Below are 72089 nucleotides of genomic sequence, written 5' to 3' on the forward strand. Positions count from 1 at the left end.
TATCCCTCCCCTCTCAAGTTGTAAATTGAAATGGACAGAAACATCCCAGATAACCACACATTCAGGTTTCAGTTGACAGTAATAAAGCTATGGGTAAGTAAAAATGTTTTGCAGAGTCACGTTTGCTATTTTTGAACATTTGCGTTTGCTCTGAATTCAACAAAAAAATTAGAACCGCAGAAATACTGACAGGTTTCATTGCTCCAACCATCGCTTCACCTAAAAGGAATAATTCTCTGCAGTCCTTGAACCATCTACATTTTCGTTCTTTTTCTGTTCACCAAAGAGAAGAATGAAATTATGCTAGATTTGGCCAAGGTGCTAAAGTCAAGATGCTAGATGCTAAATGCATGTGGATTATGCTAGATCTAGCACCAAGATGCTAGATGTGGCTTCACTGCCACAATCATAGATAATGTTATTCTGCAACAGAAACTATAAACCTGAAGAATGTTCAGTGTTGCCATCCATAGAAATTACAGTGTTGCCAGAAAAAAACAATTTCCCTAAAATCTAAGTTAAGGCAACGAGTAGAGGAACAAACTCAACTGCATTTGGTTACGTATCAAATTGTTTTGGTTTCCTGTGAACTACTTTTTAAATAATAGTTGTATTTAGTTTGTAATAAACAAAATAGTTTTAACATGTAGTTATTAAAACTAAGTAATAATGTTAATTCATTATTATTAACGTTCGTTTCAAGTATTATTATTATTATTATTATTATTATTATTATTATTATTATTATTATTATTATTATTATTATTATTATTATTATTAATCTTCCTTCTTTCCAATTCCTTTTTTCAATTTTTAAAGCAATATAAAGTATTGCACTATTGCACAATTCGTGCTCCTTTCAAACGATATTATTCTGTTCAGTGGTGTACGCAAGGGGAAGGATTTCGTAATTTTGAGACCCCCCCCTTTGAGCAAGGTATTATGCAAAAATAAACATTTATCATATTAAGATATGGTACACAGACACTTGAAATTATACGAACTTGGGAGCCTGACTCCCCCCTCCCCTCCCCGCTGACGAACTGCGTACGCTAGTGATTGGTGTTTCTCTTTTCATTTTTAAACGTTTTCTGCTTTGAACGAAATTTTGAAGTGCAAGGCAAGCAGAATAGTTTATAACCACGCTCGACTCTAGCCATAGCAGCTAAATACGCGGTTCTGATTGGTTGAAGTTATCTGTTTCTCGCCACATAGCGTACATAAAGCAAAAATCAAACACTTGCTTTCGGTCCTAGTAGCCAAGTATCAGCGGGTAGGTGTAGTCGAGCGGTCTGAGGCGTTAGCTGATGATCGTGAAGTGGAACCCATTGGGCGTTCGAGTCCCTAGCAGCAAGGGTGCAATTTTAACTGTCCTCGATATTTCTGTGTTCGTGTCCCTGTCAAGTCTAGTAGTCCTGACAAGTGGTAGAAGTAGACAAGAAGTCTGGAAGTTCTTTTTTATTTTTTAAAAGAAAAAAGAAGAGAAGTGTGATAGCGGAACAGGCTAGTAATGGTAATCGCTCTTAGCGTGGGTTCAAACCCGTTCAAAAGTTTTTAACTTTTTTTATTTCCATAACACTTTTATCATTAAAATAATTTTTTTAAAAAAAATACTCATTTCACCTTGTACGTAATATATAACGCATAAAAAGTAATTTATTTACGACATGAAACATAGCTGAGCGACTGGCAGCGAGCGGAGGGAATTGGAAATCCCGCAAGGCTCATTTTGTTCCATTTTTACCATCATGATATTACGCCACACTCGGGTGGTCCAACTTCGAACCTCACCCGCTTCCTTGTAACCAAAATGCATATTTTTTTTAAGGGTAGCACTTGAAAAAAAAATATGCCTCATGTTCTTACGAAATATAACCCAAACAAAATTATATTTTTATTTTTTATGAACACAAAGTGACAATTTTCTTCTATTACTATAATACATAACACATGCACCAGAAGTTTTGGACAATCGGAATCTGCAACCAATCAGAAACGTGTATTTAGTTCCTATGGCTAGGTTTGAGCGTGAAAAAATATGCGGGCAAGCACGATGATGACCACCACGGTGAAGTTAGCTACACCACAACTTTAGTTTGTAAATATCTCCTTACGTGTTTCTTTCTTCTTCTTCAAAGCAATCAATAACAAACGAAAAATAAACGATTAGTTTCGGTTTCGAATCGAAATTTGAAAGTGGGGGACGCAGTATGAAGTTTCCTCTCCTACCCTAACTTAATTTTGTAAATATATCTTGAAGTTTTTCAAAACAAACGAGTTTTCTTCAAAACAATCAACAACAAACGAAAAAAAAAAAACGATTGAATTTGGTTTCGAGTTGAAATTTGAAAGGGGAGGGGCAACTTCACACGGGCAATATACAGAATAAAATTTTATTAAGATTTAACCGAATTTTCGTTCAACAGAAGCAACCTCTGTACCATCTGAATTCGGTTAAATGGGATTCTAGTGTAATTGTATAAATAATAATAACCAATGTTCGTTCTTAGCAAGGTGCTGTGATGTTTATTTTGGAGTACACTTTCTAGGAAGGAATGCAACATGACTCAATTCGCTTTTTGTTTACTTGAATAAAGGACTTCGAATGAAAGGAGAAAAAATGAGTTTCCATTGTTCAACACCCTTCTCAAATATCAATTGTTAGGATCAGATTTCCGAAAGCGGATGGAAATGGTTTCAAATAAACACCAGCAGTGATATGTTTATGTATTTGCCTTTATCCGGTGCTCTTGAACAATAACAATATGGCATTTCCTTTTTCTTCTTCAAATTTTAGATGTCTTTCTCCCAATTGAAATATTACGGTGAATTTTCAAGGTACATTTCTTTTGAGGTTTATGGAAAAAGTCGTGTTGTTGATGTCAACAGTAGCGTACGGAGGAATTTATTTCGGGAGGGGTCCAAACTCAATATGAGGGTATTTTATGTTAAAATTCCTAAAATTGCTCCTAAAATTGGGTTAAATTTACACAAAAGTCGAAATTTCGGTGGGGGGGGGTCCGGACCCCCTGGTCCCTGGATGTCAATGCAACTTGTATTTTTCTCTCAAAGGGTGTTTTATTTTTAGTAGACTCGTACGAGGCACAAATAAAAAAGAAATCGATACGTTAAAAAAAATTAAAAAAAAACGAGAATGAGAGGAGAAGAAATTTATTGTGATTGATGTTTTTCAATGTAGATACCTTGAACCTCCAGACACTTTTTGTATCGTGAAATAAGCTTTCGTATCAGTGTTCGTAGGTTTCCGTACGACCCGCTTGGGAGAGTAATGCTCCCGGAAGTACGTTTCTTTTCGTGCGCTACTCTAGCCAGCTATTTTACGCGCTATTCTAGCCAGCTGTTTTAACTTGGTCACAAAATTTATATAGTGGAGGTCAAGGTGAAACAAAACGAGCCCTGGGGGGCTTCTAACTCGTTCCTACTACTACTACTACTACTACTTATCTGCACTAAAGTAAGTAAATCACTTTTTTGAGTATTATTTTCATCTTATTTTAATGAAAAAAGTGTTCTGAAAATTTTGAAAAAAATAAAAAAAAAACTTTTCTTGGGCTGGCTTTGAACCCACGTCAAAAGCGATATTCGTTACTAGCACATAGCACTAGCACGCTTGGCCATGAAGACAGAAAGCAGTAAGGATGTTATAAAATAGGGGACCTGCCCATACGTATGTTCATCATATGAACTTAATGAAGCTAAAAAAAAAAAAAAAAAAAAAAAACGAGCATCGTCTGAGCCGGCACGTCTGATTGGGTACTCTCGTTTCCGCCATGATTGTTGGCTCGAAACATTGCGATCTTAGTAGGTGTGGCGAAGCTGTGACGTATGGCTTCACGATTTTGTTGTATGGGCAGATCCTCTATTTTATAACATCCTTGGACAGCAGCAAGTGTTTGATTTCTGCTATTTGAATGCTACATGGCAAGAAATGGATAACGCCAACCAATCAGAACTGTGTATTTCGTTCGTGCTTCCGGGAGCATTACTCTCCCGAGAAAGTTCTGTTTCCGTAAGAAAATTTCCCTCCACTGGCACAAATTTCCCATTTTCTTATCAAATTTTCCCTAGTTTGTTGAGAGTCCAATTCCTATGATAGAAGTTATGCGATAAAATTAATTCAGCTATATTAAATGAAGTGCCAACCACATTTCTTTTGTTCATTTGCTTTTCGTTTCTATTGCTTTATTGTTTCACTGTTTTTTTTTAAAGAAAAAATACTACAAATATACCCAGCTAACAATGGATGAAAATTATGCTACTTTGAACCAGGGGCGTCATTTAGGGGGGCAGGAGGGGGCAATTGCCCCCAAGACTTCGAGGAATACATATACTTTAAACGGTTGTCTACTAATATACTAGTACAAAACGTGAAAGTCTTATGTCGGTAGTGTTCATGCCCCCCTCAAGCAAAGTCTGAAATGACGCCCCTGCTTTGAACACACAAAAACCATTGTTATTTCTTAGTTTATTTCCGAAGAACAATGAAAAATTTAAGCATTTATATTGGTCCACCAGTCAACGCGAGAATTTCCCTTGCATTTTCACATTTTATCGAAAGATTTCCTTTTTGCTAACGTTACCTACAAAATTTCCCTAGATTAGGAAAATTTGCCTCGAACTACATTGTTTCGTATACCCTCTGTGTAATAATCTGCCGCCAGATAATTCAGCCAGTGATGGTAGCCTGTGGGGAAAAAATCCCATTTCATGGGATTTTCTGTCCTTATTTTCTAGAAAAGGGATTAAAGGGTTTTTTTTGGGGGGGGGGTCGAAATTGGCAATGAATGTGGAATTTCTCATATATATACACTTCTATATACCAACAAAATTGTGTACAAGTAAGTCATAAATAAGCGAGTAATCAGTGTCAATTGACAAAGTTTGGCTCCAATTTCTTACGGTATCTCGGAAAGTATATGCTTGTGCATAAGTAATTTGTGAAGTGACTTAATTCTCGAAAATAAAGAGTCAGAGAGCACAAATTGTACTCTCATTTTTAAGAGAAAATAAATAAATAAATAAATAAATAAATAAATAAATAAATAAATGAAATCAATAAGAAGTTAAATACTAAACAAGAACAAGAGCTCCTGAAATACTCGACAAGAAATGTATAGAGAACAAAGATTTTAAAGTATCGTTTCTCCCAGTAGAAAGTGATAGGGCAAAGACGTGATAGAGAGACTGCAATTCTGTCAACATAATATGCATGTTCTCGATTAAGAAAAATACTTATTCATCAGCACTTATTTTGCAAACATAGAAGATAAAAATTTACGGATAATTTACATAGATATTGTATAGTTTCATTTTTTCTTTATATTTTATAATTTTTGTAATTAGTGCTACGGGGAATCTTAATAGCAAAATGAAAAATATTTGTTTCATGAGATGGGATTTGATAATGTTTTAGGTTTTCATCATTGAGTGCAGCCAGTCCAGCACTAATGTCTTAAATACTTCACTGTCGTTGAGACGCTTCGATGCAAGCCACATATTCAGTTGAAAAAGAAGAAGAAGAAATCGCTTGGGTAAAGGTTGGGGCTGTAAGGAGGATGATTCAATACCTGCCACCGAAATCTTTGAATTGTCTCAATTGTACGAGCAACTATGTAGGTTTCCGTTGTCATAGATCAGAAGAATTCCAGTTTCGGTTTTCATTTTTTTTTTTTCAATTTTAGTTTTTGAAAAGGCAAAAACAAAAAGAAAAGTATGGAAAATACGTGCCCATCGAACCCTGATAGGATGAAAGAACTGAACACAGATATTTGTATTCACAGTTGAAAGACATAGACAAAAGTACTTACTAATAAGAGCAGCAGAAATAGATGTGTTATACAAATACATACAAAACAAAATTTTGAGAGAAACAACAAGGGCCCCTAAAGCAGACAGCACATGTGCGTTGTGAAAATTTTCTTTTCTTCTAAATCTAAGTAGATCCTACATTTTTATTTCTTTTCTTTTTAAGCACAAGATTGGGAATGCTTTCCAGTAAAGAATGAAATATTTCAGTCATTCATCCTACGTCCATGCCCTTTAGAATAAAGGAGACGGACAATTTAAAAAATAATTGGTGGAATGTGAATATGAAAGGAAACGCGAGAACCTCGATAGAAGCTACGAAAACGATGACGCAATGTTCTTAATCACAGAATCTGTGATAGAACCAGGGACCCTTTGCACCAAAGATCAGAGTTCTAGCACTGACCCACCGTACCCGCAATTTGTTCATATTTTGTTATACTTCTGTAGTATTGTGTAAGATACTGTATCACCTTTGAAAAAAGGAAAGTCTGAAATGTCCATATTCCTCGTTAAATCTGTGCAATTGAGATAAAAACGGAACAGGTTGGCTCTGATTCTTCCATTGGAGGCTTGTTGTTTTTCACGGTGTCGTTTGCCACACAACGCGATTTTAGTGTTCTTTGCCACAATTTTGCCAAAGTATTTGCATTCCGGTTTTTTACACTTGATGTAAAAGGTAAGGGTTGCCAGACACTTTTATTTTTGATTCCTTTTGAATAAGTAGAAGTGTTCTCGCCTTTGGACCGAGCGAGTTCTTATTAACCTTGCTGCTGAAAAAGAACATTAACCAGTGGCGGATCTAAGCCAGGGCTGGGGGTGTATAGGCCCCAGCAGTTTTTTCAGTAAACACAATTAAGCTCTTATTTATATATTTTTGAAAGTTTATATATATCTATCATAGTCTGCGTACTGATTGGCCCCCAGTTTTTACCTTCTAGATCCGCCACTGACGTTAACCTCCAAACAAACGAACACAAAACATCATTAATATTACAAGAGTTTCATAAATTGAAGTAATTGCATTTTCTCTTTTAACACAGTTCTTAATATTACCTCCTGCCTGTTACATAATGCTCTATTTTTCTTGTTATGCTATGCGACTAAATAAGACCAAACACTTAAGAAAAATGAAATGAAATATTACAGTTTTACATCTCACGTGTATAGCGTGTAGGCTAAAGGAGACGGTGATGATGAGAATGAATGAAAAATGAAAATGAGAGAACCACAAGAAAACCCACACATACAGTGTTTGAAAGCCACCTTAGCTCGAGCTGGGATCGAACCAGATGAACACTCTATTACTGAGCCACTGTAGACCCTATACAGTTTTAAGAATTGTAATATTTTCCATAAGTAGAAGCTTTGCTTTGTATATACTTAAACACAAACAAACTATTTGCTGAGCAAAACAATATATTCACATAAAAAACTAAATCTGTTGTAAATTACACACACACATAAATTTTATGTGTGTGTGTAATTTATAACAGATAGGAAGTCTTGGTATAGGAAATACAAATCAGAATACTTGAAGGGGATTGGCTGCTGCCAGGAGCCAATCAGAAGCAAGATGTCTCAGCTCTTGTTTGTATATAAGACTGCACATTTCTCATGTATCTCATAGTGTCTGATGAAGCCAAAATGTTAGTTGGCGAAACTGTAACACGTATGTAGTTTTTTATGTGAATATATTGTTTTGCTCAGCAAATAGTTTGTTTGTGTTTAAGTTTTAAGAAATGTATATATAATAGTTCGGGCAGTCGCAAGAATAGGAAAAGTGCTAATTGTAACACAAGTACATACGTTAACTTACGAAGCTCAAATCTAATCTTATATCGTCCTTCCTTCTACTAATTCTAACTTGTTTCTAATATCCACAGCAGCCTTCCTGTAGACATAACACACAAAAAGTAGAATTTATGCGCCCAGAAGCATGAAATAAAACAAGAATTTTAGGAATGATCCAAAGAATGGATCAAAAGATTGCGATCTTGGCCAATAATCAGTTTTTGGACCAGGGGCCACAAAATTTTTGAACGGCCTTTAAAATCAAGTTTTCGTATTTTCTACGGTATAGGCACATCATACTGAGCTAAGTGATAGTTTTGGTTGGCTACACTATATCTAGTTCTCCAGATACAAGGCATAGAAGAAATTTTTTGATTGAATGAAATATGTTAGATCTCCGACCAGGGGCCACAAAATTTTTGAACAGCTCCTAAATCAAGTTTATGTATTTTCTGCGGAATAAACACATCGTACTAAGTTAAGTTATAGTTTGAGTTTGGCTACGCTCTATGTAGTTCTCCAGATATATATAAGGCGTACCAAAAAATTTTGATTGAAATATATTAGATCTTTTGTTCCAATATTGACTATAACATCTCATTTGGTTCATATTTTTAGTTAACTGCTTTCAGAACCTTGTCCTCTGCATTCTGTACAAACCGCAAGTCGTTCATTAAGAAAAATATAAATCCGAAATAAAATGTGATATTAACTACTGAAACTTATGTATCTACAAAACTCAAGTTTCTGAGACATTTTCTCAATTCACCATGTACTCTCAAATGATGAAGTATTGACTGTATCCTATCGTCAAGTCTTATACGCATTGCTTTTCTTCTCTTTTGAGTAATGCTCTGCACTTCCATTCTTCTGAAAACATGAAAATCAAGTGTAGAATATTCATTTAGTTAATATAGTACTGTAAGGAGTGCTACACATTTTGAGATAAATCCTCGGAAATCTCTTACGATTTTTCCTAGAGTCAAAATCTCAACGTGTATGGTATCAGATCACATGTCATTTCCTATGTTCTGAACGTTCCTATGAGCAGTGTTGAATTCAGACATTTTCACCCGGGGGAAATGTGAATTCCTCGGGGAGGGGAGTTTGGGTGAAGTAATTTCTACATTTTGTCATTGAAATTTTGAGTTTCTCCGGGGGCATGAATTTTCTTTGGGGGGATTCCCCCCGGGCTACCCCCTGTATTCATCCCTGCCTATGAGATTTCTTTTGTGTAGAGCACCCTCTATTTCGGAAAGAAAATTCGTAAGATTTTGACCTAAGCGACATTAGGTGAGAAAAAATGAAAAGAGATTTGTTTTCTCCCCGCCAGCAAAGATGCTATGTGCGCACTTATTAGTACATATTCCCTATAATACAAAGTCAATGCTCTGTCACAATAGACATGCAAAGCAGAAGGCACTGGAAAACATTGCTGGCCGAGTATGCGTTGTGAGACCTGGCACCTCTTCGGAGGATGTGAAACAAGAAAAATCTTCATGTGTATAGCATAAAACGCTAGGATTTCCTACGAGATATGCCATAACATATGTTCTCAGGGGCGTCATTCCAGACTTCACTTGAGGAGGTAAAGAGTACCATCGACGTAAGACTTAGACGTCTTGTACTAGTATATTAGTAGATAATGGATTAAAGTATATGTATTTCTCAAACTCTTGGAGGGGAGCCCCCCTAAATGACGCCCCTGTTTGTCCTACGATAAACCCTAAGCTATTTCCTAGGATTTATTCATAGTGTATAGTTAGCCTAAGCAGAATACTTTTGAGCAACAGTAGGTGGAACACTGAATCTTCTTGTTGTTAATGAAGTTATTAATCACCTGAAGGAAACTCATTTTAAAGGAAGTTCATGCTCTATTGATAATGGTGCTAGATGATTTAGTTTCTCTTGACTCAAACTAACGCTAATGTTAGTAGTAAAATGTGCTCACACTTGAATAAATGTCTATTTTTTTAAGTAACTTAAGAACATTGAATCTAATGAAAATATTTCTAAGCATATCTGTCCATAGGGTAACGAGAAAATCTTAAGTAGGGATGCGCACGAGACAAATCGAGACAGAATTTTTCTGACAAAATTCGAGTCGAGACAAAGCTCTTCCAATAGAGAAACATACATTTTTCGAGTCCAGACATCGCTTTTACAGCACATTTTCGAGACGAGACAGCCTCAAATCTTATCTCATGCGCATTTTTAATCTCAAGTTTGGGCTCTGGTGAAAATATTCACGTGAAAGTGGCTTATGCCAATGGTGAAAGTGTCCACGTTTAAATACATTTCTATAAAGGTAACCAAGAAAATTATGTTGCTTTTTGTGAAGGTCTGTGTTCTATTGGCCCTCACACCGTGAGTTGAATGCGAATGGAGATAAGGCGAAGGGCAGTTGTTGGTGTGGATATATCCAACATAATACCTGGTTGTGCCAGTTCAGTTACTCTTTGAACTTGTGTAAGGACAGAGAGAATATGGGACCTACACAGAGTGTTATAAGGGCGTTAATGTTGTACGAGTTCAAACTGGGGTCAAACGCCACTGTAGCAGAGCAGAAGATATGCCAGGCATTTGGTGAGGGTGTCATGACTACGTGGACAGTGCAGCGGTGGTTTAACAAGTTTAAGGACGTTGACGAAACACTCAAAGACGCACCACGTGCCGGAAGACCAACACATGTAGAAAATGATCTTCAGGCAGCAATTAAAGTGAACAGTAGCCAGACATGTGAGGAACTGGGACTACAATTCAGTGTGAGTGGGGAAATCATTCGGCAGCTCCTCCATCAACTTTGGAAGCACTACAAGTTGGGTTGATGGTTTTCACATGATTTGACTCCGGGACAAAAGACAATGCGAGCAGACACCTATGTTTCTTTGTGTCTCGTCTGACGAAGAACCATTTCTGGACAGGGTATTGACATGCATGGGCGGCGATTAGGGGGGGAAAGGGGGGCAGTTGCCCCCCACTTTTGTGAAATTACCCATTAATGTATATAGTTTAATATGGAAATATATACTTTTGTATAGTATATATAGTTTTGTCATAGAATAAAAATGGTGCCATAAAATATTTGTCGTTCAATGAGTACGTACTGGTTGTCTTCCTGTGGAATTAAGAAAGCTACAGGAATTGCGTTTGAATTGCCACTAAAAATGGCTAAAAAATTAACCTATTGGAGCGCCACAGTTCGAGCGTACTTTCATTTCTTCTTGCAATTGATCGATATGTCAGTCAGCCGCTTTGGAACTAATTGAGATAACATTTCGCAAGAAAAGAAGTCCTTCACAAGTTATTCTTTAATTGTACAAAAATCGACAGTTCCTAAAATGTATTTTTTTTCTTTCTAATAATAATATTTTTATTTGATTTTTTCAGTTTAACATCCTGTTCATCAGCGAAGTTATATGAGACGTGGAGTTAATGATCAACGTGGAGTCCAAACCACGTGAGCTTCCCCGAATACCCGGAATCGAGCCCGGATCTCCCACGTCAAAGGCGTGTACACTAACCGCTTAGCCACGAAGGAGCTCAGTGAGGAATATTAATTTTGCAGTGTAATATACGAGTTTAGGGGTGTACATATACAGTTTTGTATATACAATTACATTTAGTGAATTCAGCATAATTCTAGGTTTTAGGATTATTTTGTATAACTGAAATGTGGAGTGACTAAGTGTTGCCGAGTTTTGATATATTCCAAGAAAGTGAAAACTGTACTTAATGGCAGCGAACATGTTTCGGGAAGCTGCAAAAGTATTTCTTTAAATGTCGTAGCATATGCTTGTAGTATTCACTGTCATTCTAAGAGTAATAACACATATAATAGCATGCGTGGAATTAAAAATATAAGTTGTTCATTAATTTCCAGTTTCAATATAACTTCTGCAAAACAAACCTCATTATTCATTACTATGATTATTTGATTAATATTATGCTTTCTGTTTATTTGTTTTGCAAATTTGTTATTAAATAAGACCCTAATCTCATCACACAATTGTCCAGACAGATATTCATGAGCAAGGAATATAATCTCTTCTTACACCTTCGTTGTTTAAGAGTACAAAGCGCTAGTATCTACTTGCGTTGCTCTTGTCAATTTACTTAATAAATATGAAACAAGATATACGGTATTTTAACTGAAAAAGACAGTATCCTAATAGTAATACAATTTTTCGTCAAACAAAGTGTTACAAGCAACCAGGAAAACTAACATTGATATCAAATATTCAGATCATGTCTTGCCCCCCCCCCCCACTTTTAACGTCCAACCGCCGCCACTGTTGACATGTAATGAGAAGTGGGTCGTGTACGAAGCTGCACTGTGCCGTCATCAATGGTTAGCATCCCATGAACTGGTTCCAAACAGCCGTAACCTACATTGCATAAGAAAAAGGTCCTCCTGTGTGTTTGGTGGACTGCTCGCGACATCTGCATCGAGAACTGCTATCAGCTGGTCAGAGCAGGGCATCAATGCAACTGTGTACTGCCGGCAGCTGAGCTGTGTTCAACGAAAACTCAAAACTCTGGAGCCAACACTTCTGAATCGCAAAGGGGTCCTCCTGTTACAGGACAACGCTAAGCCCACGTGACTAGGATGACTCGGAATACCATTTTACGCCTTGGATGGGAAGCACTATTGCATCCTCCATACTCCTCGGACATTGCACCGTCCCATTATCACCTGTTCCATTCCTTGGACAATCACCTTAGAGGACGCCAGTTCAAATCCCTAGTATAAGTGCAAAATCACTTGATACTTTCTTCGTTTCACGACCCACCAAGTTCTACCGCGATGGAAACCACGGCCTTCCAGAACGTTGGCAGAAGATCATTGATGCTGATGGGGACTATTTTTGATCTTCCAGATACGTGTTAGGTGACATATCGATGTTCGAAGGTGGTGGTTGAAAAAGCGACACAACTTTCTTGGTTGTCTTCATAATTCCGTTTTCCATACTAATTTGAGGATTCTAAATCCAATACAACTATTTTAAAGCATATTTCTCCATGTCATTACGAGAAAAATGTCCTTGAAGTTGAGCTCTTTGGTCTCAAATGTGATTTTTTTTCTTTAATGACAATTTAGAAAAACTGTCTCTCACGTGAAACAGTCACTAAGAGGGTAATGAAAATTCTAAGTGCAATGCAAAGTTCAGGAAACACAACACGTATTTAAATTCAATTTTATAAATTTCACTTAGAAGAAGGAATGAAAGCGTAACTTGGTCAGATGTGAGAAAGTGAGCTCCACATATACTGACTTATACACTTGTTTCTCTTCAACAAGATTATCATTCAGATCATCAGAATAGATTGTAATTAATTGATTTCTTGATTGTTCTCTATCATCCAAAGTATTTATTCTAAGAATGGCTTCAAACGTTGCACAAATATTTTTCATTACCGCACACCTAGAATAGTCCTATACCATCTTGTGCACAGATCTTGATTTGTTTCTCTTCAGATTTTTCTGGAAGTGTTTCAGACGCTCCACCGGTTCCAGAATCACCGAAGAAAATCTTCCATTTCTTTCCACTTTTTTCTTTTCTTTTTAAAAAAAAACTGCCTGAATTCAGCGTAATTTTTTTTAAACTCTGCTTAAATATTCAGACCTGGGGCATCATTTGGAGGGTAAATTGCCCCCTGAGTTTGAGAAACTTTTTTAAAAAATAAATAGTATACTAATATGAAAATAAACAAAACGTGAAACTCTTATGTCGGTGATCTATCTTGCTACCCCTCCCCGTTGCCAAATCTGAAATGACTCTAGAGGGCCGCGGTGGCTCAGTGGTAGAGCGTTCACCTTTGGTGCATGAGGTCCATAGTTTGATCGCAGCTCGCGCCAAGTGATCTTTGTGATGGACAAGCACCGTGTGCGTGGGTTTTCTTGCGGTTTTCCCGTTTCCTCCCAATTTATTCATTCCACCTTTTCATTCGTTTCTCATTATCGTCTCCTTTAGCCTAGCCGGCATAACCATGGGAGGTAAAACTGAAATATTTCTTTTTATTTTGAAATGACGCTACAGATTCAGACCATGTTTTCCATTTCAGTATCAAATGAATTATCTTTCGCCTGCAGGATTCAACTTCTTACATTTATATGGTATAAAATTTCCCTTCAAACATTCAGGAGATGTTCAAACTTAGAGAAATATAACCTGCTGCTTTAGACCTATTTCTGCCATCATGTCACAAACTGCAATAACTTTATGTATTTCGTTACTTCTAGTAATTTTTCTGCTATATAATAAGTTTCATTATTTCAATTAGTGCGTACTCCATCTTTTTTCAGAAAGGCCGCGGGAAAAAGAGATTGGCCACCAGTGTATTTCAATAATCTCTGTGGGCTTGAAAATAGCCAAGTAGCAATACGCAAGCCACTAAATTCTTACATTATCAATGGATTAAAACTTCATTTTTGTCACATATGCTTACCCTACACTCAAATCTAATTTTGTTTAATTTAATCTCTTGGAAAGTTATGAAATAAGAAAAAATAATTTTTATCACATCCACTCCCAAAGGTACGGGTCGCCGACATTACCCATCTTATAGTTGGTCTTGATGATATGTCTAGATTAAACGTTGGCCACATATTCAAACACACATAATTTGTACATAGTATCAATTTTGAAACATATTTGGTAGGTTTCTAAGCACGCAAATGATTAACTCGAGTACTCAACTTGAATAATTCTAACTGTGGCGTTAACACCTGATAGACAAGTAATCTAATAAAGTGTTTGGGACCGCTTGTATGTAATCTGTTTCTAAATACGTATAATGGATTTGATTGTTATGATGCAGTCATCTGGCAACACTTAACTTATGAGTCGATTTTGCATAAATCTTCACGGTTATCTTATAAGATAAATCAGCAAGAAAAATACCGTGGCAAACAACAAAATCAAGTCGTGTCAAAGAACACGTTTCACGTTCACAAATTCGGAACAGTGACAAAACTCAGCCAACCAGTGTGTTATCGAGATGAAATCGCGTCCTTTTGGTTCAGTGGTAATAAACGAAGGCTATTTTAATTCACAGATTTTACCATACAGAATTTAAAACCAAAATAAAATTTTACAATGGGGATTTAAAAGGAGTTAACTAGTTATCTATAAAATAGTTAACTAGTTTCCCATTAAGTAATAAATGACAGTAGTTGCCTTATTTATGTTGTTATAAAGAAAAGAGTTTGGAATTTCTCAGAAATCAGTGATAAATTAGATAGGTGGGCTAGAGGTCTGCACGGGCTTGGCAAAGCATATATCACCTCGGGCTCGGGCCGTAAATTTTTAAATATACAGCCGTATTTCTCGGGCCTTTTCGGCCCTAACTTTGTAAATATAATGTACAATGATATTTATTGGATCGTTCTTTCTGGAGAACTTTACAGCACAACTGCAAAATTAGACATCTAACTGCTGTAAATAAAAATACAATTTAGCGTTAATTATTAAGTGTCTGTATTCAGGCTCATTTGATTATCACACGAGCTCGGGCCTAGAGACTAAAACATATTTCGGACTCGAGTCGGGCTTCACATTATAAATTTACGGGCCCAGCCAGGCTCGGGCTAAAAATTCCGGCCCGTGCAGACCTCTAAGCGTGTTTGCACACGATACCAACAAAATCGGCGGAAGGCCCGATAATATCGGTCTCGGTGTCGGCGTACTTTGCACACGTCGCCGACAATATCGGCGAAAGCCCCGACAATATCATTGTGGCTGATGAGCGAAGTAAGCGACACGCGCAATATATTCTGCATTGTGTTTCTAAAAATCTTTTCCATATATGAAAACAAATAAAAGTAATAATAATCGGGAAACTTATGTTTCAAAACAAGGACTACAAAAACTGTTCTGAAAAGGTGTGGAGGACGGTACAAAAATTAGAAAAAATAGGCCTATGCCTAAAAATGTTTAGATTTAACACTGCCGTTTTAAATAATTTCGTAAACATATTATTTGCGTTTCGATGAGAATTGATGTTGCGGTACATCGCAAACTACGTTAGTTTTAATTTTTGTTGAAAAACTGTTACATATCGTATATGTATATGTATATTATTTTGTTTTCCATGCAATTAACACTAATATCAGAGTAGATTAAATGATACGATTCGAATTAGTAATTTTGTTTTACGTTGTTTCATACATACACTGGTGCAAATCCCCGGAGGTGAGGAGGACATGTCCCCTTCAATCTTGGAACTGGGGGGATTGTCCCCCCCGAATAATCCGATTTGAAATGCGTTTTTTGGGGGAGAAATTTGATTATTTGTGTCGGTTACCACAAAGGAAAGTGTGATGAAATTAATGCCTACTCAGAATAAGCCTCAAATCTGCCCGCCTCCCAATGTTGAAGACACCTCTGCTCCTCTGCTCCTCCACAGCATTGTTTTTCAATTACAGAAATATTTCGAATATCGATTATATATATATATATATATATATGGGAACGGTCTTACCCATCCCCCCTAATGTTGAAGACAGATTTGCGCTGTTGCATACATATCTGTCATTTCTCGTTTCTTTTTGGCCATGAACTCAAAATCCTCTACAAGGCTTGCATAAACCCCTCGCCATGCCTTTTGCTTTTCAATTCTTTCCTTGAAAGAGTTGAGTTGAGTTGATTTTGAGTTTAACGTCCCGTTCAGCAGCGAGGCTACATGAGACGTGTACCTACTGATTAACGTGGAATCCGAACCACATGAGCTCCCACCGGGAATCGAACCCGGTATGCTAACCGCTTAGCCACGGAAGAGCTCTGTCCTTGAAAGAGTTTCTTATCTTATCCCATATGCAAGGTCTACATTTCACAAGTTCAATAAAGGTTAAAATATCGTACGGAAAAATTCTTGTCATCTCAAAAATTTTAAGCAAAACTAGAAATGTAAGAATGCAATAATACACAACCTTTTCATCAAGACTCTATCAGGGGATAAACTGCAAAACTCTATCAGGGGATCGATCCCGGTACAAAGTGGAGAGGGAAAACTTGGATACATAGCTTTGGTCTTTGTTTTCAATTGCCATTCCACAAATTATTTTTAAAAATGGGGAGGGGGATAGTATCGGAAGTGAGAGAAAAATCTGTAATAAGTGAAGCATGGAGTCACATCCCTGTTGTTGAGATCACAATCAAGAAAATTCCAAATGAGTCACTTGTCCTTGGGAGCTTTGCAAAGAGTATTTGATTGTGCTGGTTTCGTTTCAAAATAATAATAATACTTTAACGTGTCAACAAATATTCTATTTAATCATTGCTTATTGAGTGGGATCGGGAAAAGTGATCTGCACATACTTCTGTTGAAAGAAGTAATAATAATCAGGATTTTTTCCACAGGCTTATGTTCAGTGTATCAAACTTTGAAAATTACGCTTAAATTCATTTCCAGAATGAAATAAAATTTAAATGCATTAGTAGATTAAAAAGATACAATGAGAGAGAGAGAGAGAGAGAGAGAGAGAGAGAGAAAATAAAAAGGGAGTAGAAAATCAAGGGAAATTGGTTACCTAAAATTCTAAATTTCCTAAATTCTATTTGATAATAGCTATTTAGAGAAAAACCAGTACTCCCCAGATTTCCCACATTTTATACTTTATTTAATACAAGGAATTAGCTATTCCAAAACAGAGACTGTAAATAATAATAATAATAATAATAATAATAATAATAATAATAATAATAATAATAATAATAATAATAATAATAAGCTGTTCCGAAGTTGTTTGTAGGACAAGATAATAATAATAATAATATACAATTATAATAGAAAAAAATGAAACAACAACATTCCAAAGACACCTAAACCACTGGCCGGCCGACATTATCGGCCGCATGTGCATCCAATCATAAGAAAACATTGCCCCCGACAAAATCGGTGTCGGCGATATCGTCGGCAATATCGGGGGCTTGGCCGACAGCATCTGCCGTGTCGGAGGATCGGCCGATAATGTCGGTGGCGTGTGCAAGCTACGATTTGAGTACATTGAAGTTGATTCCACCGCCGACATTATCGGCGCTTCCACCGATATTATCGTTGCCGTGTGCAAACGCACTAAGGTTGGCACATAAATAGTCCCAAAGGCATCTTCATCTAATTACTGTGTTAAAAACATTCGATTACGTAAGAACCGACATTTAAATGGATGAGTAACATTGCCATGACAAACATGAAAAAGTAAAAAAAAAAAAAAAAATCTAATTAGTGTTATAGCGTTTTTTTTCTTTTCTTTATCAAAGCAGAAATTAGCATAAAGAAGGTGGCAAGTCAATGAACAGAGGCAACTACCTTGTATTAATGAATTTGGTTGTAGAATGTGCTTCGAAGTTTGCCAAGCACAAGAACTTTTGTAGGAACTTAAAATACAATTCAAAATCATCTAAGAAATTTTATTATTATTATTATTATTATTATTATTATTATTATTATTATTATTATTATTATTATTATTATTATTATTATTATTATTATTATTATTATTATTAATTATTGTTATAAAATATTCTGTTTGTTAGCAGGTTCTAGGGCTAATAAATGTTTTTCTTTCTTAGGTTTGGGCCTGAAAATGTTTCGTCCACGTTTCTCAATCTTCAGCTTCCTCTTTTAACTCCCAATATTTTTCTTCTATTTTTCAAATCATCGATCAGCTGTGTTCTTCTTCCTATCCCTCGCTTTCTTTCCATCTTTCCCTCTATGGCGGTATGAAGAAGACATTTTTTTCTAAAATGTGTCCAATCTAATTGACTTTCCTACAAAGAATGTTGGCTAAAGGCAACCTTTTTTCTTCTATCCGTTTTAAAATATGTTTGTTTGTTACTCTCTCCGTCCGTTTTATCTTCTCCATCTTTCTCCAACATCTTATTGCGAAGCTCTCTAAATATTTTTTTCCCTTCTAATTTCCGTAATGTCAGGTCTCTGAACTATACAGTCCAATACTCCATATATAGCACTTGACTCGCTTCTTCCTTAGTCCATCATTGAATTTTCTAGTTAAGAGTGATCTTTCTTTGTGTATGGCGTCTTTCTATGGTGCAGTAAGCATTATCGTCAACTTACTTCATAGATATTGAATTGATCAATTTCTTCATCAACCTCTTCAAATTCTTTTTATTCCACTCTGATCCATAAGGGTGCGTTTACACGGGATACTCTAATATTTTTCGACGGGGCCGCGGTGGCTCAGTGGTTGAGCGTTCACCTCTATTGCTTGGGGTCGCGGGTTCGATCCCAGCCTCCGCCAAGTGAACTTTGTGGTGGACAAACACCGTGTGCGTGGGTTTTCTCGGGGTTCTCCCGTTTCCTCCCACTTTCTTCATTCCACCATTTCATTCATTACTCATCATCACCGTCTCCTTTAGCCTGACCGGCATAACCGTGGGACGTAAAACTCAAAGATTTCATTTCATTTCTAATATTTTTCGATTTTTCGATGTTGATTTCCATTCCATATTGCTTTCCAGTGTCAACTATTTTGCCCATCATATCCTGTAGTTCTTCTTCGATTCTTACTATAATGGCCATGTCATCCGGATACCTAACCTTGTTAATGATTTGCCCTCCAGTCTTGTAATCTCCAATTTCCAGTACTGCTTCCTTAATTGAGTATTCACTGTAAAGTTGAATAATTGGGATACACTACATCCTTGTCTGACTCCTCTTCCAATTTCGACAAATATAGACCTGACAGACAAAATCAAAAAAATTATGGTCATGTCAGAAAATTACAGTAAAACCAGTTATTATGGCAATTCAATCTCGTAAACGAAATTTAATTTAAAAATTGGCTGCAGGGTTGCCATTTGCGAATTCTCAAATTATTATTGATTTATTTAGGGGGAATGACTGTTAGAAACATCAATGTGTGTGTTTTATATTTATTTAATGTTCATCGACAATTTATTTGCACATTGAAAAACTACAAAAAAAAAATGTGCGTTCCAAAATTATCATATATTCACCTATTATCGCAAGGGTATTATCGTTTATAGTATTAAAGCTTAAATTATCGGTAAAGTTGGCAAGTCTGGTTTTGTAGAACATTCTTGTTGTGTTTATATGGAATTATTGGTTGAAGAACTTATTGGAAAGGGAAGTATAAGTGGTTTCAGTTTTACTTTCCAGAGTGGCTACAACCAGTAGCGTAACTAAAATGTTGTTCAAAAATATTAATTTGTTTTCTAAATGCTTGTAGAATAAGCTACGTAAACATATATCACATGTTATTGAATTCTGCAGTTGTAAAATGTATGAATAAATAATTTTATTTTTTGGTTCATAATAATTTGTATATAAGCATTGCAAAGTAAGCATAATTCTTAGAAAATCTACTGCGGAGCTCTATCGCTCTTAAAACAATATAAAGCAGTCTTTCTCCCATGAAAAGCAGACCAAATTCCTCCCACTTTCTTCGCGTACAGAGCGCGTAATTCACACAGAGCCTTCACCCTATTTCCTTCTCTCCCACCCGTGGCTAGGAAGTAGAAAACGGAATATTTTCAGTCACAGTGAGATTGTGATTCCATTGTACGTAAGGCCTGGCGTTTAAAGGAGTATTGTGTGACAGGAGGCCGGACGCTAGAAATAGCCAGGCCAGAGCACGAGAATACAGATAACAGATTGACTTACACTACGTTGTCAAATCTCTCATGGCCATACTAAAATTAGTGTTCTGTCGTTCCTCATTCGTATACAGTATCATAATAAATATTCACAATTGTTTGTATTTTATGTGTATATTTTTATTTGTATTAATTGGGAAGGCACGTGAGTTTGTTACCACATTATATAGCCGTGATTTGTTAATGAATATGTAACAGAACGATTTTTACAGAATGAATGTAATTCAAATGGAAAAATTAGATTGACCAGATTTGACAACATCAACATTGTCTACCAAATCCGACAGTTTTACTTCTTGAATAGCTTGAATCATTATGTTGAGTATAGCGACGGATCTAGGCCAGAGCAGTTTTTTGAGCGACCAAAATAATTTAAGTTTTATTTATATATTTATGAAAGTTTATAGTAAACATGGTGGGCCTTATGCAGAGTCGTTTTGATGTCTGATTAAGGCAATACTACGGGTTTGACTAACGGATAGTTATCAAAATTGTTTTGAGAATCTCTGATTAGGACGTAGTATTTGACGAAGTCAATCAGATGTGACTAATTAATCTAGAGCAGAGGCTAATCTTTTACCCACGGTTTAGCGTGCGACACAACATTTCATATTTCGTATTTCATGTATTTTCATATTTACAGACTGCGCATGCGCACATCTACTTTTTCGTAGTTGCCACATTTATTTTTCTCACCCGATGCATTGAGGTTATATTAGTTAATCATACACAAATCAACTTTGTAGTTGTATTCAAAGTAGACTCTGAGTACCAAAAAAGTACACCTTCCTTAGTAAAGAGCTAGTATGTCACTAACTAGTCTGTGGCTAAAACTCGATTAACGAATTCTCTCTGAATACCGCCCGATATATCTATCATAGTTTGGATTCTGACTGACCCTCCCCAGTTTTTACCTTCTAGATCCACCTCTGTTTGAGTAAAGTTCTCAAAATTAATAATTCTGTTTGTAATACACTTACTGTTAGTAACGTACAGAAGATCACTAAGGCGTGTTTAAGCTAAGTTCATATACTTTCAGATGTATGTATACATATCTTGATTTGGTAAATGTTTATTTTGTATATCTTGATCAAGAGGGTGTTAAAAACCTATTAGGTACGTTCACCACTGTATATATGATTATGGAATGGCAGATTCGTTATTTTTCCAGTATCTAATATTTGTGCTTTATATAAGAATTTAAAGAAATACTTCAATATGAAAAGTGAATAGAAGCTTCAGAGTTTGCGGGGTAACCAAAGTCAATGTCGTCTCCATTTCTGATGTGATTTCCTTCCTGTAGAACTCTGAAGCCGCCACTGATTATCAGTAAAGTGACAGCTGATAGCAATTATTCTCCCGTTATGATTCTGTTAAATGTGCGCTTCCATAATAATTGGAATATATCTTAACGTCGTGAAGTTTGTGAATAATGGCTTGATTTTTTTTTTCGAATTGCATCTCCAGTCTGTCTTAGTTTGCGTCAATGCAAGGCGATTTTTTTTTCTGTGTGTGTGTGTGTGTGTGTGGTCGAAGTGAGACAGTATGCGATGGTATGCCATACCGTCTCTGGTTTTTCAGTGATAAAAACATATCGCTTCTGGTTTTTTAGTGATTAAAACATACTCGGCCAAATGCAGAGTTGTTCTGACGCGTTATTAGTAGCATACTAAAGACTTCGACTAACATATGTTCACTTCATTTGTCAGGCTTTTAGTTTTAGTTAGAATCATACGTCAAAATGACTCTGCATAAGGCCCACTGTCACTAGAAAGAAGTTCCGCCTTTTGCAGAGTCGTTTTGATATATGTTTAGCGTCATACTAAAGACCTCACTACTGCAGGAAACATATGTTAGAGAAACATATCAAACTCTTTAGTATGATACTAATCACTCGTCAGAAGGACTCTGCATAAGGCCCGATATCTTTAATAAATCAATATTTATACATAGTTATTGACGGATAGCTTTGCACGTGAAAATAATTTATTTCATACTTAAAAATAATTTCTAAGGTGACAGCACCGACAGTTTTATTATTTTTTTACTACCTGTTGTTTTAAAAAACAGGGTCTCCAAAGAAGTTCACCTAATTCATACTTTGATGTGCCATATTGAATTGTTTTTGTCTCATGTAGGTTGTCTTTATGCCTTAATCCATATAAATGCTGTGTTTTGAGCATGGGTGGATTTAGGGGGTCTGCTATGGGACGGATCTTCCCTGGGTTTTGAGTACTCCACAATCGAGGGGAGTCCGGGAGTTTTCTCGCAGAAGATTATTCTATTTCAGTTTTTGAGCATTTTCGAGTATAATTCTTCATAATACAACATAAGAAGATTAAAAAAAAAACTTTTTCAGAAAGTTGTTGGCGGGGAATCAAAGTCTTTACATGTTCCTCCTCCCCCTCCTCCTCCCTAATTATGTCAATAGGAATGCAATATTTTAAGCAACATCCCCTCACTATATATCAACATTTAGATAGCCGGTATGTCGAGTCAAAATCGTAACTAAACATACTGCTTCTGCTTTTTTCCCACTCCAAACACTAATAATAGGTTTATTGATTAATACAAGTTTTGATATGCATTGCGCTTCGCAATTCTTGTAAAGGCTGGTATACAAGACACCCCAATAATAGACATATCCCGCCTAATGCAGTGTCGTTTTGACGTATGATTAGCAACGTACTAAATGCATGTCTACTGCAGGAAACATATGCTAGTCGAACTCTTTATTGTGGCTCTAATCACGTGTCAGAACGACTCTGCTTAAGGCCTATCATTCTAAGAAAACTTCTGAGAGAAAATGTGTTTTTTTTTTAACATTCGACAAAAACTTTAATCTTTCTTTGCAAATAAAACGATTTTAAGTTCATAAACACTAGTGAAAATTTAATTAGAAGCAGTAAAACATGAACACAAGAACCCTTCCTTTATGGATGTGTTCTTTAACTTGAAATATTACGATACACCCTGTATATGAAAATGTGTAAATATCGCTGTTTTGATTGGTTTGTACCTGAATTCGAATGCTTGTTGGGTATTGTATTTGGAGGAACTCGAGTTAATCTTATTATTTTGATAAACAATAATATTGCTTCAGTCTCGGTAGTTATTTACCAAACTAGATACATTGAGTGAATTTATGAATATGTACTTAAAAATTTCAATATGATTGTAAGTAAATTTTGTTATCTTGATAAATAACTACGTTTAGTAAAAGCCAGCACGCTTCATGGGTGTTACTTACCTCGATTGAAGGAAGAAATGGATTGCTACCTATGACGTAATGCCATGACGCGCAAGGAAGAAAGTTTTGTGTTATACGACGCCATATTTCGTTAGGAGATAGTGAAAGGTGTTCGTTGGGTAACTAAAATAGCTTATAAGAAGTTAATTACAGTACTTTAAATATGTCGTATGGAAGAAACGATTGTAGGATATATGTTGGCAATTTGCCTCCTGATATACGTACGAAAGACATTCAGGATTTATTTTACAAGTTTGGTAAAGTATCCTTTGTGGATCTGAAGAACCGGCGTGGACCACCGTTTGCATTTGTAGAATTTGAAGATCCAAGGTGAGTAAGAATCAGATGTAGATAAAATGTAGTTTTCACACTTTTGCCGTAGTTTGCATGTTGTGTTTTATTTAATTAATACATTTTTAAATTAACGCATTTTATTAACTTAAAATTAATCACAACAACTCTCGTGAAGCACATGGAAGGTTTCGTTGATCGATAAATACTTTGTACGGAAGATGATTATTGTGATTGTCTGATATTTTCCATTGATGTTTGGTACAAATAACTAATATGTAGGGCCAATATTTGAAAAATTACAATTAAATTCTAGAGCAAAATGTAAGAATCTATGCCATACATCTCTTCCAAGTAATTAGGGTGAAACAAGAGTGCAATTCTAGAATGTGAATAGTAAGCCTACTCAGGTCAGCTATAATGCCTGAAGCAATACGTTCATAACGAGCAAAATGTTCTAAAACTAAGTGAAGAGCATGAATTAATGGAACTGAGAATATATATTAATTAGAGTTTAATGAAGACGGAAAACAACGTGCCCGGCGGGGCTTTAACCCGCCTTCACTTGCTAACGCTCGGTCGGCAATACTATGTTAGGCTTGTGTATAGCCCGCTCCCCCCAGTTCTTTGTCACCGGAACTGGAAGAATCACTACTACTACTATTACTACTACTGCTATTATTATTACTACTACTACTACTACTATTGCTACTACTACTACTACTACTACTACTACTACTACTACTACTACTACTACTACTACTACTACTACTAATATTACTACTACTACTACTACACTAATTTTACTACTCCGTCTACTACTACTACTTATATCGAGAACAGAACCAAACCAACCCCTGCGGGGCTTCTAACCCGTTCCTACTACTAGTAGTAGTAGTATTGCTACTAACTACCACCACTACTACTTCTACTTCTACTGCTACTACTACTACTGCTGCTACTACTACTACTACTACTACTACTACTACTACTACCGCTACTACTACTTATATTAAAGCCTCCTTACCACAAGATTTACATCTTAAATCTTTATAACATGTGATTCCGATTCATTCTGAACTAATATGAACCGTTAGAATCACTATGATTCGTTAAAAATCACTGGGGGGAGCGGGCTATACTCAATCCCTATGTTAATTAAATAGTAAACTTTGTTCGGTTGTCCAAGGGCACCTTTGTTCACCTCTGTTGTATATGCAAACCAAACCTAACCTCTCCCCTATCTCACGATGTAGCGAAAGGAACCCTAAAGTCGGTTAAGAACGTGGGAATGGGCATGGTGCAGGTGCAGTTTTCATGCGCCACATTTTGGAAATTTATAGGTAAGTTCAGAACTTCATGAAAAGGTATGTTTATAAGTTTTTTTTTTTTTTTCTTGCTGATGTTTGGTATTTCTCCCCCAATCTTGCACATATAAGATTTACAGTGTGTTACATTACAAAATATAGCTAAGCTAGGGACAGCTAGCGAAGGGAGTTAGAAGTCCCCAGGGCTCTTGTACTTCTACCTTTATCACAATTTAGACAAAAAGGAGGTACTCGGTTCTGGAACCATGAAACTACTTGGACATACTAGATTTTTTTTTTCAGGCAGCAGAATTAAATACAAATATAGCCGTGTTTTAGGTGTATGTCTACAAGTGTAATGTTACTGGTGCAAAATCATTACAAGTGCTTTACGTCGGATAAAATAAGTGACTGTAAAAGGATGGCACGATTAGATGCTACTTTACACTGGCATTAGTGTATATCTGCTCAGTGTGCGGAAGCTGTATTTTATAATTACAAGTGCAGCGTTACTAGTAAGAAACCATGACAAATGCCATTGAAACCGTATGATTGCCAAAACTCACTACTCTCGATACGCGTATAACAACCATCGTTGGTACGCCCGCTTCCTTCGGACACAACCCCGCGCTGCCGCAGTGGATCACCAGCTTCGCCCTGTACTGACTACTGCCTCGGTTAGGTAGGGTTTGTTCTTTTTTAGTTGCCACCTGGGAGAGGTGTGTGTTTTGCACTGTAGCTTTTATGCTATACACACAAGCCTTATTTATATGCAAATCATAAAAGAATTGTTATTTCTCAGCTATTACTTCTGGTGGTCTCCTTGAAATTTACCTACGTCAAGTGAGATAATTTTTCAACAATTTTCTAGTGCTGCACCTAAAGTTAACCTGTACACAAGTACCTCTTCTCATTTAGCTATTATCAAGACAGAACGTACCCTGCGGGGTTCTAACTCGCCTTCACTGGCTTACGCTCACTCGGCAATACTATGCGAGTTAAGTGTTAAGGTTTGGTACAGAAAGGAACCAAGCTAGCTACTAACCCATATGGAAAACCTGTGTTCTGGAACTTCCCCAATTAATATTATTTCTCGGTAAGATTCCGTTTTAAGGAGTTCATGAGTGGTGATGTGCACTTTATTCTCGTTACTTGAATTTCGCAACTGTTACGGGAGATCAGAGCTGAATTTATGAAAAATTTACAAATTGCGTAGGAAGTCATTGTTTACCTGTACTGGGCTAGGTTACCATGCACGGGGATTCGTTAGGTGTTATATTACTGAGTGCATATTGAATTAAGGAGGTAAAAGTCGAATGAACTTACCCTAGGTGGGCACTAAAAAGCACAAATGCTATCTAAGCGAGTCAGGGCAGAAGCGGAACAGGTGGCCCCACACGGTATTTCTTGGATGCGTTAGTAGGGAGCAGGCTTGTCAACGATGGTGGGTATGCACATAAGCGAAGATAATGGAGAAACACTTCATATCCCATAAAAACACATACTTTGCGTGTTGCAACACTTCTGTAACTGTATACACTGCCTTTACATAGCACTTACCCTAGTATGCAGGTTTATATATTGTGGAATTTGCAGTAGAAATCGTGCACAATAGTTTACCCTTTCCACTAACAATAAAGCTCCCTCGGAAAATTTCCCTATTACCGCTTTTTGTCAATAAAATTTGTCCATTCAATCTTGCATTGCATTTAAAAATGAAACTTCGTTTATTTGTGATTATCTTTCACGTTTTCTTGCGTTCTCGATATTACATCATTAATTCATGTTTTTCTCACAATTTCAACAGATTTTCTTCATTGTTCTTATTCTACTGCGCAAAACGAAACGCTATTATATCACAGCCTGCACAGGCCCTTAGGAGTAAGGAAAACTATGATTACAGCCTATCTAGATATTCATTTTCTAATAACATAACCTATTTCAAGACATGAGGTCCTCGTTACATCCCTTCTTCTGAAGGAAACAATATTGCCGTTGGGGATGTGATTTCTTATATGTTAGTAGGTGTAACAAAAGGTCGCTCTTCGAATTTTCATAGTTTATTCAATGCTAAGGAAGTGCCGGTAATTAAATTGTACGAATGTCTCCGGGAGCTGGGGAAATCTTGTTTTGAAACGAATTCCTCCACTATGGGTTAACCTTTTGCCATAATGTACGCTATAGGAAAATAGATTGAGTCTTCACTAGCACCATTATTCATAAATATACACTACGTTCTACCCTCTCCTTTTTTTTTTTTTCTATCTCATTCTAGAACTAGCACGCACACTAATTTTTCCCGAGTAGAGCTCTTACCTCTGATGCGTGGGGCCACTGGTTCGATTTCCTGCCAAGTTAGTTGGGAAGGTTCTAGAACACAGGTCCCCCCATATAGGTTAGTTCCTTTCTGTACCAAAGTTTAATATTAAACTCAAATAGTATTGCCGAGCAAGCGTCAGCAAGTGAAGGCGGGTTAGAGCCCCGTAGGGCACGTTGTTTTCGGTCTTTATAACGGCTAAATGGGAAAGGGGACCTATGTTCTAGAACCTTGCCAAGTTAGTTTGTGGTGGACAGCATGTTGTCCATGGGATTTCTCGGGGTACTCGCATTTCCTTCCACTTTCCCATTCCACCAGTTCGTCCATCTTTAATTCATACGTCTCCCTTAATTTGGCAGGCATAAACGTGGAATGTTAAACTGAAAGATTTCATTTTATACTTCTTCCCGGTAAATCTTGTAAATTTCCGGTTATCACGGTGGGGCTTAACGGTACTTAAAACCCATTAAATAAATTCTAAGAAATCAATTGACGAAATGAGTTGCCTAAAGGGAAATAAATTTTTACGTCATTTTATTGTTTTGTTCAGTTTTCATTAGAGGCCTAGTGTGTTACTTACGTACCTTTGAAGAAGCAGCCGGGATTCGCGGATCCTTTAGTCCAGGCCTTGGTTCAGTTTAGGGCTAATCTTTTGCAGATGTGCTCCGATTAGACGTACATCAACTTGTTTTCAACATTATATTCTTTGTTTCTTACGGATGGCATTTAGTATCTTCTCCAAATCCAGCGACCCCTCCGGAGCTGCTACTGTGACTTACGATGAACCATTGTAAACGACCCTTATACCAACTGTCGATAACGCGCCTGCTCCGTGCTTTTTAGTGGCCATCTAGCGTTGGTTCGTGTTTTGTGCACTGTAGTTTTAATGCCATACGTCCACACTGTGTTTATACTCATGACTACATCACAGTTGTAAATAACGAACCTTAATTACTACCAATTGATTTTAGGAGGAACTAAATAATTGCCGTTACTTTAATATACCTTACCTAGAATTACTCCTTTCGTTGCCGTCGTTCACTCTTTGTCAATTATAAATATTTCTTATTTTCATGTCTAGTAGCTTCCAAACGTTAGGTGCTGCAAACTGCGCATGAATCAGAAGCAACGAGAACAATGACTCCCTGCTTTTTCATGTTTCCAACCAGCACTATAAACAATACCCTACTACTGTGTGCGCAAGGAAAGGTTGCTTCTGACAGATGGATAGAGCACGTGAAGTACTGGAGACGCTGTTACCAGACAGCAGCTCTGGCGACAAACTAAAGATGTTTAACAAGTCGTCTCGACTACTGGCAACAGCGCGGTCAGTGACCTTCGTTGCCTAGAAATAGGCGTGAAAGAATAGTGCTGTGATTGGCGAACAATCCTCCCTCTCGGTTTGTTTACAAAATGTGCAGCTATTTTTCAGAGGCCACCTTTCAGTAATTCGATATTATAGTAGGTATTCGTCTGGGGTTGGGTCGGAGTCTCATCAAATACATATACAATGAAACCTCCCTTAACGGACACCTCTATAATACGGCCAGATTTTTTTGTCCCGGCAAAAATATATGTTCTCTTACGGAACAAAACCCTCCCTTTTACGGACACTCTCAGATACGGACGCGGACAGTCCTTTTTTCCCCCCAAACGTTTCAATAACCTCTTCATAACGGACAGGAATTATTCTCGGTTCTGCGATATATTACAGTAGACAGAAAAGCCTTTTCCCCACAGGTGTATCTATCATGAGTCTAGACTGGTGAACCATCAAACAGAACAGCTTCAAGCTGAACTTGAAATTATTTTTTTCTGCCCTCAATAAACTACTTTCTGGTGGAAATCATAGAAAACCTTCAATAAGTAATAACACTCATGTAGGGTCAGTTGTATGGCCAAGAATTCTATACAAAAGATCTTCCTTTCCCTAACAAATTTAGTCCTTTTTCCTCTGGGCCCTGAATTTTTCCCGACAATTTCATAGATAACAAAACAAACGCTGTTTGCTTTACAATAACATTTTCAGCGAACAATATTTCCTCTTACTTTTGGAAAAGTAACATTTTTCTTTTACTTACGATACTGGAACAAGTCTGGGTTGGAGTTTCCAGGCATTCTTTTTCACTTTTTCTAAGAACGTATTCTTTGTGATTGGGGCTGAGTCAATAAACATATGTAATCACAATAACTTGCTTTTTCATCCATTCCGCCAGTACACAAACATACATACACACACACATTTTTCCCGCAACTGTACTGAGGATTTTCAGAGGACACTTGCTAATGAGTTTGACCGGTTAGTTGATTCCTAATGCATCTTTTGAGAAGGTCCTGAGAATTTGAAAGAAATTAAAAACGCTTTCCCTCCCACTTTCCCCTCCCATGTAGGAATAAAATTATTACCACACACGCATTATCTTTTGCAATATACGAATATATTAACACATCCCTAGCAATAATACTATTTAACGGAAATCAATTTCTTCTTCATCCTCCCAGTAATTCAAATACATACTAAATAGAGTATTTTCATATTGAATTTTATTTTATTTTATAGTTATGCTCATATATAATGTATTTACTGTATATTACTGCATACAGTTACCGTTGCGAGAAATTAAATTACTGCAACCTCTCTGTAACGGACACCTCTCAGTGACGGACAAAAATTCATGTCCCATTGGTGTCAGTTATTGAGAGGTTTCACTGTATTTACAAAGCGCAGACCTATTTCTTTCCTGTACTATGTTGTCACACAGCGTGATTCTTATATTGCTTAAATATGGACTTCTCTCAGCAGGAATTACAGTTACTAACTTAGAAACTCTTTCTTAAGGTACGAGTTGCATTAATGGGTGCAGGTTTTCTTTAGGAGAGCTGAATATAACTAAAGCGTGTCGAATGGCATAAAGACTAAATTTTAAAATGCAAACCAATTTGTGCTAGGTGACTGCTAAAAGGCTAAAAGTAATTCCATCTATCCGAGTTAGGGTATGAGCGAGCCCTATTGAAGGGTGCTTCTGTAAAAGGCAGGCGTCTCAGCGACTGTGAGATGCGCGTAAACGAAGATAGTGAGAAAAAAATAACATGGAATAAAACATATGCCTTGCATGTGGCAGTTTTGCAACACTTTTTGAACCTTTTCAACAGTGCCTTCACATACACTTCAGTTCATCATGTCTTCAAGTACTGCATGGTAAAGAGGACACTGTCCATTTCGTCCTTCGACCTGGATACATTTTTGTCCATTGAACATGTCGACTTTTTTTTAATCATCACCGAAGAACTTCTATTGCCATGCGTGAAAAATAAGATGCGTGGTGATCGCTTTATGTCCCTGAAACAGCTGTCGAGACATTCCAAAGAATTGGTTTGACCAAAAGTGTATCGCTCTTAATACTTAGGGAGATAAATAGCGAATCCCTGAATTTCGCATATTTTTCCCATATTGATTGCAGAAACTTTTATACCAGCCTTTGTATATTGTTACAAATCTTTAAGGATTGGCGGGATTATCTTCTGTAATATATAAGCCTACTTGATGTCTTACTGCTACATTAGAGTTAGGTGCCGTATGTTTTAGCGTTAGTTTTTCACCGTACATCGTAACCGACGAAGAGAACACAGGGTTTCTTAAAATTTCCACAGATAAGAAAGTCAACTGTAGAATGATGTGAACAAGAGCGGCGGTTGAAAGTGGAAGATAAGATTTTGAGCATAAGAAGGTCACTAAGACTCGACGCTTGCTTGGTGACTATGAAAAGCGTAAATGTTCCTGGATGTTGGTAAAATAATAAAAAAGACGTAGCATCCAAGAAATCTTTCAGTATTGAACGAAAATGTAAGCGGAAAAATATTCATAACAAGGTACGAGAAACAGGATACATTGAACATACTCGTAAGTAGGTCAATGATTATGTGAAAAATTGCAGGAGCTACTTCCAAGTATACTTGCAACAACATAGGGAAGAGAAAAAAAAAAAAAAAAAAAAACTTTAAGGCAACAAGAGAATACGTCTGAAATAGGGGGAAATGAAGAAACTGAAGGAACTGCTGTTTTACACTTGTAGATAAGATTTCGTTATTTTTGCAGATATTAATTTTTTTATAGTGGAAGAAATTTGTTGTACGTGATCTGTTTTAAGTGTTCAGGAACGCACAAATATTTATTAACCCCCCCCCCCCTTCAGTGTACAATTCATAAGAAAATTTATTTAAAAATAACAGATAAGATAATCAAAATAAAACTTAATTTTGAAAATAGTTGATTGCGAGTGTAAGTTTCCCCGTGGTCTGACTGTTTCGGTCACTTGTGGTCTGACCTTGTTTACCAAACAAATCACTGGAATGAATACCGAGTCACTTCATAACATATTTTGCATTTTTTTAGTGCAAGAGTTCAAAGTTGCGATATGACCTGTTGTAAAACTGGTTATGTACAAAAAATAATTACTTCAATTTCTTCGAAAACTGACGATTTAACAATTGTTCCGTATGTACTATAGTTATATTATATTGACTTGATAACTAGTCTTTCGTTCAAGCGCTGCTTGTCGACTGAAGGTATAACATGGACGGCTGCAAGGCTCTTTCGCTTATAGCAACAGGTGAACCTTTATTGGCTCAATTCGTGGATGTGTCGAGGGTGTGAGCTTTAGTTCGCATTTCGGCCACAGATCAAGACATTTTTGCAGCACAATCACGTGAGTCCTGTGAACACTAGAAGTAGAGCCAAGGAAGGGTGTTAGTATCCATAGTACTCTCACCTGTTAAGTGTATATAGAAGAATTGTTAGTCAAATTTTTTCGTAAAAATATCGCCATAAATATTTTTTCCGCGTAAACGAGTTTTACAAGATGTCATATATCAACTCAAAACCCTTGCACTAGAAGTGCAAAATATGTTTATAAAATGATCTTATTTTCATGTGTGACATTACCTGGTCATCAAGGCTATAGCATAAGTAACTGTGTATCTTTTTATTATATTGAAAATGTACTAATTTCTGTCTTTTAAGTAAACATTGAAATCTTAGAGAATTTTCTGTATTTATTGGTCTCGTTTAAGTCAGCTGTATGGAAGATCAGGAAATTTCGGTTGACGTGTAGAGATCCTGTGAGTTAATCTGTATTTATAAAAAAATGAAAGTGACTATATGACTTCATACCTGTTGAACCACGTGATCGATTTAAATTAGATTTACCATATAGCGTGGGATGGTTTTTTTTATCATTTCACTTGGATGGTGCAAGTTAGGGAAGGGAGAGAGATATAAAATTTCATAAAAAATGAAAGTCACTAAGTTTGTTACTTAACTCTTGAACCACCCTACCGATCTCGATCAAATTTTCAACATAAATGAGATTCGGGCCTGGAATGGTTATTATTTCACTTAGGGGTGCAAATAGGGGAAGGTACTTAAACATGATCGAAAATGACCGATATTAGTGTCGAATCCATCTTCCAATGCAGTTCTATTTCAATCCAGCGAAGCGGGTAATCAACACCAATACTATAGTACAGACAATTGTAGAATTCATCTGTTTTAGTAGTGAATTTTACTATACCATTAAATGTCCTGCTCTTTAAAAAGAGTGCCATTATTTTGTCGTACACTTTGTAGAAACTGAAATTTTTGAAGTACTGTAAAAATAATAATTGTTGGTTTAAAAACCGTTTTTTACGCTTCTTTTAGAGATGCTGAAGATGCCGTCCATGCACGAGACGGCTATGATTACGATGGCTATCGACTTCGTGTGGAATTCCCAAGGGGCGGTGGTCCTGGTGGCTTCCGAGGAGGAAGGGGTAGAGGACGAGGACCACCAGCTAGGAGGTCTCAGTATAGAGTATTAGTCACTGGTAAGTTAAACTAATTTTTACATATAAGAAAATATATCTAGTAAACAAAGGAGTGTGATAGCGGCTGGGATAGTTTAATAGAATCGAGTGAATGAAAGTGTAACATTACAAGTACGATGTTAATAATAATTTGAATTTCATTGAAGTTTTTATTCTTGTATGAAGAGGTCTGTGAATTGCTGGTGATGCTTTTCTTCGTGTACACATTAAAACTCCTATGTTTCACAAACTTAGAACTTCAAATTTAAAATAGAATATTTTTGTACCCTAAAAATTTGTTTTCCTGCACATGCACACCCATAGTATTTTCCAAGGCCAGACAAAATTTGGTATTGTTGATCATTGAAAGCAGTGTATGCATACGAAAAGTATTGAATGTAGTGTGAGGTTGTACTTTGGGTAAGGAGCCGTACTATGGTTCTGAAAATCAGATCCGAATCCTGCAAACTATAAGTTGTGCACTTCATTTATACATTTCTGGCTACCAATAATTGCATTACCATAACCTGAATCACGACAATGTTACAATGCAACACCAGAGATTAATCAATGTGACCTGCCATCAATAGTGTAAGTTATCTCTTAGACAAGCGTGGATTAGGAACATTTTCGACCTGACTTAATAATTTGTACATCTGAACATACGAGGGCGGGGTGAAAAGTTCTCGGCCTGACCCAGAGATGGAACTCCAATCAGCAAAATTTTATTGTTCTTGCCTCGGGGCGCTTTCAGTTGTTCGTATAACAAGTGTCAACTTGTTCTCTCAAGTAGTTTGTGTGCAGGCATTGTTGCAGTTAGACATCTTGCGCGTTGGTTGTGAAAATGGATAAACTTGAATATCGTGCGGTAATCAAATTTTTCGTTTTGGATGGATTAACCCCTACGGAAATTCATGCGAAGTTGACAAAAGTTTACGGGCACTCTGCTCCTTCCATGTCAACCGTTAAAAAGTGGGCAGCTGAATTTACACGTGGTCGCACATCCCTCGAAGATAACCCATATGAAGGAAGGCCGAAAGCCGCAACCACACCGGAAACAATCGAAAAAGTGCATGATATCGTGTTGGACGACAGGCGAGTGAAGGTGAGATAGCTGAGAGTGTGGGGACATGGGAGGAACGGGTGCGAAACACGTTGCACAAGGAACTAGGGATGCGCAAGCTCTGCGGGAAGATGGGTGCGGCGTTTTCTGACTGCCGACCAAAAGCATATGCGAGAACGATTTTCGCAGCAATCTTAGAGCCGATTCGAAAGGGATCCAGCCGATTTTATGCGGCGATTTGTGACAGTGGATGAGACATGGGTTCACCACTAGACGCCAGAAATGAAACAGCAATCCAAGCAGTGGGTGGAAGCCGATGGTGCAGTGCCGAAGAAAGCGAAGACGATCGTATCGGCCGGAAAGGTCATGGCCAGTGTGTTTCGGGATGCGAAAGGGATACTGTTAATTGATTACCTTGCAAACGGAGAACGATTACAGGCGAATATAACTCCAACCTTTTTGACCAGCTGGATGCCAAAATTGGCTTGAAGAGGAAAATAATCTTTGAATATACTGGGTCCTTTTTCATCATCCACCTCTTCCTCTTCTTCGATCGCAATATCTTTGAGGTGGTTCTTCTAATCATACAGATCTTTTATGTATTCCTCCCAAATTCTAAGAATTCTTTGATGGTCAGTGATTACATTACCTTCTTGATCTTCGATACCGAACGTTCGTATACTTTTGTTAGCTTTTCCTCCTAATTCTTGTGTTTTCTGGTACATCAGATCATATCTGCCGCGCCGTTGAAGCTCCATTATTTCTTCGCATATCTGTTCCATGTACTTTTCTTTGGCTTTCTCTCCTTCTCAATTCATTATTCAGCCCTCTGTATTCATTGATGTCTCTGTTTTTCCATCTGCGTTCTTCCATCTTCTTATGCATTGCTTCAGTTATCCATGGTTTTCTCTGCTCTTTCCATCCTGTCAATGTTGTTGTGGAGTGTGTCAAGTAAAATTTTTTCCCAATTATTCTCTGTATTGTCAACCACATCGCCCATTGCACAGAATTTTTCTTCAGTTTCTTCTTTCACATCATCGTCGATATTTCTTAGTCGCTCCAAGTTCCGTTTTCGATTTCTCTTCCCATTTTTCTTGATCGACTTTAACCAGGTTTGCACTTCCGCCACCAGGAGATTGTGATCCGAATCAATGTGCGCTCCTGGCAGTGTCTTCACGTCTCGTACGCTATTCCTGGAACGTTGCTTCACAGAAATGTAATCGATTTGGTGGCGTTTCTTATCTCCTGGACTCTTCCACGTGTTCAGCTTGATTTTTCTTTTCTTAAACCACGTGTTCACCAATACCAGATCATGTTGGCTACAAAAATCGATAAGCATTTGACCTCGTTCGATTCTTCTACATAGTCCAAATGGCCCCACTATCTTATTCGCAGCTCCATCTTCTACTACGCTGTTGAAGTCACCCATTACTACGGCGTTGACCTTACCTCTTCCTTCCTGATGCAATATGTTACAGATCAGATCATACATTACTTCTATTTCATTATCATCATGGTCGGTTGTTGGCATATACACTTGTATTATCACAATATCCACTGGTTTTGCATGTAGTTTTACAAACATCAAGCGGTCACTGCAGTATTCCACTTTGGTTACACTTCTTTCTACTTTGTTCTTCATTGCTACCGTGACACCATTCTCGCCCTTATCTCCACCCGAATAGTATATTCTGTAATTTCCCAATATTCTCATCTTTACTTGGTAATCTCACTTCTCTCAAGCCCACTATGTCCACTTTACATTTGTCCATTTCCACTTTTAAATTTTCAACTTTTCCCTCACGTCGTCATGAAAGTTGTTGTTTTCTCCTCTGATGATTCTTCCCCTATTAGTCCCCACCCAGAGATTCGAACGGGGGACTGTTTTACCTCCGGATTTTTTTTTACCTCAGGAAGAACCATTATATTTCTTTATTATCCTCCTACGTCCCTTCTGGGAAAAAGATAGTGTTAGTATTCCCATTTCCTTTCCACATGTCCATGCCTTGACCATCTAGTGGTTCATTCGCCTTTTAGGACAGTTTCCCCTCCTAAGGCAAGAAGGTGCCCTGACCTCCACCCGCTCATCCGCCCTTCGAGAAGGCCGTTGGCACTTGGTAGAAGCTGACTCCTTATCTTGGGAGTCGGTCTGTCCCCACCTACGTTAGCCGCCAAACACGTTGCCCGCTTTCTCCCGCGAGGAGGTGTAGGTTGGGATTTTCCCTTCGTTTAGGATGAGACCCGAAGGCTTTTCTCAAACCTCTCCAGTACTTTTAGAAAGCAGAAATGCATTAAACTGGTAAAATAATGAGAAGAGAAAACGCAAAATTACGTTGGCTACAAACTCCGAATGAAATAACTATACATAATATTTCGTATACGTCAGGCGGAAAAATTTCCAAAACTTTTAGAACAAGGTGACGAGATTTTTTGAAAGCTAAAATTAAGGAACTTGAAGAGACGGGATCAACGAATTTAAGAAAGCCTATCAACCTAATGCTTATGTATTAAAAGAAAACTGACGAAACTGTTCTCACTGATACAGACAGCATCTTAAATAATTTTGACGAATTGCTTAACACAACCAAAAACGAATGCGCGTGGAGAAAGGAAAATATACACCGCAGAACGTTTATTCCAGAACCTAGCCGAATAGAAGTAGAAATCGCTATAAAGAAATTAAAGAAACACAAGTCTCCGGGTGTAGACGAAATTCCGGCTGAGTTAATTTTGGCTCGAGGCGAAAACTTGTGGAACAAGATACTTTTCTCCTTATCTGGTACAAGGAAGAATTGCCGCAAGAGTGGAAAGAAGCATTGTTCCAATTCACAAGAAAGGCGACAAAACTAATAATTAACGAGGCATTTCTCTTCTGTCACCATCCTACAAAATCCTTTTAACCATTCTATTAGCAAGATTGACCCCATACGGAGATGAAATTATTAGAGATTATCAGTGCGGATTCAGAGGAAATCGTTCAACTAGCGACCAAGTATTTACCATTCGACAGATACTCGAAAAGAAGTGGGAATACAATACTCCGGTACATCAACTGTTTATTGATTTTAGAAAGGTTTACGATTCTGTTAGGAGAGAAACATTGTACAATATTATATCAGAATTTGGAATACCGAAAAAGTTAAATGAATCCCAGAGTAAAGTGCGGGTAGGAAAATTTTTGTCCACAAGCTTCCACGTCGAGAATGGCCTGAAACAAGGAGATGCGTTGTCGCCATTATTATTTAACTTTGTTCTGGAGTATGCTATAAGGAAAATCAAAGATAGCAAGCGGGGCCTAGAGTTAAATGGGGTTCACCAGGTTATGGCGTATGCTGATGATGTGAATTTAATAGGGGATGACAGGAGAGCAATAGAAAGAAATACAGAGGTTTTACTAAACGATTACAGGAACAACGGTTTAGAAGTAAACGCAGAGAAAACTAAATATATGGAAGTTCGTCGGGATCGTAATACCGCACATTATGGATGCGTTAAGATATCAAATAATACTTTCGAATATCTAGCATCAGTATTAACAGACGAAAACCATATTCACGAAAAAATTAAATGTCGACTAAAAGCAGGGAATTCGTTACTATTCGGTTCATTATATATTTCGTTGTTGCGAATTCTGTCGAGAAATTTAGGCTTAAAATTTATAAAACAATAATCATGCCTGTACTGTAGGGTTGCGAAACATGGTTGCTTACTCTGCGGGAAGAACGTAGACTGTAAGTATTTGAAAACAAGATCCTGAGTTTGATATTCAGACCCAGGAGGAATGGGGAATAGCGGAAAGTTCATAACGAGGAACTACATAATTTATACAGTTTACCAAATATTGTTAAGGTAATCAAGTATAGGAGACTCAGATGGGCAGGTCATGTAGCTAGGATGCAAGAAAGTAGGAACGCTTTCAAAGCCTTAACTGCAAGACTAATCGGAAAACGACAAATAGGAAGACTAGGCGCAGATGGGAGGGCAATATTAAGATGGATCTCGCAGAAATAGGAATACAAAGTAGAAACTAGATCCAGTTGGCTAAAGATAAAAGAGGGTGGAGAGCTTTTGTGAACGCGGCATTGAACCACCGGGTTCCATAGGACATAGCGAGTTATGGTTTACCTAGTCATGGTTCAAACGTAATTTTCTTTATTAGAATGTTCCCTTTCAACCTGTACCACTCACATGTCCGTATCGTACATCTGAACCGGAAAAACCGGGAAAAACCGGATTTTTTCTGAAAAATCACCCTCACAACACTTGGACCCCTCGGGCCCAGTCCCGGTTTCACATAGGGATCTAAAAGAAGTCGAGAAGTATCCAGAGGTATACACGATTCGTATGCAAAGTTTCAATTTGATATCTTGAAAATTAAAGGCATGAAAAATTCTTGATTTCCCCCCCCCCCAAAAAAAAAAAAAGTCGTCCCTCCGCCGTGCTTGGTGCCGCCAAGTTGGCCATCCAGTTTCAAGACATCTGGGGTGTTCTTTGGTCTATCCTTGACTTGACCAATAAAATAGCCGGGCTTAAATACGTGTTAGAACCTAAATAAGCGATCAAAGACTAAACTACGCCATGGTACAAATGTACCATACATCCTAGAAGTGACACCTGAGTTTAAATGCAGTAGACCTGGAAGATTATCCCCAGGGTGCACGACCAAAATGTCACTGCACTGGACATTATTGAAGAAGTGCTCAATGTGGTACTCTGGGATCACCGGTCGAAGGTGAGCGTAACTGCGGAAGCTCTAGGCATTTCGATCTTGATCGATAACGAATCAGAATGCACATTTCTTAAGGATAACATAACGCGTTTTTATTTTTTCAGTTTTTTATATAATTGAACTGTATGTAGTAAATTCATAACCCTTGATGAAACATGGTTCCACACCAGAAACGAAATAGAAACTAAACATCAGGAACTTTATTTTCCACCTCTAAAGAATGTTGTGCGTGAAAGATCGTGACTTTTTTTTTTTAAATGAAAAAGGTGTTTCTTGAATTTACTACATTCCAGCTTGTAAACCTGTCACCGCTGAATATTATAGGTGATAAGATTTTCAATTAACTACAGGAAAAATAACTAAACAGAAAAAAATGCCGGGTTTATCATAGAATTTTGCATTACGAGGGTGATTCGCTTCAACATCCATCTTATTCACGAAATTTGGCCTTACCAAATTTCTCTTCCCGAAGCTTAAAAAAGTATCCCAGTTGAGTTCAGTTTTCTTCAGATTAAGAGTTTAAGCATGGTTAGAGTAATATTGTGTAGGCTAGAAAAAAAATTTGGTTATTAGAACCTAACTATAAAATGCATGTCCAAGAGGATTCATAGTTCGTCAACTTGTAGGCGATTTCACGAACTCTTGGTACTTCCTCGTATATTTTATTCTGAGAGCTTCTCTAATGACCCTCGTAGTGTAAGTGGTTCTTTAGAAAGCGACAGCAGTATTGATAGTGTATTTACTGAATTCATCTCGTATCTTGCCAGAAAAGTTAGTCCAGTTTACTACTTCGGTGTCAAATTATTCTAAAGCATTAAGTTTTACCCTTTAGAAGAGTGGAGAAATTGTGTTAAATTTGTGTAGGTGAGTAGAAATGTGTAAAATTTTCTTGTTTTGTAGGTTTACCTCCTTCCGGCAGTTGGCAGGATTTAAAGGACCACATGAGAGAGGCTGGTGATGTGTGCTTTGCTGATGTGTTTAAAGATGGCACTGGTGTAGTGGAGTTTCTTAGATACGAGGATATGAAGTACGCCGTCAAGAAGCTGGATGATTCCCGATTTCGCTCTCATGAGGTAGGAGTATGTGTTCTTTTTTGTTACCTCTCTTTTTTTCTTAATTTTAGATAGCTATTATTTTCCGTTAATATTTCAGTTGTATGAATAGAAACGTCCAGAGCCGTGATTTTAGCTAGCATTTCCTCTTCCTCCAAAGTTAATGCATTATGTAAATCCACTAAACTGTGGTCTGTATGCACACAATGCGGTCAGTTTATAACGCCTCAATATCTCCCATATTTGTACTCGGGGTTGGTTTTAAATTAAACGCATTGAACAGTCAGGGACAAGTTTTTTTTTTCCCGTTTGGTAGAATTTATTTTGATTAATGGTGGTATGGTTGGTATTTTTTGAGTAATTTTGGCGGTAACGTACAGAAAATTACATTCGTTTTAATTTACTGAAATCTGTACTCAAATTGCTCTTCTATTCTGAAGTTACTTACGAAACCAATTTCATCAAACGGAAGTAAACTTTCGTCACTGACTGTACATAAAATATACCTAGTTATATCATAAATACTGCAGGGTGTCTATTGGTCACGAATGTCACGAAAAAGTCACGAAATCAGAAGACGGTCATGAGTCACGAAATTTAGCTTTGGGGTCAAGATTTTTTTAAATTTTATTTTATTTATTTATTTATTAATTATTATTATTATTATTTTTTTTTGTTTACTGTACAAATGTAAGTACAGATTGGAAAACTTTGTTCTATAAAACGTCAAAATTCACCACCAAAAATGTCTATGGTCGGGTTTAGACGCTACCAAATCGCAAGCAAAGTACCTTTCTATCGCATGGATGAAAATTCGGCCTAATTCGCACCCAAATTCGCTCTTGAAAATGTTAGGAAATTTTATGATTTGGTAAAGAGAAGGTCACGAAAAAGTCACGAAATTTAATTTTGGAATTTTAGTAGGCACCCTGTACTGTCACAAGTTTGAATGTGAATAACACAGAGTATTAACACCAAGGCAATTTATTTAGGTCATGTTTTACATTGATATGTTGTACACCTGATGCACGAATCATTTTTCGAAATGTACCCCTTGGCCTAAGTTTGTAGTCCAACTGGTTAAGGTCCGGGCTGCCAGAAGGCCAATCAGCGGTAGAAATGAAGTCTGGGACGTTCCGTGCCAGCCACTCCTGGATTGTTTTCGCTTTGTGGCCTGGAGCGGAATCCTGCTGGAAGGTCCACCTTTCTCCAGGAAACATGGTAGTAGACAGTGGCTTCACTATATGTGTTAGCACTGTGTCCTGGTACGCCTTGGCAAATGTTTTACCACCTTTTTCGGAAAAATGCAGCTGGGTTGTGCCTGAGTAGCTCACTCCCCACCAAACCATCAATGAGACAGGATGATGTGCCCTCTGAACTCGTGGAGCTGTCTCAGCAGCTGCAGTGGACGACGTGGCATACACACGGTCATTTTGGGCGTTGTAGCCCTGCTCAATCGTGAACACTTTGTCAGTGAACAGAATCTTTCTGTGCAGATTGTTGGTGTAACGCCGCAAGTCTCTTTGATTTAAAGACTTTCTGCGACATTAATGTTTGAGTCAGAGCTTGACCAGTCTGCCTCTTATACGCCCGTAGATGTAGGTCACTCCTGAGCACACGAAACATAGAATTTCTGCTGATGTTTATTTCAGCAGCTATCACACTTTGTGTTCGTACAGGATTTCTTCGAATTCTTGCTGCGACTGCTTTCTGGACCTGTGGGGTTCGGACCTTTCGTGGTCTGCCACTCCTTGCGCGGTCAGCTGCCGTTCCAGTTTCGGTGTATCGCTGTATGGCGTGATACACGAATCTCTTGCTGATTTCTAGGCTTTCAAGAGGTTAAAAATCTCACCTGTTGTCTTCTCGAACTTGTATAGTGCAATTACTGCTACACGATTTTCGTAATCGCCCCACTCCATCAAAACTCAGTACAATATCAACGTAGGTCATGAACAGTCACACACACACACACTACATGCATCTTCCGCTTTATGCACATATGGCAGCACTGTGCCACTCCGGATGCCTACAGCGCCACTCCAAACTTTGTGACAGTATTTGATATAAATAGGTAGTATACTGTGTGATAAGTAAGGAAACGAATTGGTCATGTTTCACAGAATTTTGTTGTAATGAGGCGACAGTCATTATTTATGTAAATATTCTAAAATCTTGATAATATATACCTTTTGATTACAGGAGTAATTTTTTACTTGCAAAATTTTTAGTAACTTGCTGGATATTGCATTAATGAGCCAATTCTGAAATTCGTAATCGTTCCTTGTTTTCAAAATACATTAACAGCAATACTTAATTTTGTCTTACGTTAAAATGTTAAATTAAAAGTACTTTTCGTTTGTGGGATTTGAATCGCTAAGCGTTGGATAAAAGTAGTTTGAGACAGGGAAACTTCCACACAACTACCCAAAATTTTCAACTAAAACTGACCGTTTAGAGGAGTGGTCTTAGAGTGGCTCCTTTTGAAAAATCAGTTACCCATGACCAGCTTAGTCAAATTTGGACGTGCTCACCCACACCTGAATGCTTTAGGAAGTCGTAAAGTGCCTTAGGAAATCTTGCGCGAATTCGGGACGATGTTCTGCCTTCAGAACATGTATTATTTCTTCCTGTAATTCTTCAGTGAGAATTTCGCAGACGCTAGTTTTCGATATGTTCGTTCCCTCAGGTAACATTTTCAGGTTGATGATTGGTTCTTCAGCTACAGTTCGGTAAACTGCGTTCAGACTAGCATTTTCTGTTCAAGTGTGAGTCCGCCCTTCCTGTGCTTCAACTGTGAGGTGCAATGCCCAGTTTGGAAGTGCGTAAACCATTTCTACACAATTCTTTGAATGGTTGTTCACCCAGATATTTGAACAACTCGACGGAACTGAATGTTCTGCCGACATGTCATGATGAAAAGTTTACTTCATCCACACTTCTTTTCTTCGGATAAACTCACTTGCTGACGCATGTCGTGCTGTTCGTTCCTAGCCTCTACTCACTCAGGAGTTGCAATTTGGAATAGTTATCAGTAACAGTACCGCTAACTTAATCAAAATCACTGCTGGAAGGGTTTTAAGTGCACATTTTTTAATCCACTCTCGTATGAGGGATTGCATTAGAATTAATAGTGTATCGTGTAGTTTTAAGATTTTGGATCAGAGAAATGAGTATGAGAGTGAGCTAGTGTGTTGGAAATATCACTTGGGTGATGTTAAAAGAAGGCCATGATTTACATTATTACACGAGACAAAGTTGTACAAAAGAAGAAAACAAGTTCAAATATGATGATGAGTTCTTAAGGCTATTGATTTAAAAAGGAGGAAAATTGGAGGAGATTTAGACAATTTGTTTTAAGAACTAACTCTGTGACCTATGGAACCGGAAGTTCAATGCCACGTTCACAAAAAGTCTCCACTGACTTAAATCTTTAGCCAACTGGATCCAGGTTCTACTTTGTATTCCTATTGTGTAAGATCCCATCTTAACATTGTCCTCCCATGTGCATCTAGGTCTTCCTAGTGGTCGTTTTCCGATTGGTCTTGCAGTTAAGACTGAAAACGTTCCTACTTTTTCCATCTTAGGTACATGACTTGCCCATGTGAGCCTCCTAGATTTGGTGACCCTAATAATGTTCGGTAATCAGTAGAAATTATGTAGTTCGTCGTTACGAAGTTTCCGCTATTCACCATTCCCGTTCCTCGTGTGTGTGAGTGTTCGTCTCAGGATCCTGTTTTCAAATACTTTGTCTACGTTCTTCCCTCGGAGTGAGAGACCATGTTTTGCAATCATACAGAACAGGCATGATTATCGTTTTATATATTTTAAGCTTCAAATTCCTCGACAGAATTCGCAAGACAAGAGATTTTGAACTGATTAATAACACGAATTCCGTGCTTTTTAGCCCTTGAGAAATCAAACTTATTTGCTTTCGATTTCCAGCCATTTAGAAAATTGGCATTTATTTACGTTTTTTTAAATGGCTGGAAATCGAGAGCAGATAAGTGAGTCGTGATAACGGTATCTTATGTGAAATAATATTGTTTAGGGCGCTCTTGTTCCACATTTCGATTATCTTTATTTGAATATATCACATAAACTGTAAAATTAGTGGTATTTTAATTTCGTCATGATGAGACCTCTTAAATATGGGCAAACTTGAATGAACCATTACTAAAATAAAACTTAATGAAATAGTTATCAACCCAAGTAGAAAATTCACCCTTTGCTTCATGAAAGTAATAAGCATTTTACAAAAATAATTGCAGATAAATAATTTGACATTTATTTAGCGAACGTAGGTTAGTGAATGAGGTTGATGCTTTCTGATCGGGACACTCTAGGTTTGAATTTCTATGCCAAGCATCCTGACTGGTAAATTTCAATTCCAAAAATCGAGTGCCAGGGTATTTTTTAATACATTAACCTTGGCAGACTTTCTTGAATAATTATTTATTTTGTTGTTTTAGTGTAAAATGGCCTTTTCGCTTTAACTGATATTTTTAATAAATAAAATACATTATGTATAACACGATCATCGTGGCTTGAAAGTTGAGTACGAAACTGAAGTTTTAAAACATAAATAAACTGTCAAATGTGAATTGTATCTTAAGGTACTTTTATCAGTTTTCAAGCCCTCCTCACTGGTGTAGTGACTAACGCGTGTGTTTCTTGCACGACTTTGTGCGTGTGCAGTGAGCACAGGTTCGATTTCGGGTGGAAAAACACAAAAAATATTTTTTTTTTCACTCATTAATCATTTGCCTCTTTTAACCTAGAGGGCATAACCTTGGGACGTTAAACTAGAGAATTTCATTTTTCATTTCAATTATTTCCAATGGTTCCATTATGTTAGTCTTTTCTATTTTAGTTGCGATCGGACTATTTACGATCATGTGCAGTCATCAGTACTCAAGTGGCTTATCGCATTTGAAGCGAATTTGAATGTGATTTTTATCAGACTTGTTCAGAGTTGATGTTGATGCTTATTTGTTGTAATTCTCCGTTTACCACTATTACTGCAACGATTTGTTTCGCCCGTAAGGCGTTATGTGCATCACACAGTCTGGCAGTTCTTCATGCCGTGTCTTTGTTCTGTAGCCTTAATCAGTAGAGCAATACGAGCAAACTTTGGCTTCCTACATGGTGTCTGCCACACATATCGAGTGATTGTCTTTAGACACGTCTCTTATATTATGTACACTCATGTCTAAAATGATTGTCGCATATCTTTAACTGTCTTCTTGTACGGATATAATTTGATAATGATTTTGCAGGGTACCTTTAATACTGATACTATGTATAATCGAGAAATGTATATTTTGTAAATTTCATAGGAAAAAAATTAGAAATTCGAAAGTTAGAATGAGTAAAACAGAATGTTGCTAAATGGACAAGAAAATTGTTTTCGTTTTATTGTTCTTATTTACTGCTCTTTTGACATGAAATTTGCCACATACATGTCTTTGCCGATTATACAAATACTAACAGAAATACCGGGCGAATTCGTTATCAAATTATATTCCTACAACAACATATTTATAGACATGCAACAATAATTTTGGACATAAGTGTACCATTGACTAGACGAACTTCCTATTATCCAGTTTTGGTTGGTGGCAGAAGCAATCATACTAAGAATTGACGCAGTCATTGCATAAGGAAATAAAGTCCACTTTTTGATCAGTTTGGACAAATTTCATATTTGAGATCTCTACATGAATGTCCTTTGAGAATTTAGAAGATTGATCTCCAGATATAAAAGCTCTGTTTAAAGTGAAAAGAAATAGTGCAAATTTTTCCATGTAATTATAAGCATTCCTTATGAACTTCGTTTATTTTTCACATAACTTCGGAAATGTGACTTGATTCTTGTGCTCTGAACGCCCCCCAATCATCTTATTGAATATCGTATTAAAGAAAAGAATCTCAGAGGCATGTTTTCCCTCTGCTTTACATGGAATGTGCGTGAACTGATTTCTCTGAGGTGTATTCCATAAGTAGACATTACTTGTGGACTAACAATAGCACCCAATTTTATTACCTAAGTCATACGTTATCATCTAGCGTACTTATAATATATTATATTTGTTGGACGTCTCCTTACAACGCCGAGGCTATTAAGGGTCTTCACTACAGCGAAATTAAACTACAGCTAATTCTAGTGTTTTTCTGTAATATCTTCGAAACAAATAAAAATATTCGAAAAGCAGAAACGTAGTGAACTAGAGAATACGATTTTGCATGTGATACCATTATCACAACTCATCTATCTGCTTTCGATTTACAACTGTAGATAAATTTACCATTTTTTTGCGGGTTATGTAAATAGCAGTATAGCAAAAGCAGATAGGTGAATTGTGGTAAAGGTATCACATGCAAAATCTTATTGTCTAGTTCACTACGTTTCTGCTTTTCCAATATTTTTGTTTTGAAGATATTACAGAAAAATTCTAAAATTAGCGGTAGTTTAATTTCGCTGTAGTGAAGACCCTTAATACTTGGACCTACAGCTTAACGTGGAATCCGCAACAAATGCACTTCCACGGAAAATGGAATCCAAGGTCCGCACTTCTTTGATGAGGATACAACTTAACCTCTTAACCGCAGGGAACGCAACCTACATTGACAGTCTAAATCTTTACGCATGAACTATTTTTAAACTTATTTAGTGGCAGTAACGTGTTATTCAATATGCTTATATTATTTAAGCCAAGTGAAGTTAAAATTACGACGAAATAGAAAATAATATAGTTTACATATCAAGGATGCATTTCATATTTGTATTTTAACCTCGGCCTGACTGCTTGAGGGAAATGCGGCAAGATTTTGAATTTGTTTATTTAATAGCAGAAATGTCTGTTCTTCGCACGGGAATAATAGGTTTATTTGAAGAATATTTGTAAGATTTGTTTGAACTGCCTTTCTGTAGAAGTTGCGCCCAAGCGTGTGCGCTTAAATGGCCGCGCCCAAATGTCTTGGACACGGCTTCCAACACGTATGCATAACATAGTTTGGAAGTCTATTAAAAGAAAATCATTTTTCGTATTGCTTCGAAAAATCTATCTACAGGTAAATTTGTACACCTTGCAACACTGAATTGAAATGAAAGACTGCGGTTGGTAAGGAGATGTCTTTTACTTCGACTGTTGAAATTTTTCGTTATTTTCCTCGTAATAATATAAGAAGATAGCACTTCTTACCATTTCCATGGATATTTAGGAGTAGATGACAAAAGCGCGGTTTATTTCAATCGACGAAGTATTGGGTCTATTTTTTGTTGATGGATCCCTTCTATGTTGAATTTCGATCCCGATTACGTGGATATATTTTGATTGAAATCACTCTTATAGTGATTACGGTGTAGATAACAATGCATGTATTGACTTGTATAATGTAATCTGTAATTAGAAAAAAGACCTGTATCCATTTTCTGTAGTTTTGGGAAAAATAACTAAATTTTTTCAATAGCCAACTTTCTGTGCTCAACAGAGAACTTAACGGTTCGTTTACAATGTTGAAACCTTCGACTCCAACCATTTCTACACAAAAAGTTGCATATATCCCTTGAGAATTGGGAAGCTCATAAACCAGTTTTTTATTTATTTATTTATTTATTTATTTTCTTTGCATCGGTGGTGCATACAATTAATGTTGCAAGAATAATAATATAGTAAATATCACATTACTGAAGATAAAGATTGCTCATCTGGAACAATTATGCCGAATGCGTTGTGGTGACCATGAAAATCATGAGAAATAATTTAAAGATGTAAAATAATGGTTAAATTAAGAGTGGCCCAAGACAAGATTTAATAAGTGTTTTTCTTTTTCGCCCAACTTTTCTTAAGCGAAAGGAAGAGAGAATTAATGTTGAAGATATTAGAGTTGTATCATGAGATATAAAACTTAAGAAAACGTAGAACTATTGAGATAAACGTAACCTTTTCTTCCAAAACTTCTAAGCTGCCCTCTTTTTTTAAATAAAAATTCAACAATCACTTAAACATCAAAATAAAAATTCTATCGCAAACTTCAATAAATTCTCATCATTAGTGCGTTTATATATATATATATATATATATATATATATATATATATATATATATATATATATATATATATATATATATAAAAGGTAAAAGTTGGGTTGCTTCAAGAACTACATTTTTGAGAAATCATAATCTCGGTAGAAGTAAAGATGATTATTCAGTAAAATATTGCTCCCCTTGCTTTTAACCTGTATTGTCTTCTTTATTACTTGTGTCCGCACTTGAAGTGAATAAACGTCGACATTGTGTACTTTGTACTTAAAAATCTTAAATCGTTCAACAGCACTTCAGTCTTCTGTAATTGTTTTTGCTGCTTAAGTCGAAAACATCAGGACTAAGGTAGAGTTGAACGACTTAGTTTTTTGTGTACAGATGTTCACTTTTTTCACTTCAAATCTGGGGCCTCGAAGACTAGTGGTAAAGCGCCTATCTGGTGCATGGAGTCTGATTCGATTCCAGTGTGCACCAAAAAGCTTGATGGTGGACAAACGCCATGTGCTTCGGCTTTTTCTGTTAGAGAAAATTTATCAAAAATATAGTTATTCAAGCATAACTGATGAAGGCGAAAATTTATTGTTGAAACGTCTGCTATTGCAGGACACAGTTTGTCAGACGCACTTGTCAATCCAAAGATGATGATCGTCTGTGTGTCTCACGTGCGAATTATGAGAGCCTCCCCTCCCCCACGGCCTTTGGTTTGACAAAGAAAGATATTAACATCAGGGCATAAAATGTCAAAACCAGACAATATTCAGGATAATCAATTTTGAATTGGACAATTCATATACATGTTAAAAAATATCTTACCTTAAGACTTCGTTTGTGTAATGCCCTCTCTCTCTGCACGGAAGTACCAGTTGTCGATTGCAGTGCGATCTCTCGCGTTGACGTACTAGAAGACAAACAATTTCGATTGAGGAGGGGTAAATTTCAACGTTGTGAAGACTTCTTTCCATGTCCTTTGTGAAGACTTCACATTCCGTGTTTTTTCTCACTGGGTAACAATTATTTTAGTGCGGAACTGAAACTGCGCAGCTTTGAGAGTTTAGGCAGGAACCATTTTGACTGAACACTGGTCATCAGCCCTGAATTTCTAGTCGCCAAAGGAAACCTTGCGGTCGGAAATTTTGAGCCCTGTGCTATTGGCAGGGTGGATTTTTTTTTTTAAATCATGTTTGTTGATTTTTTGATTTAAATCAAATCTTTCTCCTCGTATAACACAAGTCGCGAACTGAAGAAAACAGCATTAGGAATTAGTATTAAATATTAATTATGACATTGAAGTGAAATTATTGGGGTCGAATTTTAAATTAATCTCCAGTCGTTAGCCTATTTTGATGCGAAGCAGTGTTTAAGCATTAAGTAAAAAGAGCAGCAACGTTTATCAATGAGACTTTTTTTTTTTTCCACAAAAGTTACTGATATATTTGGCACACACACATTTAAAAAAATCGGGTGGTCCAGAACTAGCTTGCGGCACAAAATACGTATAAAATACATAAATTTCGACTAAAGTTATAAAATTATTTTTTGTATCACATTTGTTTTCGGACCCCTCTGAATACTAACCTATTATCTGGGTACTAAGACGCGCTCACAAAAAAATTTTCGTCTTAAATATCGATGGTGATTTTTTTTCCGTTGGAATAGTTAACGATTTAGAAACTTTGTTAGGAAGAGAAAAAAAGCAGGGTTCCCCTGTTACTCGTTCAAAACGGAATTTTCCCTAATTCTTTGCATGGCACTCGTTTTCATACTGTGCTGTACATACATTTGAGTCTCATTGTATTATGATTATTATCTTCCGTAATGGAAATGACAGAAGAGAAATGGGATTTTACTTATTTTTCGCTTTAAATTAATTTATTTCGGAATTGATTTAAATCAACGCTTTTTATTTAAAAAATCAAGTGACTTAAATTATTTAAAACAGACTGATTTAAATCAATCCATCCTGGCTATTGGATAGTTATTTGAATGCTTATGTGAATGTTGAACTATATTATTACTTGATATACATCCTCTGTTTCATTAAGTAATAATCCTGTTTATTTTAACTTCTTCCAGGGAGAAGTGACGTATATCCGTGTGAAAGAAGATTATGGCAGCGGTCGTGGTGGTGGCGGCGGAGGTGGTGGAGGTGGTGGTGGGCGTTCCCGCAGTCGCAGCTACTCTCCGAGACGCCGAGGCTCCCCCACCTACTCTCCTGTCAGAAGAAGCTTCTCTCGATCCAGATCTCGATCGCGATCAAGGTCTTACAATTGAAAAGATACAGTGAAAAAGCATTAAAAGTTATCATGACGTCAGGAACACTTGTGGCTATGGATGGACATAGTGTAAGACTGCTTAACATTTAGTTTAAGTACCAGAAAAAAAAAAATGTACATAAATATAAGAGTTAATGCCTGACAAGGGTTACATTTAGTTAATTTCTAAAGCAGGCATTTCTTTCTTCTTTTTCTTAATTTGTTTGTGTTTTTAGAGACATTCCGATTAAGATAATTTCACTGGAAAGTTAGTAAGAATTGTATTTTAATTTTGTTCACATTTATATATAATCATATACATTGCACCTACAGCACAGTAAAAAAAAGAAATACTTGGTATTTTGAAATTAGTAGTGAAATATTTTGTGAAGTAATTGTACTATGTATGCGTGAAGTGTGATTGTGGGAGACCGTACATATCTTAATAGAACAAGGCACATGTGTAGAATTATAGTAAGGTGATTTTTTCAGTTGTTTCTGTGGTGTAATTGCTATGTAGCTGTTTCTAATGATGTTTTTTCTCTCTTTTATACATTACATAGCATGTAAGGATTGCAGTAACAACCTATGGATTTTAAGGATTAAGGATTAAAGCAATCATCATTCTCTGGTCTGTTATCTTACGGAATCCCGGAATCCCTTTGGATTTGTGTGTATCAAGGTGGATCTCCCTACCACATCTTTAGACAAGAGGATTGTGGACGGAGTTTTTCACACGGGGGATGGATATGCAAAGGATTTTCGTTAGGAATTTACGCAATGCGCTGCTGCCGTGATGGTCACTAAAGGATACGAGGATTGTGGGTTGGGTAGGCAAGTGTCCACCTATAAAGCGTATTTAACTATTAGTTTTGGCTTTAAAAGAAATAAATATATCATCTAACTGATGTTAGGTGAAAATAACGTTAATGAATTTTATGAACTTAATTAAAAAAATAAAATCAGCTATATTTAATGTTTTGTGTTTTTGCATACATTGTGCGATTTGATTTTGTAAAGTATAGATAAATATTTTTTTCTACGATTTCTTCGATCATAATTGTCTGTATTATCGCGTATTTATATCCACAGCTATTACATCAGTTGGTAGTCGTTTCTTTTACTTGATAAAACGTTTCTGCATTGTAATTGCAACTCAGTTTGTCTTATTGCAGTCCTACTGTTCTCTTGTATATATCGGGTTCCGGAAGGCTAAGAAAAGTGAATTTCTAATATCATTCGTATTTGTGACGTGAAAATTGTAATGATTAGGTACGAACTAGTTAGCTCGTTTATTTTAAATAATATTAGGAACATGGTTTCAAAAAGAAAATTATTTAAGCAGCTTTTATTGTGAATTTGGAACTAATCAGTAGCTAGTGCAACTAAATAACATTGTTCAGTGTTAAAAAGTTATATATGTTGAGTGTTGGTACATTTGAAGCATTAAATGAAAGTTCGCCGTTTACTGCAGAAATTCATCATTAATTTACGATTATCAAAAACTAAGAATCATGTCTATTTTTGCATATAAGAATTTAACTGTAGTACAAGAACATACAAATTTCCCGAACCTCGTTGTCATAATGGCGGTTTCTACGAGCACACAATGTATGCAAACGCAAAATAGAAATTCAAATCAAGCAATTTACAAATTAATTCGGAGAAATCTGTAAAAAGAATCTTTTCCTCATAAAATGATAATGTTTCCGTAATAGATTCATGTGATGGAACGATATGACGTGAGATTTAAAGAATGAATGTAATTGAAAAGTGAGCGAGGAATGCTGAGTTAAAAACCTTAATTTTTGTATGAGGCCAAGGAAGTCACATTGAATCATTACGGTTACAATTGATCAGTGCTTAGAGGAAATGACTTAAATAAAAATTGCATCCGAATTTAAATTGAAAAAGAAATCCTCGAAAGAATTTAACCTTGTTTTTTCTTTGTTTATACCAAGGTTGCAAGTTACAAGGTAGGATCTTGCTGACCCGACACTTCCCCAGGATAAAAGGAAAAGGATTTTCAGGATTAGGATTATCAGGATAACTTGTGGATATTGATGGGATAATAATTTTAAACTATTTTGTGTTGACCATCACGGATTTATAGTAGACTCGGGTTTTGCATGGATTCACTGAGGGATTCGTAATTGGATACACCTGGATCATAGGATCAGGAACAGAAACTAATGGATCACAGTCTCAGGATTCAAGTTTTCAGGATCATATTTCGAATTGGGAAAGAAAGGATAAATCAGGATTACGAAGCTGGATTACGGATCTTGGAGAAATTCACAAGGATTTTTGCAGGGACAGATAAACACGCATTGGATTAGGTATGTTAAACTTTAAGAATTCCACGGTTAGGGGGTGTTACTCTTCCCTTAATTTAACACTGTTCCGTTTTGTGTTGGGGATTATTTTTTTAATAATAAAAATCAAAAAGTCCCTTCCAAGATTTTTAGTCCAGTCTAGAGCTTCAGATATTTTGGTAATATCCTTAGGGCATCCGAGAAATTTTGCATGGATTAATGTGAAGCATGTCCATCCCAGTATTGGTATGAGAGATTTCGTAACGATCAAATAAAATGTTATGGTGAATCACAAAGAATTTACGTATTCCGTTAAATACCATTAAAAATATAAATTAAGAGTTTTTTAAAACTTCGAATGTAAACCAACGAAGGGTAAAATCTGTAATTTTAATGTTGGTCGTAAATGGTAATGCCTTGTATAAACTTTTAGAAATATAATAATAGTATATAAATTTGCGTTACTTTCGTGGTAACTGTTGGAGAGAGTTTTAATTTGTTTGACAGGCAGCAAGTGATTGAGATTTGCAGAAATTGGTAGCAGTGATTGATTACTATGCTATCACTATTTCTAGATTTCAGCTTTCACCCATATATTGTAGGGGAAATAACATGTTTTATGGAGTTTAAATCTTAAATTTATCGTTTGCGGAACATTTTTTTTCATTCATGTGTAGTGGTACTTCGGTATGCTACGTTACAGTCCAAACAAAATACAATGATGATTGAATTTGAAACATAGGTAGGTATTCATCACTTAGATACATTGTAGGTATGGATAATACTTGTTGGGATTTTTATATTGAAATTTGCTATCATAAAGTTAATTTTCCAAACCAATACAAATTGTGTATGATAGCCGCCTGTTCTGACCAAGCAAAGCAAAATGTAATGCTTCATTATTGATTCAGTTGTGATTCACCCTAAAGTATGGCAGAAAAAAGTCGGAAAGGAAATCATGCTTTTTTTTTCATTCATTCATTTTCTGTTTGTACGAGCGTATAGTGTGTGTGTGCATATGTGCGTGTGATTCTTTATGGGTATGTATGATTTGCATGCGTGCGTGTTCTTTTCGTTGTGAGTGTTCTATTTACAAAGTAAATAAAAAGGGTAAATGAAACAGACCCTCCGACCACCCTTCCCAGTGAAAACGTCTTTTCCCGCATTTAATACTGGTGTATAACAAACAAGGCCAGTTTATATTTTCTGATATATAATTGTATATTAATGAATTTTCAATATGAATAATACTAAAGAAATTTTATTGCCACTGATTTGTTAGAATGAGTTTACATAAAATATATATTTAAATATAGAAGTACAAAATATCAATAGGTCCAAATAAAAAAACGTTCAATTGTGGAAGGGACAACTTTAAAATATGACCTAGTACTCAGTATAGATTTTATTTTTAACAAGAATATGAAATAAGTTTCGTACGAAAGAATTGCAACAAGCTACTCTTTCAAGTGGTATACGTAATGTCATTTAGAGAAGTGTTGCAGAATTTTCATTAAATAAAAAGAATAGTGTTGATTTGGTGTGGGGATGAAATTGCTGTACAACAATATTGTTGCAGTTCTTTTCAAGTGATTTGGTCATTTTAATGAATATTCTCTTACAGTAACGCAGTCTTTTGCTAGTTCGATGCGAATGATTTTTTTTTTTATCTGCTTTTTGCATTGTAATAAAATTTACTTTTCAAACAATTTTGTGCATTTTTTATTTCGTACTTTTGTATTTCTTGAGTAGTTCTAGTTACGGAAAGAGGTTGATTTCTGAAAGTCAAAAGAAATACTGTTTAAGCGTGATCTGTGATATAACTAGATTTTTAGCCTGTTATTGATCGGCAGGCGATTATCTTAAATACTTTTTCTGTGCCTTTTTATGGTGAGCGTTTTTTTTCATTATTGTTGTAGATAGTCGTTTAGTTTTATGGCCAGTGCAGCGTTACGAGGTGGGAGTGTAGAAGTTGGCTTTTCAGTTTTGTTGGTAAATGGTTTGCGCATACAAAATTCAGATTTCTGGGTTCATCACATTTTTTTCCCCCTTCACTTCGTACAGTAAAACTTGGTAACTAACTAGGCCACCTCTCTTTTAAGTTGGTCATCTGTCTTCGTTGGTCTGTATTCTCTGGAACCTGCATTTTTCCCGTTAGACACACATTACTTACATGTATTACTCGGTAAGTACTTATTACTCGGTTTGCCACCTGTCTTGAAACTTGGGCGGCAGTGAGTGCTTGCTGGTAATGTTCATTTTACTGTTGTGTGTTCCAGGATGTCAGGAAACCAAAGAAAGAAAAAAAAAAAAAAAGGAAAACTTGTCAGTTGGAAATAACTTCTCCAAACATACGGCAAGTGGTGGTTCTCTTTGTAGTCAGAAACAATATTAAGTTACGTTGGAGCTATCATCGTTTATACCTCCAACCTATACTTAATGTTGTTTCTGACTACATATTCGAAATTAATGGTAATATTGTTGGATCGAGGACATCCAACACCAAGACGTGACATAGAATTAGTCTTAAAATCAAGAAGTCTGTTTCCAACAAATAAGTAGTCATTTGCAGCATGTATTAAAATTGAAAAAATAAATAAATTAATAAAAAAAAGAAAAGCAAACGAAAGCATTGAAATACAAACGTAGGAATATGTTGTAACGCAAAATTACTAGAAAACACTAACTTTATAATTTCATGTGTTTTTTCAAGGAATACTAGGTAGAATCACGAGTTGTCAAAAAATCTTACGTACACATATTGAGCAAGCCATGAGGTGATAAACATCTGATGTTAAAATAATATAGTTCAAGAATGATGAACAATGAAGACAATTAAGTGTGAATTCATGTAAAACATTAGGATTGGAGAATTCGTTGTCTTGACGTTGGTCTTAGATAGGAGTCTTTTTGCCGATGGTCTTCGCCCGTGGTTTTTCATCGTGAATATTCTGATTTTTAGACTTTAGGCTGTTGATCGCCACTCACAGTACAAGACAGTCTTGAAAGTTAATTCAGAGATAGACAAAATGTTAGTCGACGTTCAAAATTGTAGTCAGAGACCAACAGACAATTCTTAATCAGATCGAGACACCATACAGAGAAAGATAGAAAGAACACAGCATCCGTCAGGTTCATCGCCGCAGATCAACAGGAGTCCCCAGGTCCTCTCCGGAGACAAAGGAGGAGGCTGAGGTGTTCCAGCACCAGTTGGGAGTACAAGGTTAGTCTTGTTCATGTGTAATATTGCATTCCTTGGCAAATTGTTTATTCTACTAAGACACTTGAAAACACACCCACACTCTCTTCAACATTTCTAAAGAATTGATATCACATTAAACTCATTCAACCAAATGCGTTCATGTTCTCATTTGTGCACTACATAGCGAACCAAATGGGGTTAGGCTGATTTGGAGTTACTACTCACAATAGTGTAGGTGGAAATCGGTCACTCTCATTAATATTGAAAATAAGTAGTTTTCTCGCCCCTAAATCATACCAAAGAGAGGAGGAAGCGAAAGCATTTATCGTGATATATATATATATATATACATACAGTTATTTGGCAAAGCTGTAATCTAGATTGTGAATCTATTTCTTCTCGAACTATGACACTAAAATTTACAAAACACTTTCTGTCCCAACTCGTATACTCTTATTACTTTTACGATATTGCGGACAGGTGTATCAATAGCTTCATGATTCAGTCCAAACTGATTGAGATGTATTTTTGGTTTCATCACGCCTTCGAATCATTTTCGCCTTTGGGAAGCGTGTAAGAAGCTTGAAATAATTGAATAAATGTGTATCGAATACATGTCGCAAAGTACTAAAAAGGAATAAAATAATAGGACAAGGCATTTTTTTTTTAAACCAACCATTTAACAGACACTTGAGACATCGGAGGGGCAGGGAAGAAAGGAGTGAAAAGAGAAGAACATGGGCCTTGTTTTGCGTGGTTATACGTCGCAATAGACTGAGAGTGATTATTTCCTGATATGGTAATCTTAATGTTTTTTCTGCAAATACGTGAAGCGAAAGGTGTATTCTGATTGTGAAGTAGAATATTGTGTGAACTTAGAAAGTAAAGATGGTTAGTAATTTTATCAAAATCTTTTATTATAATTCACACTTTTTCTTCCGAGACAAGCTGGAAAAGAATAGCGTTATTTCTATAAATTAATTATGTTTGTTTCCATTGTATATTCTGAAAAAATTATTTCTTTCAAACCGATGGTTTTCTGCACACTTTGAAATTTCGAATTTGAGATACCATAAGTTGTATTTTCCACGTATTCAGTATATGAACTCTTCCGTAGTATATAAACTGAGAATAGTTTCATAAATTCGGCCTCGCGAAATCCGCAACGCTAATTTTGAATTCAACCTATCCTTTGAGAAGTTACACTTACATCTATCCTCATTCTAAGTTGTACTGGATAAGTAGTGAATCCAGTGAACTTCGCGTTTAGTCGGTCATTGATATACAAGGACGAACAGTTCCCAGGTTCACAAGAGGGAACCTTATCTATATCATCAACAGTAGGTTAATATGAGATAAATGTTTCTTGCATACAGAGATTCAGTACACCAAAAACTATATTTCCTAAATGTTCAGGGAAAGATTAAACACTTTTGTGTCAAACAATTCATTTCTGCGGACAGACTACGGCCGTGACCAAAAGTGCAAAGTGCACACTTGAAGGATGCACGCTCGATGTTTAGAAATGGAGTGCACATTGGATAGTGTACACTTCGTCAAATTAACTTCTAACTCGCACTTCGTGCCAGTGCCTTATCGTTGTGGAACATGGAACTATGATAAGAGTTTTCGTGAAGAACTTAAAAGAGAATTTCGTGTGTGTGTGTGTGTGTGTGTGTGTTAAAAAAAAAAAAATGCTTTCTTTTTTTTTTAGATGAATGCCTTTCCAGTTATATTAAAGATAAATATAGGGCATTTCCAGGTGTTCTGGACTGCCAGTTCGGAACACATTTTGCACTTCCAATTAATATCTTCGCTGAAATAAAAACTCCAGGATACTGTAACTTTGTTTAGCTATCAGGCATTTCAAGACCTTCATTTTGACTAAAATACGATTTCTGCTATGACAGTACTTAAATAGAAATTAATTATTGAAGTTACTGTTCCGGACTGACAGTTTTGCGACCTTAGTTTCAATCTGAAACAACTCATCATTTTAATTCTCTGCAAGTACTAATAATCAGACAGTGTCCCATATCACAAATTACAGTAGACAAGTGTATTACACCATAATTTTCTTGTATGAAGGTAATTTATAATAAAGAGGTATTAAATTTGAAAAGTTGTGTTCCGGACTGACTCTTGTGAAATAAAACTGATACTGGGAATTCGAGTGTAATAAGCAATAGTATTGTCCAGAAAATGACATATCAGCACAAGCTTATAAGCACGTAAGCTTATAATATTGTAATTCTTACAATCCTTTCTGCAACAAGTTATACTTCTGCAATTTCGAATTCTTCCTCTTTAAATGGTTAAATAAATAAATAATAAAAAACTGCCGAGCTACTTTTCAACTGTCTTTTGTTGGGTAACGAAAATTCAGTCCTATCTGCTCCAAGAATTGTAACAACACTGTCATCTTTGCTGCAGTGGAGAGCTCTGCCGATGTAAAATCTCTGATCGTAAAATACGCCGTAATACGGATGTTCTTGAAGGGATATTTACTCAGATGTTGCTTTAGTGTCTTGTGGCGGCATATGGCATAAAAACTTGTGCCTCATCCACTTTTCTGATGCATGGTACTTGGCGTATTCACTCGGGCAATATCTTCTTGCCTTGAAGTGGTTCTCACACAGTCTTGGAATGGCCACTATATCTTTTCAAAATTCAAGATCCTCTTTGCTTCAATTTCATCCACTGGCACTTTAAAAAACATTAATATGCTTCACCCTGTTTTCAACTTGTTTCACGAAATCCTGTACGTTTCTTATGGAGTTCCTACTTAACATTGCCCTTCTTGCAATCTCTTTTACATCACCACCTATACCATCTACAGTTTCTTTCTCGTAGTAGGTCGCAAAAAATGTTCCATTCCACGACATCCAATGTTTCAGGTATTCTAGTTGTATCTGCCACTATGAACTTCTGCTTAAACTGGCTAGATGCGCCGTCAGAGATGATTTTCAAAGTTGATGCCACTCGTTCATGGAATACACCCTGATTCTCAAGAGCAAAGATTTTTTTTTTTTAAGGTAAACATGAACTGCACATTTTTTTTATGTTTCAAAGAATTCGAAACAAAAGCAAAAGTCATTTGCTGTTGCTGACCATTGTCATCCAAGAACCACAATACTGCTGTAAAGACTGACATGTGTTGTTAACCCAGTGAGCTGACTATTTCATTCTACTCTTTACAGGTGAAATTTTCAACAAAACATGTTGCTTGTTGACATTTTATGAAAGTATGGCTCAAGAAAATCAGGAACGTCACCATTTAGTTCATCCAGGAGGTCTTGAATTGTAAAATGCTTGTGGAATTGTAAATTGTCAAAATATAAATAAGAAGCTCTGAAGCACAAGCTTGATGTTTACCCGGCAGAATTTCTGATAAGATTAGAGGAAAAACATCCAGACATGAAAAAAAGCATCTGTCAGTCCGGAACACACATGGTCAATCCGGAACACAGTTTACTCTGTTATGGGAGAAGCTACAGTCAAGTCCTATGGCTCATTTGAAAGGCTGTTTAAAGGAGACAGAAAATATGAAATATTTTTAAAATTCAGAAACATACAGGCAAGCTACCAACATGGAAAACGTTCCGGACTGACACGAATGTAAATAGTGCTTATTTAATATGGAAGATAATTATATTTACATACACTACATTCATTTTACTACTTGATTTATGAAATACTGATTACAGTGCATCCGTGAAAAAAAAAAGTCAATCTTACTGTCGATGCCTCTGTATATCAGTTTATAACTCAACATACTTTTTGCTTGTTTTAATCACTTGGATAATCTATTATTTATTTAGCATTATTTGACAGTGAAATACAAACTGTATTTAATCTGTTTTGATCGGGATTCTATATGAAATTAGCTTTCAAATGATGTATTGCACATGTGCATGACAGCAGTTTCATTTTTCCCCATCAGGTTGACATTTGTTTGGAAATGCCGTATAGCGTACAGATTGACAATATGGGGCAATTGTAAAATGGCTTGAGTTTTTTTTTTTTTTTTAAATACAGTGTTTCTTTCAGAAACTATGTTCCGGGGGCACTGCTGGTACTATTCTATTTATTATTATAGTATAGACGTATTTTGGTCTTCGGGTGCATTCTCAGAGCTCCAGCGGAGCAGTGCCCCCTAAACACATGTCTGGAAGAAACACTGCTTTTATGTATGCTAACAGCTTCAGCTCTGCCGTACCTGTAATATTCTTAGTTTCAGATCTCCCACGTGCAGATTAACAAGAGCGGGGCGTAAAGGCAATAACTATATACACATTGTGTTATGTGCACAATAAACTCGGAACAGCATAAAACCCACTAAACTATTGGCGATGTTCTATTTCATTAGGCATGCTTTCGTGAAGGAATATTTATTAATCCACCGGAAGGAGAGTAGAACTAAGTTCGCTGATGACATTTGCGAAGTAACAGCAATTTTATTGCAAGTGAAAGGAGGCAACTTGCAAGAGTTCTAGGATAACCAAAGGACTGCGGGAAGCGCCATTTACAATATTGTGGCGTAAAACTACTTTGGGAGAGTTCATATCGTATATAATGGTCTCCTGTACGGTAGATTATGCAACAATGACACTAATTGTGGTAGTTCTACCATATTGCTCAGTTTCAGGCATATTGATTGGACTGTATCATATAGCGCTAATAATTACGTTCCTTAGATGTTACTCTTTCTTTGTGAAACTAGGTTTTACCCGTAATCTTCGAAATAGTGTATTCTCCATATTCTTAAACTGCACGTGCGTAACAAATCTTCTAGTCCAACTATAACCATGAAAACTTCTAATAAGAATTTTATGAAAATTAAAGAGATGGTTTTATATACTAACACGTCTGATGAAGAGGACGTTAGGTCTTTGAAACTGTAACACATTGTAAGTATAGTTTTTAATATATTTCATTCTGCTCTGGTCAGAACTGTTTTATTTGTTAAGCTACTTATCCAGAGCCATGGAGTTTGTTATATATATATATATAGAATATACAGTATGTATGTTATATAATGACTCTTATTGTTCAACTACACGGAAGGAATTACTTGTTCATAATCGATTTTATAGTGTGTACATTAATGAGGTTATATGAATTAAGAGGAATGTGTAAAATCGTTTATAAATGTATAGAAAGAGTTTTTTGACCTGTATTTCACTTTTATGGGGCGTTTACACTTAGTCGATTTGCGTTCGATTCAGTTGAATTGACGTCACTTTCAACTTAATCGACCGTGTAAACGGGAATTCAACTTAATCGCTTGTTGATCGAAAGCGACTAATCGACTGGCAACTGAATTAAAAGACGTTCTATTTTCTGTGGTTGAAATAATTGAACACATCCATCGATCTGATTCGGCCTAGTTGCTTCGATTTAGTGGCAAATGCAGCGAGTCGATTTAGTCGTGTGACTAAATCGACCAAGTGTAAACGCCCCATTAGTTAGCAGTCAAAAATGCAAAATGTACGATAATTGGCGTAATACGATCCCTCACTCAGACCTAGTGCAAGGAAATATGGTAGCTTTGAAAGGAATTTGTTTATTATCAAAATTGGAAAATTAGGCCTATCTACCTATGAATTAAGATCTGAAGCTGTAGCCATAGGGTAATAAATATATGCTAAAGCTTAAAATTTTAATCCACATGCCATTATAGTTTGTAATTTACGTGCAGACAGCTGCATTACCAATAGTATAATTATCACAATTAAGCTACATACGGTGCCTTCCATTTCAACTCAGGCAAAAAAATATAAAATTGTACCATCACCATCTCAGATATTGTTGAAACTTTTTTTATAGCAACTAGACATGTTTTTAAGAGACCCATATTTTTTTGTTTTGTCGAAAAAAATTTTCCCGCCAAGTAATGGGCCATCAAAGACGGGGAGTACAATTTATGAATTGTAAAAAACACGGAAAATGGTCAACTTCGGAGCCCCACCATTCAGCTATGGAGACAGGTAGAGTTATAATTCTTGTTGTGGTATGTACATAGGGATATAAATAAACTATATTTTATTATAGTTCTGTTTGCGCATGCATACCTTTTTGTACATAAATTAACAAATAAACATTAATTTATCTGAAAAGTCGAAGTTTGCGAATTTTTTTCGAGCACTTCCGGTTTGAATTTTAAAATTCTGTTTTCACGGTTGGTAAGACCTAGTTACCCGCTTTCCGAAAAAAAATTTGTATCGCTTCTGTGTGCAACCGTTTTGTCGCAAAAAATTCCAGAAATTGTAAAATTCTCAAAAATCGCCATTTTTGGGCGCCATTTTCTCGAAAACACCATCTTTTAAAATTCTGTAATTTTGTCAGATGGTTTAACTTTACATGGATAATAAACACACCAAATACCATTCTCGACCAATGCTTCATGAATCAACTACAGCCTTTTGAAGTTAGCGAAGTTTCGTTAACTTTGATGTCACAGTTAGCAACACTGGAAACAATACAAATGCAATGATTTGATGATGTTCGTGGTTCACATTAATTCAATGAAGAATAAAAGGTTTTCCTGATTGGTTTTTTTTATTATTTTGATCAAAAAAGCACTCTGAAATAGTAAAATGAGCCTCCCCCTTCTTCGTTTTTTTTTTTTTTTTTTTAAACGAAGTAATCTGAGATGGGAATTACGATTAGGAAACACACAAATTTTAAGTTCACTTACTTAAAATGGTCTTCGGAAGCAAAATTTCACTGATTTTTTTTTTCACATGGACCAATCATTTGCTTGCTTGGTGTCTTCTTCGCTAATAGCAGTAGTACACTCACAACTCGACCAGAGGTGGATCCAAGGAGTCGATCGCACTCCCAGAAGAAACTTTCTTATTTTATATATAAATAAAACCCATTCCAGAGTTTGGAGCTCTTAAAAGTAGCTCTAAGTAGCAGTATTACCCCCCTCCCAGAAGTTCGTCCTGGATCCGCCCCTGCGTAACACATTGTCGATAATCACAAAACACTTATTTTCACTTCTCTTATGCTCTTCTGGAAACCTGTACCCTGCTGAAAGTCCATGTGGAAGCATAAACAGCACTTCAACTGTGCGTAATTCATGATTTATTCATAATTCTGCTACGCACCACTGGTTATCATAAGTATATGCAAGGGCGCCGATCCTGGGGGGACCGAAGCCCCGAAAGCTGATGTGGCCCCGTATTGTATTTATGAATATACAATATTTGGCATAATTTGAATGCAATTTGTCTTAAAATCCTCATATATATACCGTCTGCATCTGAATCCCCCCCCTTCCAAATCTACACTTTGAATTGCAGAAGCTCGATTTTGGGAGAAGCATGAAGTTAGTTTATGGTGACCCGTTACTGCCATAAAAACTTCGCCATTTTCCGAAAGCCAAAGGTGACTTCGTTGAATACCAGTTACCGGTCGCATACTTTCCCATTCTTGCTTTTTTTTTTTTTTTTTTTTTTTTCTTCCGGGAGTTGTCGAATTCAGTTCCAGGCAACAAAACGAGAGTAATACCCGGAGTTTGTACTTGCACTATACTCACGAATTCTTCTGCGGTTTTAATACTGTGTATCTGTTTTTACCTAAGGTTATGTCGCGTTGCTACATTCTGTACAACTCCAACCCCCCCCCCCCCAATACTGTTACAGAGACCCTAGCATGGCCGGTTTCACTGCAAAAACACTGCTTTATCGGACCTGTCTGCATCTCGTCATCTGAAAGCGATTTTTAAAGTGGGATGCAGCACCATCATAAATCACTGACACGGTTTGGGAAATTGCAGACACTTATTTCCACGTATTCGAACCTTTTTCTATAACCTATATTTTCGCTTTTCTTCGAGTATTTTTAGAATCTTGTCTATGGCTATGAGTACATGAGCCGAATCGTGTGTTTTGTCGTCGCTTATTACAACAAAACTATCAGTTGTTCCATATTCCGGTGATATAACTGAATTTCACTTTGCAGAATAACAGTCCAGTTTTCAACGAAGTCCACATGAAGTAAAATAGAATTTGTATCTTGAAATTTTATACGATGCTTTTCGGTAGCAATTAATTCTCTTTGGATTTTCTTGATGTAGTCATGAATTACAATTCTTACAGTTAAACGAGCAATGTACGATACGAAAACGGAAAGTGGCATTTTTTTTTTTTTTTTTTTTTTAACGAGATTATTGTTTTTCCATTTGGCGTACGTAACACTTTCATTTTCAGCAGGATCAAAGACTCCACACTTATTCCTTTCATTCCAGGACATTCACTACATTCTTGAAGAAGACAGTTGTCATTTTCAGCGCATCATACTACTAAAGGAAACAGGTCACTCATGACAGCTTCAATACAGGTTGCATCTTTGATTTGTTGCAACACAGTAGCAGATAACTTAAAATTTGCGCAATACACACACACACACTTCCCTAGCAGGTTGCGGACTGACCCACTTTAGTCGAATACTATAAAATTCCGAGTGACCCATTCTTATGCTGAGATTGTTCTGTTTAAATGAAAGTCCGTAAATTTCTTTGATGGACCGCGTAAGAAATTGTTTTCACTTTTTTTTTTAAACTTGTTGTCCTTTTTCGATCACTGCAATGACATCGCACTTAATTGAGACTTTGTCTGGATCATTCCAAGTCATCACTGATATAATAGTTCAGGCTTTTTATAGATCATCAGAATTTATTGGATGGCCATTTTAAGTAAACTTAAAATTTGTGTGTTTCGTAATCGTAATTTCCATTTCAGATTACTTCGGTTTAAGAAAACGGACGAGTACGGGGGAGGCTCATTTTACTATTCCACAGAGCTTTTTTGATCAAAATAATAAGAAACCAATCAGGAAAACCTTTTATTCTTCATTTAATGAATGTAAACCACAAACATCATCAAATCATTGCATTTGTATTGTTTCCAGTGTTGCTAACTGTGACATCAAAGTTAACGAAACTTCGCTAACTTCAAAAGGCTGTAGTTAATTCATGAAGCATTGGTCGAGAATGGTATTTGGTGTGTTTATTATCCATGTAAAGTTAAACCATCTGACAAAATTACAGAATTTTAAAAGATGGTGTTTTCGAGAAAATGGCGCCCAAAAATGGCGATTTTTGAGAATTTTACAATTTCTGGAATTTTTTGCGACAAAACGGTTGCACACAGAAGTGATACAAAATTTTTTTTCGGAAAGCGGGTAACTAGGTCTTACCAACCGTGAAAACAGAATTTTAAAATTCGAACCGGAAGTGCTCGAAAAAAATTCGCAAACTTCGACTTTTCAGATAAATTAACGTTCATTTGTTAATTTATGTACAAAAAGGTACGCATGCGCAAACCGAACTGTAATAAAATATAGTTTATTTATATCCCTATGTACATACCACAACAAGAATTGTAACTCTACCTGTCTCCATAGCTGAATGGTGGGGCTCCGAAGTTGACCATTTTCCATGTCTTTTACAATTCATAAATTGTACTCCCCGTCTTTGATGGCCCATTACTTGGCGGGAAAATTTTTTTCGACAAAACAAAAAAATATGGGTCTCTTAAAAACATGTCTAGTTGCTATAAAAAAAGTTTCAACAATATCTGAGATGGTGATGGTACATGCTCTGCCTGAATTGAGATGGAAGGCACCATACATAAACCATATAATATTTTATTGTGCTGCCAAAATGTCTTGATCCGTGGCAAAAATGCGAACTAACGCTCACGCCCTTACACACCCACGCGTTGAGCCAATAAAGGTTCAGCTGTTGCTAAGCGAAGGAAAGCGAGTGAAATTCCGTCAGCCGATAGCAGCGCTTACAACAGAAGACTAGGGATCAAGTCAATGTAGCATATCTATAAGCACAAATGTCTTTATAGCATTATTAAAGAAATTATTTGGTTGCTTTCCCTACGCTGTTTTAAATTACATTCAGGCACGTAGCCAAGAGGTGGGTCCGGACCCCCCCCCCCTTCGAGACCAGAAATTTTAAAAAATAAGGATGAAACAAAAAGAAACGAGAAAAAGAAGAATCAGCGTTAAAAATGAAAAAAAGCTACAGCAAGCGTTTGGTATGGAGGAAACGAGGGGAGGGGGTCAAGCTAAAAATGGATGTTATTGTAACGAAACATTCCGAATTCCATCAAGCTCCATGCTAATCCTATGAACTATTGAAAGAGATCTCGTTGGCTATCCTTAACGACATTAAACGAAGATAAAAAGAAGACAAGAAGAACCGAGCTCAAATAACTTCGGAAGATTTTTTTCGATACTGTTTTATATTCTTTTACTCAAGATTTCTTCATAGTTTGTTATTAAAATACTAACATATCCTAATTTTTTTTTTTGTCCTAACAAACAATTATGGGTATGTTACTAATAAAATAGCATAGATGGATTGAGTCCTTGGTATGTAACCACAGATTTCATGTCACGAGCCCCCCCCCCTCTCATTATGAAATCCTGACTAAGCGAACCAATATATGTTGCCGGTAAAATAGTTTAGAATGGTCGAGCCTCTGGTGTGATAACCACAGTATTTCGTCACGGACCCCCCTTCCCTATTACGAAATCCTGGCTACGTGCCTGTTCCATTGCATACTCAGAACATAATTACGTTAGTTATTCCACTCATAAAATTTCTGATTTGTATATTCATCAAGTTAGACCAGGTTACGAAAGTATTCACCTCAACAAAAATATTTAAAATATGTCTTTTAAAATTTTATTAGGTCATTTTTATGTTCCTACTACGAGGAACAGCTGTGTTAAGCACACAAGTGTACTAGCGTACTGTACATACTCGCACGCTACGCACTATGCATTCGCAGACTGAACTTCGACCTTTTGACGCACAGTAGGTGACGTCAGTTCCGAAAAAAGAAAAAAACGTACGTCGATTGCGCACTTGTATCTTTTGGACACGGCCTACGATTGCCAATACGAGATTGGTTAAGTGCTTATCTTTATGAAACTGATTGTGGTATTTAAGTTCATCCCCATAACAGAGCTATCAACCCTAGGAACACTAAGGTATTTTTGGGTTACATGGAACATAGGGTGGCCAGAAGGTAATGATTAAAAGCTGGACCAGATGAATTTATAAACCTTCTCCACTAATTTGTAAACTCTTATAGCATGAATACTAAAATAAGCACACACTTTCAGAACAACCGTTTCCACGTCAACGTTGAGTTTTGACGTTGCAAAACGAACAGCATTATACAAAACATAAGCGTAACAATTAGCTGCCACTGTGTTTGGATTTATTTCTTTCAATTTTTGGTAGACGCTGTTTCGGATTCCGTAGTTTACACTAGCATTTTCACCTGTGTACGCAGGTACATTTTCTAGATTTAAGGCAGAACCAGTTACTCTGTCTATAATGTTGCAATCGCGGCAAACGTGCCATGTGAATCTTCATGAAAATCTAGCAGACAATATTGGATTCCTTTTTCAAAATGAAAATATTTCAAAACTAATGGGATACACAAAATAGTTTTCCTACCAAATTTTGGAACTTTTAATCTTTTCTCACTTTACAACTTACAAAAATGTACTGAGAATAATTTGCAAACTCAGAAATTTCTGACACGAGTCATCGAGCCATCAGAATAATGAAAAGGTTTAACATATGTAATAAGACAACTGAAAAGCAGGACAAGTGGGCGTCCGGCTCGACTATTAAGCCGGACACGGGACAGGCCCTTCAAAAAGCCGGACTGTCCGGGCGAAAGCAGGACATCTGGCCACCCTAATGGAACACCAACGGGGAAGGGGGGGGAGGGAGCTCTGAGGCCCATAGCATAGCGCTTTGAAGAGAAAGTGTGGATTCTCCCGCTCTAGCCCATATAAATTGTCAACCCTCTGTTGTCCCCAAGGTTAGGGTGGCGCTGCGATCGTTTTGAGATTTCACCAGAGAGTAGTTTCCAATGTTTCCAGTTTGTGTGTGCAATGAGTGGTAGTTTTGTGTTTATGTTTTTTAAGGGAAGTGAAGTGTTTAATTCTAAAGAAAACTGAAGATGCCGTGTTGCTTTGTTCCTGGGTGTAAATCAGGATACAAGACTTCGAACGAGGCAAGACGTTTCTTTTTACCCCCGAAAAACAAAGACGTTTTCCAGAAATGGCGCAGAGCTATTCCTAGAAAGGACAGGCAACTCAGTGCTCGCTCCTATGTGTGTGATGCTCATTTTTCTGATAATTTTATTGTAAAAGTAGACACATTTGTGATAAATGGCAAGAAAACCGAATTACCGCGTTTGAACTGGCGATTGACTCCTGATGCGGTACCACACATTTTCCCCAACCTCCCACAGTACTTGTCCAAAACTCCGAAGAAAAGGAAATCTCCAACAAAAAGAACACACAACCCACCATCTAGTGTTGTGATATCCCTTGTAACAAATGATATTTCCACGCGTTCGTCAATATCTGATTTAAATAGTGATCGTTCAAACACACGAGCTTGTGACAATTGTGATCTTAAACCAAATAAACTTGCTGTTTTGACTCGTAAGTTAAAGCAAGCCAACAGAAATCTAATGAGATTAAAAAACAAATTTTCTGCGGCTAAGGCTAGGATTACCTTATTACAAAAAGAACTGAGTGATATGAAAGTCGGCAGCGAGACCTCTTTGAATAAAGTTAAATTTTTAAGTAAAAAGCAGAAATTGATAATAGATGCAATGGTTAAGAAATGTTACGTGAAGGGACCAAGGGGGATGCGTTATAATAGTGAATTTCTTCTAGACAGTTTATTGCTAAAAATAAAATCACCAAAGGGTTACAGGCATTGTTTGAAACACAATTTGTTACCACTTCCCACAGAAGCTCATTTAAGGCGCCTCCTGAAAGGCATGAAATGTTCCTATGGAATTAATAAGGAAGCAGTAAATGCTCTCCAACATTTCTTTGCAGGAGAGAGTGATGCGAACAAGCGAATGGGCATTCTGATATACGATGAAGTAAAATTAAGGGAGGATATAAGATTTGATGGTATTTCACTTAAAGTAGATGGTTTCGTGGATCTGGGAGATATGACACCTGAAAATCAGAAAGGAATGTTGGCAAATCACGCATTAGTTTTTATGTTTGTGCCATTACTTCATAATTGGATACAACCTGTTGCGTTATATGCCAGTAGAAATTCAACATCAGGGGAAGTTTTGGCCAAAATTTTAATCCAAGTCATTATACAACTAGAACAAGCAGGTGTTAATATTATCGGATTTACATCTGATGGAAGTCAACCAAATAAAGCAGCGTGGAAACATTTAGGTATATCGGGAAAATTAGGAAAAGTGAATTGCGCTATCCCTAATCCTGTAAACAAACATAGAAAAATATGGGCTTTTTCTGATGCAGTTCATATTATAAAATGTATCAGAAACCATTTTCATGATAAAGCATTGGCAGTCTTTTCAAATAAGGAAATAAATTTCGAATTTTACAGAAAAGTTTTCTACATGGAAACATCCCCTGAATTTGCAGGAATTAGGTCATGTCCAAACATTACGTCCAGTCATATTGACCCCACCTCCTTTCAGCGAATGAATGCCCGTCTGGCTTTCCAACTCTTCAGTCGGAGCGTGGCTAGAGCCATAAATTATTTTAGAACCATAAACTGCGCCGGTTTCGAAGGTAGTGAAAGCACAGAAGAATTTACTCAAAACATGAATGACCTTGCCGATGCTTTGAATACTAAGATCCCTTCCTCTGGACTCTTTAAAAATTGCCCACACCATAAAACTCTGCAGAATATGTTGCATTTAATCAACAACACAAAGAACACTTTTGCATCTGAAAGAACACTTGAATCTCTTCGTGTCACCATTCAAAGTACATTGGAAATAGCAGAATATTTGTGGAATAATGGTTTTTCCTACGTATTAACAGCAAAATTTAATCAGGATCCACTGGAACGACATTTCGGAATTATAAGATCATTGTCATGTGATGATCACCCTTCTACCCTTGATTTTCTTCATTTGCATATGTTGCAATCTGTGTATGTTCCTGTAAAAAACGTGCTTTCTTCAAGTTCAAACTGCGAACCTCAAATAGATATTCCTCTCACTTCTTTTGTTAATCAAATGAGAAAATTGGCAAAAATCACTGAAGAAAAAAATAAACAACTAAAGGAAAAGACGCTACGAAATATCACTTCCAAGTTGATTTTGATTGAAAAGGGTACAGACACATGTGATTGGGAAAGTAATTCTCCACCACTTCCAAAATGTAGTACTGCAAAAGAGGGTCTCGTTTATCACTTGGCAGGTTACATAGTTAATAAATCGTCAAAATTCACTAAATGTACATGCTGTATAAGCACACTACGAAGAACATATTCAAAAGAAAATAATGTTACAGTCTTCACCAAATTAAAAGACTTTGGAAATTCATTTCTAACGTACCCAACTCAAGAAGTGTTTAGTGTGTTATTACAGGCAGAAAAAGTAGTGACCGCTAACATTGTATCTAATAAAAGCATGTGGGGTGACATATTTTATGATACTTTAGATAGCTTGAATGAAATCAAAGTTGAGACCACAGCGCTGGGATGTAGTAAGGAACATTCCATGGAACTAATTCCCAAATTGATTTTACATTATATCAAGTGTCGTTTCTATTTTCGCGCAAAGGAAATTCGGATGGAGTTAGCGTCGTCCAAAATCGCAAAATCATCACGCAAGTTTTCAAAAGTTGCTAGTGTTTAATTACTGTCTCAGGGCTCAATGAAGAAATCTTGCAGCACAGTTACAGGTAGGACTACATTCACTACTTAAAATATTATTTATGTTATCAAGTTATTTTTTACAATGAAATTTGCATAAAGTGCGGAAAGCAATGGGTCCAACATTTTCTTCCGTTTTGGACATATTTCCGTTTTATATAAATGTGGAAAGCAATATAAAGTCACACCGGGACTTTGAAAAGTTTCCGTTATAGACAGATTTCCACTTTATTGAAGTTCTGGTTTATACAAGTTTCATTGAATTTTAAAATTTAACTTAGGTTTTTGTCTCAATGTCATGTACAAAGACTTTATTAATAGAAGAAAAATATTGTAACAAAATTTGAGAGCATGAAAATTGTGGATGCAGTAATTCTTTTCTATTTTTTTAAATTTTATATTTATCTATAAATTACTGCTACATATGTATTAAGTATACAATTTACTGCTGAAATCGATTAAGTACACACTACAATTCTGTAGGTGAATTCATGAACTATTTTTTTTAAAAAAGTATGAAATTTACATTTGTTTCTGTAGCGTTTCATTCGAAGTAGGATCGTAAAACTACGACAGCGCCTCTCTGTGGTGAACCACTCCAACTAACTGAGTGTTCACACTTTCTCTTCAAAGCGCTATGCCCATAGCATAAAGGTAATTGTTTCTCACGGAAAATAATTTGTCTGATATGGGATGTCTAAGTCATCATATAATTTTATTTTCTATTATTGCTAGGTTTTGAAGTACAATACCTTTTTTTTTTGTCAGTAAATATGATCTGTTTATTTTATTTGTTTGTGTAGAAAAAACTGTCAAACAGATCAATAGCAACTTAGTACAGTGTAGTATCTGTACAAAGGCGGCTTCTAAAAGCATTTTGGTGGTGGTGCATTAAAGTGGGGGTAGAATGGGGAAGAGTGGGGTATACTTCAGTATTTCAATGAATTCAGCACTAATCTTTTATAATTCCATCCCGGTTATCGTTGGAATGGCGATTTTTTTTCAAATTTTGTTTCCACGAAAAGATAGTGTGAGGGACGTTTATTGGACACTATAGGCGATGTCACCAGAGAAGCAGTGATGCCAACACAACATAGGTTTTTCCACCTATGGAATGCACATGTAAAACGTAAGCAAACAAGCTACGACTTGTCTGCAAGTTTTGTAAACTATCACCACTACAACATCATATATATTACAGGGGATGCATTGCAAGAAACGTACCACTGCTTCCATTTGTTCCATTTGCATTATCAAATAAAATGTTCAAATCAGTCTTCTGCATCAAAATCTGACAAGGTTATTTCCACCTTGCTATATTCGAGCTCACTGCCTTCTATATGATTCATTTAAAAGTTCTTTAAGTTGTTTCTCAATTGAACTTTGCCGAAGAGGAAGATTTGCCATTTTTCCAATGCTGCTCGCATTTTTGCCGATCCCAAACG

At 36.5% G+C, this 72089-nt stretch overlaps 1 protein-coding gene across 4 annotated transcripts; it reads left to right on the forward strand.

The window, feature by feature from the left end:
• The first annotated feature begins 23528 nt into the window (after window positions 1-23528).
• On the forward strand, window positions 23529-54432 carry SF2 (splicing factor 2). 4 transcript variants are annotated; one of them, XR_014132635.1, is made up of 5 exons: window positions 23529-23841; window positions 33125-33288; window positions 39960-40138; window positions 50230-50498; window positions 50972-54432. XR_014132635.1 is itself a non-coding variant. In XM_081768189.1 (4 exons), exons 1-4 carry the CDS (start codon window positions 23675-23677, stop codon window positions 50425-50427), a joined length of 708 nt encoding a protein of 235 aa, XP_081624315.1. In that variant the 5' UTR covers window positions 23531-23674; the 3' UTR covers window positions 50428-54432. The 4 variants fall into 4 exon arrangements, 2 of the variants coding, with proteins under 2 accessions (XP_081624315.1, XP_081624317.1); XR_014132636.1 differs by having other exon boundaries at window positions 23531-23841; window positions 50230-51242; window positions 52370-54432; XM_081768189.1 differs by having other exon boundaries at window positions 23531-23841; window positions 50230-54432.
• The last annotated feature ends 17657 nt before the right edge of the window (window positions 54433-72089 follow it).

Source organism: Thermobia domestica, chromosome 8, assembly GCF_964235325.1.
Source record: "Thermobia domestica chromosome 8, izTheDome1.hap1.1, whole genome shotgun sequence".
Classification (NCBI taxonomy): domain Eukaryota; kingdom Metazoa; phylum Arthropoda; class Insecta; order Zygentoma; family Lepismatidae; genus Thermobia; species Thermobia domestica.

Excerpts from the sequence above, each read along its gene's own strand:
- SF2 (XM_081768189.1), top strand. The coding sequence starts at position 23,675 with ATGTCGTATGGAAGAAACGATTGTAGGATATATGTTGGCAATTTGCCT. Across the intron at positions 23,842-33,124 it reads GTAGAATTTGAAGATCCAAG|AGATGCTGAAGATGCCGTCC; the intron begins GTGAGTAAGAAT and ends CGCTTCTTTTAG. Across the intron at positions 40,139-50,229 it reads TTCGCTCTCATGAGGTAGGA|GGAGAAGTGACGTATATCCG; the intron begins GTATGTGTTCTT and ends AACTTCTTCCAG.